Source organism: Carassius carassius, chromosome 15, assembly GCF_963082965.1.
Source record: "Carassius carassius chromosome 15, fCarCar2.1, whole genome shotgun sequence".
Taxonomy (NCBI): domain Eukaryota; kingdom Metazoa; phylum Chordata; class Actinopteri; order Cypriniformes; family Cyprinidae; genus Carassius; species Carassius carassius.
The window spans coordinates 9,673,213-9,745,301 of NC_081769.1; positions in this window are offsets into that span (position 1 = coordinate 9,673,213).

Here is a 72,089-nt window from a genome sequence, read left to right on the forward strand (position 1 = left end):
GCATGTGCAAAAGTCTGTCTGTTGGTCCTATTTATTGTTGTCTGTCCCTTAGCTTAAAAAGATCGCTAAAACAGCTACAATATGCCTAAACAGAAGCAAAAGACCAAACATTTGAAGGGCGATTCCAAGCCGCGTTACAGACTGTGTGTTCCTCCCTGCACTCGCTACATTACGAGTGGGGATACACACAGGCTGTGCGTGGCTTGCCTGGGATCGAAGCACGCTGAGTCGGCTCTCGAGGGGGCCGACTGCCCGCATTGTGAACGTTTGCCAATGCGGACGCTTCGATCCCGGAGGGCTCTCTTCGAGGAGGGAGCCTTCACCAGCGTTCCTCGCGGTGCTGGCCCCGCTTCTGCCGAGGCAGAGCGGCTGCTGCACTCGTGGGGTTCGCAGGTGGATCTGTCAGAAGGAATGGAGACGGGCCAGTCCTTATCTCCTTCCTCATCTGCCAGATCCGGCGCCCAAACCCTGGGTTCGGAAGCACGCTCGTCGGTTTCTTCCCCCCAGGGTGAGGGATCAACTCTTCACCTCTCTTCCTCCGAGGAGGTCGATGTGGAGACTGTTGCTGGGGATTCGCCACCCCTGTCGCCCCAGTATGAGGAGCTGTTGGAGGTGGTCACGCGGGCAGTAGATAAATTAAAAATTGACTGGCCTGCTGAAAAACAGACTGAGCCGCAGAGAAGCAAATTAGATGAACGCTTTCTGCGGCCGAAGCAACCACCTCCACGTCGGAGCCTTCCATATTTTCCCGATCTCCATGATGAGTTATCGAGATCGTGGAAACACCCGTATTCGACCCGCCTCTTTGGCCCTGATTCACTATATTATGGCAACGTGATGGGGCTGGGAGAGCGTGGTTATAGAGCGATGCCACGGGCTGAACAGACGCTCGCGAGCTATCTGTCACCCGGTTCGGCATCGTCTCTAAAGGCTCCGACATTGCCCACTAAGCCGCTTCGAGTTACATCATCGCTAGTGGGCAAAGGTTATGTGGCAGCAGGTCAGGCTGGGGCGTGCCTTCATACTATGGCAGTCCTGCAGGCTTATCAGGCTGACCTGCTGAGAGATGTCGATGAGGGGGAGGGGATTAAGTCTGAAGAGATTGAAGAGCTCAGGAAGACCGCTGATCTCTCCCTCCGCGCCACTAAGGAGACCGCTCGCGCAATTGGGCGGTCTATGGCAGCTTTAGTGGCCGCGGAGAGGCATTTGTGGCTGACCCTGTCAGAAATTAAAGAACGGGACAGGGTCTGCCTCCTGGACGCCCCGCTTCAAGCCTCGGGCCTGTTCGGCGACACAGTTAATACTGTCGTCGACAGGTTCCAGGAGGCGCACAAGCAGGCGGCGGCGTTCCAGAGTTTCCTCCCTCGTCGCTCTCGTGGTACATCTGGGCGGGAGATGACCACGCCACATACCGGCTCCTCACACCGGGTAGCGCAAAAACAGAGCGTCGCCACTCGTGCTCCCCCACGTCGGGACCGAGGGCAACGACGCTCTGAGTCGGGGGCTTCTAGGGCGAAAGCCGATTTAAGATCTGTCATCGAAGCCCGGAAGTCCTCGACGAAACGATCCTGACGCCAGGATCCAGAGGGTAGCCCCTGCTGGGGTAGAGCGCGGTTCACCTCATTACACGGTGCCCGTCTCACCTCAGTACCCTCAGGAGGTCGGTCTGCCAACCCTGCCAGAGTTTCAGGGCGCAGCGGCCTCCAGCGAGCGCCACTCCCAGTTACTTCCGCCCGTGAGCGTAGCGGAGCTGGGATGCTCGCCGCCCCTTCGGGGGCCTCTTACACCAGAGGTCAGTCTCGAGAGACTGATTCCCTTAGTAGATTATTTAGCAGCGTGGAAGCTACTGCCAAATGTATCTCAATGGGTCCTGCGTACAATAGAAAGAGGCTATTGCATTCAGTTCGGTCATCCACCACCGAAGTTCAACGGGGTTACACCGACTGTGGTCGGCCCCCAGCAGGCTCTGGTTATGGAACAAGAAGTGAAGACCCTATTAAGGAAGGAGGCCATCGAGGTGGTCCCTCCTCTAGACAGGGAATCCGGATTTTACAGCCGGTATTTCATAGTTCCAAAGAAGGATGGGGGGTTGCGTCCGATCCTAGACTTGCGTCTCCTGAACCGCTCAGTTATGTCACTGAAGTTCAAGATGCTCACTGTCAACCAGGTTGTAGCTCAAATCAGATCCGAGGACTGGTTTGTCACAATAGATCTCAAAGACGCATACTTCCACATATCCATCCTTCCACAACACAGGAAGTTTCTGAGGTTCGCTTTCGGGGGCAAAGCTTATCAATATCGAGTACTTCCCTTTGGCCTCGCACTCTCACCCCGCACGTTCACGAAATGTGTAGATGCGGCTCTGGTATCCCTCCGTATGCAGGGCATCCGCATTCTGAACTATATCGACGATTGGTTGATCCTAGCTCAATCAGAGCAGATGGCGGCTCGACATCGAGATGTCGTTCTCGCACACATGGGGGAGCTGGGTTTGAGACTAAACGCCAAGAAGAGTGTACTTTCTCCAGTTCAGAGAACCACCTATCTAGGCGTAGTGTGGAATTCGACCACGATGCAGGCACGTTTGTCTCCTGCTCGGATCGAGTCGATCCTCACATCAGTCGAGAGAGTCAAAGAAGGCCAGTCACTCACTGTCAAACAATTTCAGAGATTGTTAGGGCTGATGGCAGCTGCGTCCAACGTGATACCTTTTGGCCTGCTGTACATGAGACCCCTACAGTGGTGGCTCAAGTCCAAGGGCTTTTCCCCGAGGGGGAATCCTCGTCGAGTTATCAAGGTCACGCGGCGGTGCCTTCGTGCCTTAGACATGTGGAGGAAACCTTGGTTCTTGAATCAGGGCCCGGTGCTGGGAGTTCCTTGTCGCCGTGTAACGCTAGCGACAGATGCGTCCCTCACCGGTTGGGGTGCGGTCATGAGTGGCCACCCTGCCCGCGGTCTGTGGAGTGGTCGCCATCTAACATGGCACATCAATTGCCTAGAGATACTAGCGGTCTATCGAGTATTGAAATATTTCCTCCCGGACCTGAGAGGTCACCATGTGTTGGTGCGCACCGACAACACATCAGTGGTCTCTTATATCAATCACCAGGGGGGTCTGCGTTCGCGCCCCTTGTACAAGCTGGCACACCAGATCCTTCTGTGGTCCCAGGGCAAGCTCCTCTCGATCAGAGCAGCGTATATTCCTGGGAGATTGAATGTGGGAGCAGACATACTGTCGAGACAGGGGCCGAGGCCCGGGGAATGGATGCTTCACCCCGAGGTGGTGAAGCAGATATGGAGAGTATTTGGTACAGCTCAGGTGGACCTCTTTGCGACTCAGGAGACATCGCAATGTCCCCTCTGGTTCTCTCTAGTTCATCCAGCTCCTCTGGGACTGGACGCTATGGTACAGACCTGGCCGAGGCTTCGTCTGTACGCTTTTCCCCCTATCGCTCTGCTCCCGGGAGTTCTGGCGAGAGTACGCCGGGACGGGGCCCGTCTACTACTAGTAGCCCCGTTCTGGCCGGGCCGAGTATGGTTCTCAGATCTAGTCTCGCTCCTCGACGGCTCTCCGTGGGAGATACCGATCAGGACAGACCTACTCTCACAGGCGCAGGGCACGATAATTCACCCTCGCCCGGAGTTGTGGAGGCTGTGGGTGTGGCCCCTGAGGGGGCACAGCTGTTAGCAGCCGGTCTCTCAACCGAGGTTGTTGAGACCCTACTCCAATCCAGAGCTCCCTCTACGAGGAAACTGTACGCCCTGAAGTGGAAGCTCTTCACTTCATGGTGCAGAGACCGCCAGCTTGACCCAGCAGACTGCCCAGTTGGTACAGTTCTGGAGTTTTTACAAGCCAGGCTCTCTGCGGGGTTATCCCACTCCACCTTAAAGGTTTACGTGGCGGCCATAGCTGCTTTCCACGTCCCTTTCAATGGTCAGTCAGTGGGTAGACACCCCCTAGTTACACGTTTCCTCCGCGGTGCGCTGAGGCTGAGACCTCCAGTACGATCCCGTGTTCCCCCCTGGGATTTGGTTGTGGTGCTAGAGGCTCTTTGTAAAGCTCCATTCGAGCCTATACAAGATATCTCAGATAGACATCTGACACTTAAAACTGCCCTATTACTGGCAATCACCTCTCTGAAGAGAGTTGGAGATCTTCAGGCCCTTTCGGTGGCCCCTACCTACTTAGACTTTGCCCCTGGTATGGCCAAAGCATTTTTATACCCTCGAGCGGGTTACGTTCCGAAGGTTCCCTCTGTTACACCACAGCCTATCGTACTGCAGGCCTTCTGTCCTCCTCCCTTTCGGGAGCACGACCAAGAGAAGCTAAACTGTATGTGTCCAGTGCGAGCACTGGACGCATACGTCCACAGAGCTGCCCTGTGGAGAAAATCAGACCAATTGCTTGTTTGCTACGGTCCTTCTAACAAGGGTTCTCCTGCCACCAAGCAGACCCTTAGTCGTTGGATAGTCGAGGCTATCAACCTCTCCTATGAGTCCTCTGGTCTTCCCCCCCCTTTGGGGGCCAAGGCTCACTCTACTCGGAGTATGGCGGCCTCCAAGGCCTTCTCAGCAGGTGTGTCCCTCTTGGACATCTGCAACGCTGCGGGGTGGTCCACGCCCTCCACATTTGTCCGATTTTACGATCTTGACATGCGAGCCACGCCGGGCTCTTCTGTTCTCTCGTCTTAGCTGTGCTCTTTTGACTACACACTAGGCAGGGATTTGGAAGTCTGGCAGCGTTGGCACATCGTTCCCCAAAAGCGTTTCGACGCAGCTCGAGTTCCTGAAAAGGAACGTCCCAAGGTTACGTATGTAACCCTAGTTCCTTGAAGGAACGAGACGCTGCGTCGCAGAGCCATACTCCCGGCACCCCTGCCGGCGCTTGCTTCCCTACTCGAAGCTGAAGCCAGCTGCACGGCACGTGCTTTTATAGCTTCCTGGTCGCTACGTCACCCCGCCCGTGACGTCACGCCTTTCCGATGGACTGATTGCACACGATATTCAGAGTCGGTCTCGTCAGGGACGTTCCCCAAAAGCGTTTCGACGCAGCGTCTCGTTCCTTCAAGGAACTAGGGTTACATACGTAACCTTGGGACGTTTTTGTGCATATAACTTCTAACACATTAAAAACTGTCTTACAGCATTGGAAAAACATTGTATTTCATTAGGTATAAGCATCTTTCAGTTTGGCAAGATTTGCACTGAATATTGAATGAAGCAGCTTTCTCTCATAGAGAGACAAGCTTTTGAGCAGATTTGGGCTAGATTTCACTTCATTTGAACAGAAGCACTATTTCAACATTACTGGTCTCAGAAACCTGTAAAATGACAATCTTGAGCATTGAAGTCCTAACATAAGTTTTTGGGCATTTAACTTCTAACACATTAAAAACTGTCTTACAGCATTGCAAAAACATTGTATTTCATAAGGCATAAGCATCTTTCAGTTTGGCAACATTTGCACTGAATATTGAATGAAGCAGCTTTCTCTCATAGAGAGACAAGCTTTTGAGCAGATTTGGGCTAGATTTCACTTCATTTGAACAGAAGCACTATTTCAACATTACTGGTCTCAGAAACCTGTAAACTGACAATCTTGAGCATTGAAGTCCTAACATAAGTTCTTGTGCATATTACTTCTAACACATTAAAAACTGTCTTACAGCATTGCAAAAACATTTTATTTCATAAGGCATAAGCATCTTTCAGTTTGGCAAGAATTGCACTGATTATTGAATGAAGCAGCTTTCTCTTATAGAGAGACAAGCTTTTGAGCTTATTTAGGCTAGATTTCACTTCATTTGAACAAAAGCACTATTGTAACATTACTGGTCTCAGAAACCTGTAAACTGACAATCTTGAGGTTTGAAGTCCTAACATATGTTTTTGGGCATTTAACTTCTAACACATTAAAAACTGTCTTACAGCATTGCAAAAACATTGTATTTCATAAGGCATAAGCATCTTTCAGTTTGGCAACATTTGCACTGAATATTGAATGAAGCAGCTTTCTCTCATAGAGAGACAAGCTTTTGAGCAGATTTGGGCTAGATTTCACTTCATTTGAACAGAAGCACTATTTCAACATTACTGGTCTCAGAAACCTGTAAACTGACAATCTTGAGCATTGAAGTCCTAACATAAGTTCTTGTGCATATTACTTCTAACACATTAAAAACTGTCTTACAGCATTGCAAAAACATTTTATTTCATAAGGCATAAGCATCTTTCAGTTTGGCAAGAATTGCACTGATTATTGAATGAAGCAGCTTTCTCTTATAGAGAGACAAGCTTTTGAGCTTATTTAGGCTAGATTTCACTTCATTTGAACAAAAGCACTATTGTAACATTACTGGTCTCAGAAACCTGTAAACTGACAATCTTGAGGTTTGAAGTCCTAACATATGTTTTTGTGCATATAACTTCTAACACATTAAAAACTGTCTTACAGCATTGGAAAAACATTGTATTTCATAAGGCATAAGCATCTTTCAGTTTGGCAAGATTTGCACTGATTATTGAATGAAGCAGCTTTTTCTTATAGAGAGACAAGCTTTTGAGCTTATTTATGCTAGATTGCACTTCATTTGAACAGAAGCACTATTTCAACATTACTGGTCTCAGAAACCTGTAAACTTACAATCTTGAGCATTGAAGTCCTAACATATGTTTTTGTGCATATAACTTCTAACACATTAAAAACTGTCTTACAGCATTGCAAAAACATTGTATTTCATTAGGCATAAGCATCTTTCAGTTTGGCAAGATTTGCACTGATTATTGAATGAAGCAGCTTTTTCTTATAGAGAGACAAGCTTTTGAGCAGATTTGGGCTAAAGTTCACTTCATTTGAACAGAAGCACTATTTCAACATTACTGGTCTCAGAAACCTGTAAACTGACAATCTTGAGCATTTGAAGTACTAACATATGTTTTTGTGCATATAACTTCTAACACATTAAAAACTGTCTTACAGCATTGCAAAAACATTGTATTTCATAAGGCATAAGCATCTTTCAGTTTGGCAAGATTTGCACTGATTATTGAATGAAGCAGCTTTTTCTTATAGAGAGACAAGCTTTTGAGCTTATTTATGATAGATTTCACTTCATTTGAACAAAAGCACTATTTTAACATTACTGGTCTCAGAAACCTGTAAACTTACAATCTTGAGCATTGAAGTCCTAACATATGTTTTTGTGCATATAACTTCTAACACATTAAAAACTGTCTTACAGCATTGCAAGAACATTGTATTTCATTAAGCATAAGCATCTTTCAGTTTGGCAAGATTTGCACTGAATATTGAATGAAGCAGCTTTCTCTCATAGAGAGACAAGCTTTTGAGCAGATTTGGGCTAGATTTCACTTCATTTGAACAGAAGCACTATTTCAACATTACTGGTCTCAGAAACCTGTAAACTGACAATCTTGAGCATTTGAAGTCCTAACATAAGTTTTTGTGCATATAACTTCTAACACATTAAAAACTGTCTTACAGCATTGCAAAAACATTGTATTTCATAAGGCATAAGCATCTTTCAGTTTGGCAAGATTTGCACTGATTATTGAATGAAGCAGCTTTCTCTTATAGAGAGACAAGCTTTTGAGCTTATTTAGGCTAGATTTCACTTCATTTGAACAAAAGCACTATTTCAACATTACTGGTCTCAGAAACCTGTAAACTTACAATCTTGAGCATTGAAGTCCTAACATATGTTTTTGTGCATATAACTTCTAACACATTAAAAACTGTCTCACTTCATTGCAGAAATAATTGTATTTCATAAGACATAAGCATCTTTCAGTTTGGCAAGAATTGCACTGAACATTGAATGAAGCAGCTCTATCTCAAATTGAAACAAGCTTTTGAGCAGATTTGGGCTAGATTTCACTTCATTTGAAAAGAAGCACTATTTCAACATTACTGGTCTCAGAAACCTGTAAAATGACAATCTTGAGCATTGAAGTCCTAACATAAGTTTTTGGGCATATAACTTCTAACACATTAAAAACTGTTTTACAGCATTGCAAAAACATTGTATTTCATAAGGCATTAGCATCTTTCAGTTTGGCAAGATTTGCACTGATTATTGAATGAAGCAGCTTTCCCTTATAGAGAGACAAGCTTTTGAGCTTATTTAGGCTAGATTTCACTTCATTTGAACAAAAGCACTATTTTAACATTACTGGTCTCAGAAACCTGTAAACTTACAATCTTGAGCATTGAAGTCCTAACATATGTTTTTGTGCATATAACTTCTAACACATTAAAAACTGTCTTACAGCATTGCAAAAACATTGTATTTCATTAGGCATAAGCATCTTTCAGTTTGGCAAGAATTGCACTGATTATTGAATGAAGCAGCTTTTTCTTATAGAGAGACAAGCTTTTGAGCTTATTTATGCTAGATTTCACTTCATTTGAACAGAAGCACTATTTCAACATTACTGGTCTCAGAAACCTGTAAACTGACAATCTTGAGCATTTGAAGTACTAACATATGTTTTTGTGCATATAACTTCTAACACATTAAAAACTGTCTTACAGCATTGCAAAAACATTGTATTTCATAAGGCATAAGCATCTTTCAGTTTGGCAAGATTTGCACTGATTATTGAATGACGCAGCTTTTTCTTATAGAGAGACAAGCTTTTGGGCTTATTTATGCTAGATTTCACTTCATTTGAACAAAAGCACTATTTTAACATTACTGGTCTCAGAAACCTGTAAACTTACAATCTTGAGCATTGAAGTCCTAACATATGTTTTTGTGCATATAACTTCTAACACATTAAAAACTGTCTTACAGCATTGCAAGAACATTGTATTTCATTAAGCATAAGCATCTTTCAGTTTGGCAAGATTTGCACTGAATATTGAATGAAGCAGCTTTCTCTCATAGAGAGACAAGCTTTTGAGCAGATTTGGGCTAGATTTCACTTCATTTGAACAGAAGCACTATTTCAACATTACTGGTCTCAGAAACCTGTAAACTGACAATCTTGAGCATTTGAAGTCCTAACATAAGTTTTTGTGCATATAACTTCTAACACATTAAAAACTGTCTTACAGCATTGCAAAAACATTGTATTTCATAAGGCATAAGCATCTTTCAGTTTGGCAAGATTTGCACTGATTATTGAATGAAGCAGCTTTCTCTTATAGAGAGACAAGCTTTTGAGCTTATTTAGGCTAGATTTCACTTCATTTGAACAAAAGCACTATTTCAACATTACTGGTCTCAGAAACCTGTAAACTTACAATCTTGAGCATTGAAGTCCTAACATATGTTTTTGTGCATATAACTTCTAACACATTAAAAACTGTCTCACTTCATTGCAGAAATAATTGTATTTCATAAGACATAAGCATCTTTCAGTTTGGCAAGAATTGCACTGAACATTGAATGAAGCAGCTCTATCTCACATTGAAAAAAGCTTTTGAGCAGATTTGGGCTAGATTTCACTTCATTTGAAAAGAAGCACTATTTCAACATTACTGGTCTCAGAAACCTGTAAAATGACAATCTTGAGCATTGAAGTCCTAACATAAGTTTTTGGGCATATAACTTCTAACACATTAAAAACTGTTTTACAGCATTGCAAAAACATTGTATTTCATAAGGCATAAGCATCTTTCAGTTTGGCAAGATTTGCACTGATTATTGAATGAAGCAGCTTTCCCTTTTAGAGAGACAAGCTTTTGAGCTTATTTAGGCTAGATTTCACTTCATTTGAACAAAAGCACTATTTTAACATTACTGGTCTCAGAAACCTGTAAACTTACAATCTTGAGCATTGAAGTCCTAACATATGTTTTTGTGCATATAACTTCTAACACATTAAAAACTGTCTTACAGCATTGCAAAAACATTGTATTTCATTAGGCATAAGCATCTTTCAGTTTGGCAAGAATTGCACTGATTATTGAATGAAGCAGCTTTTTCTTATAGAGAGACAAGCTTTTGAGCTTATTTATGCTAGATTTCACTTCATTTGAACAGAAGCACTATTTCAACATTACTGGTCTCAGAAACCTGTAAAATGACAATCTTGAGCATTGAAGTCCTAACATAAGTTTTTGGGCATTTAACTTCTAACACATTAAAACCTGTCTTACAGCATTGCAAAAACATTGTATTTCATAAGGCATAAGCATCTTTCAGTTTGGCAACATTTGCACTGAATATTGAATGAAGCAGCTTTCTCTCATAGAGAGACAAGCTTTTGAGCAGATTTGGGCTAGATTTCACTTCATTTGAACAGAAGCACTATTTCAACATTACTGGTCTCAGAAACCTGTAAAATGACAATCTTGAGCATTGAAGTCCTAACATAAGTTTTTGTGCATATTACTTCTAACACATTAAAAACTGTCTTACAGCATTGCAAAAACATTTTATTTCATAAGGCATAAGCATCTTTCAGTTTGGCAAGATTTGCAATGAATATTGAATGAAGCAGCTTTCTCTTACAGAGAGACAAGCTTTTGAGCTTATTTAGGCTAGATTTCACTTCATTTGAACAGAAGCACTATTTTAACATTACTGGTCTCAGAAGCCTGTAAACTGACAATCTTGAGCATTGAAGTCCTAACATATGTTTTTGTGCATATAACTTCTAACACATTAAAAACTGTTTTACAGCATTGCAAAAACATTGTATTTCATAAGGCATAAGCATCTTTCAGTTTGGCAAGATTTGCACTGATTATTGATTGAAGCAGCTTTCTCTTATAGAGAGACAAGCTTTTGAGCTTATTTAAGCTAGATTTCACTTCATTTGAACAAAAGCACTATTTTAACATTACTGGTCTCAGAAACCTGTAAACTTACAATCTTGAGCATTGAAGTCCTAACATATGTTTTTGTGCATATAACTTCTAACACATTAAAAACTGTCTTACAGCATTGGAAAAACATTGTATTTCATTAGGCATAAGCATCTTTCAGTTTGGCAAGATTTGCACTGAATATTGAATGAAGCAGCTTTCTCTCATAGAGAGACAAGCTTTTGAGCTTATTTATGCTAGATTGCACTTCATTTGAACAGAAGCACTATTTCAACATTACTGGTCTCAGAAACCTGTAAACTGACAATCTTGAGCATTTGAAGTCCTAACATAAGTTTTTGTGCATATAACTTCTAACACATTAAAAACTGTCTTACAGCATTGCAAAAACATTGTATTTCATAAGGCATAAGCATCTTTCAGTTTGGCAAGATTTGCACTGATTATTGAATGAAGCAGCTTTCTCTTATAGAGAGACAAGCTTTTGAGCTTATTTAGGCTAGATTTCACTTCATTTGAACAAAAGCACTATTTCAACATTACTGGTCTCAGAAACCTGTAAACTTACAATCTTGAGCATTGAAGTCCTAACATATGTTTTTGTGCATATAACTTCTAACACATTAAAAACTGTCTCACTTCATTGCAGAAATAATTTTATTTCATAAGACATAAGCATCTTTCAGTTTGGCAAGAATTGCACTGAACATTGAATGAAGCAGCTCTATCTCACATTGAAACAAGCTTTTGAGCAGATTTGGGCTAGATTTCACTTCATTTGAACAGAAGCACTATTTCAACATTACTGGTCTCAGAAACCTGTAAAATGACAATCTTGAGCATTGAAGTCCTAACATAAGTTTTTGGGCATATAACTTCTAACACATTAAAAACTGTTTTACAGCATTGCAAAAACATTGTATTTCATAAGGCATAAGCATCTTTCAGTTTGGCAAGATTTGCACTGATTATTGAATGAAGCAGCTTTCTCTTATAGAGAGACAAGCTTTTGAGCTTATTTAGGCTAGATTTCACTTCATTTGAACAAAAGCACTATTTTAACATTACTGGTCTCAGAAACCTGTAAACTTACAATCTTGAGCATTGAAGTCCTAACATATGTTTTTGTGCATATAACTTCTAACACATTAAAAACTGTCTTACAGCATTGCAAAAACATTGTATTTCATTAGGCATAAGCATCTTTCAGTTTGGCAAGATTTGCACTGAATATTGAATGAAGCAGCTTTCTCTCATAGAGAGACAAGCTTTTGAGCAGATTTGGGCTAGATTTCACTTCATTTGAACAGAAGCACTATTTCAACATTACTGGTCTCAGAAACCTGTAAAATGACAATCTTGAGCATTGAAGTCCTAACATAAGTTTTTGGGCATTTAACTTCTAACACATTAAAACCTGTCTTACAGCATTGCAAAAACATTGTATTTCATAAGGCATAAGCATCTTTCAGTTTGGCAACATTTGCACTGAATATTGAATGAAGCAGCTTTCTCTCATAGAGAGACAAGCTTTTGAGAGTTTTGGGCTAGATTTCACTTCATTTGAACAGAAGCACTATTTCAACATTACTGGTCTCAGAAACCTGTAAAATGACAATCTTGAGCATTGAAGTCCTAACATAAGTTTTTGTGCATATTACTTCTAACACATTAAAAACTGTCTTACAGCATTGCAAAAACATTTTATTTCATAAGGCATAAGCATCTTTCAGTTTGGCAAGATTTGCAATGAATATTGAATGAAGCAGCTTTCTCTTACAGAGAGACAAGCTTTTGAGCTTATTTAGGCTAGATTTCACTTCATTTGAACAGAAGCACTATTTTAACATTACTGGTCTCAGAAGCCTGTAAACTGACAATCTTGAGCATTGAAGTCCTAACATATGTTTTTGTGCATATAACTTCTAACACATTAAAAACTGTTTTACAGCATTGCAAAAACATTGTATTTCATAAGGCATAAGCATCTTTCAGTTTGGCAAGATTTGCACTGATTATTGAATGAAGCAGCTTTCTCTTATAGAGAGACAAGCTTTTGAGCTTTTTTAGGCTAGATTTCACTTCATTTGAACAGAAGCACTATTTCAACATTACTGGTCTCAGAAACCTGTAAAATGACAATCTTGAGCATTGAAGTCCTAACATAAGTTTTTGGGCATTTAACTTCTAACACATTAAAACCTGTCTTACAGCATTGCAAAAACATTGTATTTCATAAGGCATAAGCATCTTTCAGTTTGGCAACATTTGCACTGAATATTGAATGAAGCAGCTTTCTCTCATAGAGAGACAAGCTTTTGAGCAGATTTGGGCTAGATTTCACTTCATTTGAACAGAAGCACTATTTCAACATTACTGGTCTCAGAAACCTGTAAAATGACAATCTTGAGCATTGAAGTCCTAACATAAGTTTTTGTGCATATTACTTCTAACACATTAAAAACTGTCTTACAGCATTGCAAAAACATTTTATTTCATAAGGCATAAGCATCTTTCAGTTTGGCAAGATTTGCAATGAATATTGAATGAAGCAGCTTTCTCTTACAGAGAGACAAGCTTTTGAGCTTATTTAGGCTAGATTTCACTTCATTTGAACAAAAGCACTATTTTAACATTACTGGTCTCAGAAACCTGTAAACTTACAATCTTGAGCATTGAAGTCCTAACATATGTTTTTGTGCATATAACTTCTAACACATTAAAAACTGTCTTACAGCATTGGAAAAACATTGTATTTCATTAGGCATAAGCATCTTTCAGTTTGGCAAGAATTGCACTGATTATTGAATGAAGCAGCTTTTTCTTATAGAGAGACAAGCTTTTGAGCTTATTTATGCTAGATTTCACTTCATTTGAACAGAAGCACTATTTCAACATTACTGGTCTCAGAAACCTGTAAACTTACAATCTTGAGCATTGAAGTCCTAACATATGTTTTTGTGCATATAACTTCTAACACATTAAAAACTGTCTTACAGCATTGCAAAAACATTGTATTTCATTAGGCATAAGCATCTTTCAGTTTGGCAAGATTTGCACTGAATATTGAATGAAGCAGCTTTCTCTCATAGAGAGACAAGCTTTTGAGCAGATTTGGGCTAGATTTCACTTCATTTGAACAGAAGCACTATTTCAACATTACTGGTCTCAGAAACCTGTAAAATGACAATCTTGAGCATTGAAGTCCTAACATAAGTTTTTGGGCATTTAACTTCTAACACATTAAAACCTGTCTTACAGCATTGCAAAAACATTGTATTTCATAAGGCATAAGCATCTTTCAGTTTGGCAACATTTGCACTGAATATTGAATGAAGCAGCTTTCTCTCATAGAGAGACAAGCTTTTGAGAGTTTTGGGCTAGATTTCACTTCATTTGAACAGAAGCACTATTTCAACATTACTGGTCTCAGAAACCTGTAAAATGACAATCTTGAGCATTGAAGTCCTAACATAAGTTTTTGTGCATATTACTTCTAACACATTAAAAACTGTCTTACAGCATTGCAAAAACATTTTATTTCATAAGGCATAAGCATCTTTCAGTTTGGCAAGATTTGCAATGAATATTGAATGAAGCAGCTTTCTCTTACAGAGAGACAAGCTTTTGAGCTTATTTAGGCTAGATTTCACTTCATTTGAACAGAAGCACTATTTTAACATTACTGGTCTCAGAAGCCTGTAAACTGACAATCTTGAGCATTGAAGTCCTAACATATGTTTTTGTGCATATAACTTCTAACACATTAAAAACTGTTTTACAGCATTGCAAAAACATTGTATTTCATAAGGCATAAGCATCTTTCAGTTTGGCAAGATTTGCACTGATTATTGAATGAAGCAGCTTTCTCTTATAGAGAGACAAGCTTTTGAGCTTTTTTAGGCTAGATTTCACTTCATTTGAACAGAAGCACTATTTCAACATTACTGGTCTCAGAAACCTGTAAAATGACAATCTTGAGCATTGAAGTCCTAACATAAGTTTTTGGGCATTTAACTTCTAACACATTAAAACCTGTCTTACAGCATTGCAAAAACATTGTATTTCATAAGGCATAAGCATCTTTCAGTTTGGCAACATTTGCACTGAATATTGAATGAAGCAGCTTTCTCTCATAGAGAGACAAGCTTTTGAGCAGATTTGGGCTAGATTTCACTTCATTTGAACAGAAGCACTATTTCAACATTACTGGTCTCAGAAACCTGTAAAATGACAATCTTGAGCATTGAAGTCCTAACATAAGTTTTTGTGCATATTACTTCTAACACATTAAAAACTGTCTTACAGCATTGCAAAAACATTTTATTTCATAAGGCATAAGCATCTTTCAGTTTGGCAAGATTTGCAATGAATATTGAATGAAGCAGCTTTCTCTTACAGAGAGACAAGCTTTTGAGCTTATTTAGGCTAGATTTCACTTCATTTGAACAAAAGCACTATTTTAACATTACTGGTCTCAGAAACCTGTAAACTTACAATCTTGAGCATTGAAGTCCTAACATATGTTTTTGTGCATATAACTTCTAACACATTAAAAACTGTCTTACAGCATTGGAAAAACATTGTATTTCATTAGGCATAAGCATCTTTCAGTTTGGCAAGAATTGCACTGATTATTGAATGAAGCAGCTTTTTCTTATAGAGAGACAAGCTTTTGAGCTTATTTATGCTAGATTTCACTTCATTTGAACAGAAGCACTATTTCAACATTACTCGTCTCAGAAACCTGTAAACTTACAATCTTGAGCATTGAAGTCCTAACATATGTTTTTGTGCATATAACTTCTAACACATTAAAAACTGTCTTACAGCATTGCAAAAACATTGTATTTCATTAGGCATAAGCATCTTTCAGTTTGGCAAGATTTGCACTGATTATTGAATGAAGCAGCTTTTTCTTATAGAGAGACAAGCTTTTGAGCAGATTTGGGCTAAAGTTCACTTCATTTGAACAGAAGCACTATTTCAACATTACTGGTCTCAGAAACCTGTAAACTGACAATCTTGAGCATTTGAAGTACTAACATATGTTTTTGTGCATATAACTTCTAACACATTAAAAACTGTCTTACAGCATTGCAAAAACATTGTATTTCATAAGGCATAAGCATCTTTCAGTTTGGCAAGATTTGCACTGATTATTGAATGAAGCAGCTTTTTCTTATAGAGAGACAAGCTTTTGAGCTTATTTATGCTAGATTTCACTTCATTTGAACAAAAGCACTATTTTAACATTACTGGTCTCAGAAACCTGTAAACTTACAATCTTGAGCATTGAAGTCCTAACATATGTTTTTGTGCATATAACTTCTAACACATTAAAAACTGTCTTACAGCATTGCAAGAACATTGTATTTCATTAAGCATAAGCATCTTTCAGTTTGGCAAGATTTGCACTGAATATTGAATGAAGCAGCTTTCTCTCATAGAGAGACAAGCTTTTGAGCAGATTTGGGCTAGATTTCACTTCATTTGAACAGAAGCACTATTTCAACATTACTGGTCTCAGAAACCTGTAAACTGACAATCTTGAGCATTTGAAGTCCTAACATAAGTTTTTGTGCATATAACTTCTAACACATTAAAAACTGTCTTACAGCATTGCAAAAACATTGTATTTCATAAGGCATAAGCATCTTTCAGTTTGGCAAGATTTGCACTGATTATTGAATGAAGCAGCTTTCTCTTATAGAGAGACAAGCTTTTGAGCTTATTTAGGCTAGATTTCACTTCATTTGAACAAAAGCACTATTTCAACATTACTGGTCTCAGAAACCTGTAAACTTACAATCTTGAGCATTGAAGTCCTAACATATGTTTTTGTGCATATAACTTCTAACACATTAAAAACTGTCTCACTTCATTGCAGAAATAATTGTATTTCATAAGACATAAGCATCTTTCAGTTTGGCAAGAATTGCACTGAACATTGAATGAAGCAGCTCTATCTCAAATTGAAACAAGCTTTTGAGCAGATTTGGGCTAGATTTCACTTCATTTGAAAAGAAGCACTATTTCAACATTACTGGTCTCAGAAACCTGTAAAATGACAATCTTGAGCATTGAAGTCCTAACATAAGTTTTTGGGCATATAACTTCTAACACATTAAAAACTGTTTTACAGCATTGCAAAAACATTGTATTTCATAAGGCATAAGCATCTTTCAGTTTGGCAAGATTTGCACTGATTATTGAATGAAGCAGCTTTCCCTTATAGAGAGACAAGCTTTTGAGCTTATTTAGGCTAGATTTCACTTCATTTGAACAAAAGCACTATTTTAACATTACTGGTCTCAGAAACCTGTAAACTTACAATCTTGAGCATTGAAGTCCTAACATATGTTTTTGTGCATATAACTTCTAACACATTAAAAACTGTCTTACAGCATTGCAAAAACATTGTATTTCATTAGGCATAAGCATCTTTCAGTTTGGCAAGAATTGCACTGATTATTGAATGAAGCAGCTTTTTCTTATAGAGAGACAAGCTTTTGAGCTTATTTATGCTAGATTTCACTTCATTTGAACAGAAGCACTATTTCAACATTACTGGTCTCAGAAACCTGTAAACTTACAATCTTGAGCATTGAAGTCCTAACATATGTTTTTGTGCATATAACTTCTAACACATTAAAAACTGTCTTACAGCATTGCAAAAACATTGTATTTCATTAGGCATAAGCATCTTTCAGTTTGGCAAGATTTGCACTGATTATTGAATGAAGCAGCTTTTTCTTATAGAGAGACAAGCTTTTGAGCAGATTTGGGCTAAAGTTCACTTCATTTGAACAGAAGCACTATTTCAACATTACTGGTCTCAGAAACCTGTAAACTGACAATCTTGAGCATTTGAAGTACTAACATATGTTTTTGTGCATATAACTTCTAACACATTAAAAACTGTCTTACAGCATTGCAAAAACATTGTATTTCATAAGGCATAAGCATCTTTCAGTTTGGCAAGATTTGCACTGATTATTGAATGAAGCAGCTTTTTCTTATAGAGAGACAAGCTTTTGGGCTTATTTATGCTAGATTTCACTTCATTTGAACAAAAGCACTATTTTAACATTACTGGTCTCAGAAACCTGTAAACTTACAATCTTGAGCATTGAAGTCCTAACATATGTTTTTGTGCATATAACTTCTAACACATTAAAAACTGTCTTACAGCATTGCAAGAACATTGTATTTCATTAAGCATAAGCATCTTTCAGTTTGGCAAGATTTGCACTGAATATTGAATGAAGCAGCTTTCTCTCATAGAGAGACAAGCTTTTGAGCAGATTTGGGCTAGATTTCACTTCATTTGAACAGAAGCACTATTTCAACATTACTGGTCTCAGAAACCTGTAAAATGACAATCTTGAGCATTGAAGTCCTAACATAAGTTTTTGGGCATTTAACTTCTAACACATTAAAACCTGTCTTACAGCATTGCAAAAACATTGTATTTCATAAGGCATAAGCATCTTTCAGTTTGGCAACATTTGCACTGATTATTGATTGAAGCAGCTTTCTCTTATAGAGAGACAAGCTTTTGAGCTTATTTAAGCTAGATTTCACTTCATTTGAAAAGAAGCACTATTTCAACATTACTGGTCTCAGAAACCTGTAAAATGACAATCTTGAGCATTGAAGTCCTAACATAAGTTTTTGGGCATATAACTTCTAACACATTAAAAACTGTTTTACAGCATTGCAAAAACATTGTATTTCATAAGGCATAAGCATCTTTCAGTTTGGCAAGATTTGCACTGATTATTGAATGAAGCAGCTTTCCCTTATAGAGAGACAAGCTTTTGAGCTTATTTAGGCTAGATTTCACTTAATTTGAACAAAAGCACTATTTTAACATTACTGGTCTCAGAAACCTGTAAACTTACAATCTTGAGCATTGAAGTCCTAACATATGTTTTTGTGCATATAACTTCTAACACATTAAAAACTGTCTTACAGCATTGCAAAAACATTGTATTTCATTAGGCATAAGCATCTTTCAGTTTGGCAAGAATTGCACTGATTATTGAATGAAGCAGCTTTTTCTTATAGAGAGACAAGCTTTTGAGCTTATTTATGCTAGATTTCACTTCATTTGAACAGAAGCACTATTTCAACATTACTGGTCTCAGAAACCTGTAAACTTACAATCTTGAGCATTGAAGTCCTAACATATGTTTTTGTGCATATAACTTCTAACACATTAAAAACTGTCTTACAGCATTGCAAAAACATTGTATTTCATTAGGCATAAGCATCTTTCAGTTTGGCAAGATTTGCACTGATTATTGAATGAAGCAGCTTTTTCTTATAGAGAGACAAGCTTTTGAGCAGATTTGGGCTAAAGTTCACTTCATTTGAACAGAAGCACTATTTCAACATTACTGGTCTCAGAAACCTGTAAACTGACAATCTTGAGCATTTGAAGTACTAACATATGTTTTTGTGCATATAACTTCTAACACATTAAAAACTGTCTTACAGCATTGCAAAAACATTGTATTTCATAAGGCATAAGCATCTTTCAGTTTGGCAAGATTTGCACTGATTATTGAATGAAGCAGCTTTTTCTTATAGAGAGACAAGCTTTTGGGCTTATTTATGCTAGATTTCACTTCATTTGAACAAAAGCACTATTTTAACATTACTGGTCTCAGAAACCTGTAAACTTACAATCTTGAGCATTGAAGTCCTAACATATGTTTTTGTGCATATAACTTCTAACACATTAAAAACTGTCTTACAGCATTGCAAGAACATTGTATTTCATTAAGCATAAGCATCTTTCAGTTTGGCAAGATTTGCACTGAATATTGAATGAAGCAGCTTTCTCTCATAGAGAGACAAGCTTTTGAGCAGATTTGGGCTAGATTTCACTTCATTTGAACAGAAGCACTATTTCAACATTACTGGTCTCAGAAACCTGTAAAATGACAATCTTGAGCATTGAAGTCCTAACATAAGTTTTTGGGCATTTAACTTCTAACACATTAAAACCTGTCTTACAGCATTGCAAAAACATTGTATTTCATAAGGCATAAGCATCTTTCAGTTTGGCAACATTTGCACTGAATATTGAATGAAGCAGCTTTCTCTCATAGAGAGACAAGCTTTTGAGCAGATTTGGGCTAGATTTCACTTCATTTGAACAGAAGCACTATTTCAACATTACTGGTCTCAGAAACCTGTAAAATGACAATCTTGAGCATTGAAGTCCTAACATAAGTTTTTGTGCAAATTACTTCTAACACATTAAAAACTGTCTTACAGCATTGCAAAAACATTTTATTTCATAAGGCATAAGCATCTTTCAGTTTGGCAAGATTTGCAATGAATATTGAATGAAGCAGCTTTCTCTTACAGAGAGACAAGCTTTTGAGCTTATTTAGGCTAGATTTCACTTCATTTGAACAGAAGCACTATTTTAACATTACTGGTCTCAGAAGCCTGTAAACTGACAATCTTGAGCATTGAAGTCCTAACATATGTTTTTGTGCATATAACTTCTAACACATTAAAAACTGTTTTACAGCATTGCAAAAACATTGTATTTCATAAGGCATAAGCATCTTTCAGTTTGGCAAGATTTGCACTGATTATTGATTGAAGCAGCTTTCTCTTATAGAGAGACAAGCTTTTGAGCTTATTTAAGCTAGATTTCACTTCATTTGAACAAAAGCACTATTTTAACATTACTGGTCTCAGAAACCTGTAAACTTACAATCTTGAGCATTGAAGTCCTAACATATGTTTTTGTGCATATAACTTCTAACACATTAAAAACTGTCTTACAGCATTGGAAAAACATTGTATTTCATTAGGCATAAGCATCTTTCAGTTTGGCAAGATTTGCACTGAATATTGAATGAAGCAGCTTTCTCTCATAGAGAGACAAGCTTTTGAGCTTATTTATGCTAGATTGCACTTCATTTGAACAGAAGCACTATTTCAACATTACTGGTCTCAGAAACCTGTAAACTTACAATCTTGAGCATTGAAGTCCTAACATATGTTTTTGTGCATATAACTTCAAACACATTAAAAACTGTCTTACAGCATTGCAAAAACATTGTATTTAATTAGGCATAAGCATCTTTCAGTTTGGCAAGATTTGCACTGATTATTGAATGAAGCAGCTTTTTCTTATAGAGAGACAAGCTTTTGAGCAGATTTGGGCTAAAGTTCACTTCATTTGAACAGAAGCACTATTTCAACATTACTGGTCTCAGAAACCTGTAAACTGACAATCTTGAGCATTTGAAGTCCTAACATATGTTTTTGTGCATATAACTTCTAACACATTAAAAACTGTCTTACAGCATTGCAAAAACATTGTATTTCATAAGGCATAAGCATCTTTCAGTTTGGCAAGATTTGCACTGATTATTGAATGAAGCAGCTTTTTCTTATAGAGAGACAAGCTTTTGAGCTTATTTATGCTAGATTTCACTTCATTTGAACAAAAGCACTATTTTAACATTACTGGTCTCAGAAACCTGTAAACTAACAATCTTGAGCATTGAAGTCCTAACATATGTTTTTGTGCATATAACTTCTAACACATTAAAAACTGTCTCACTTCATTGCAGAAATAATTGTATTTCATAAGACATAAGCATCTTTCAGTTTGGCAAGAATTGCACTGAACATTGAATGAAGCAGCTCTATCTCAAATTGAAACAAGCTTTTGAGCAGATTTGGGCTAGATTTCACTTCATTTGAAAAGAAGCACTATTTCAACATTACTGGTCTCAGAAACCTGTAAAATGACAATCTTGAGCATTGAAGTCCTAACATAAGTTTTTGGGCATATAACTTCTAACACATTAAAAACTGTTTTACAGCATTGCAAAAACATTGTATTTCATAAGGCATAAGCATCTTTCAGTTTGGCAAGATTTGCACTGATTATTGAATGAAGCAGCTTTCCCTTATAGAGAGACAAGCTTTTGAGCTTATTTAGGCTAGATTTCACTTCATTTGAACAAAAGCACTATTTTAACATTACTGGTCTCAGAAACCTGTAAACTTACAATCTTGAGCATTGAAGTCCTAACATATGTTTTTGTGCATATAACTTCTAACACATTAAAAACTGTCTTACAGCATTGCAAAAACATTGTATTTCATTAGGCATAAGCATCTTTCAGTTTGGCAAGAATTGCACTGATTATTGAATGAAGCAGCTTTTTCTTATAGAGAGACAAGCTTTTGAGCTTATTTATGCTAGATTTCACTTCATTTGAACAGAAGCACTATTTCAACATTACTGGTCTCAGAAACCTGTAAACTTACAATCTTGAGCATTGAAGTCCTAACATATGTTTTTGTGCATATAACTTCTAACACATTAAAAACTGTCTTACAGCATTGCAAAAACATTGTATTTCATTAGGCATAAGCATCTTTCAGTTTGGCAAGATTTGCACTGATTATTGAATGAAGCAGCTTTTTCTTATAGAGAGACAAGCTTTTGAGCAGATTTGGGCTAAAGTTCACTTCATTTGAACAGAAGCACTATTTCAACATTACTGGTCTCAGAAACCTGTAAACTGACAATCTTGAGCATTTGAAGTACTAACATATGTTTTTGTGCATATAACTTCTAACACATTAAAAACTGTCTTACAGCATTGCAAAAACATTGTATTTCATAAGGCATAAGCATCTTTCAGTTTGGCAAGATTTGCACTGATTATTGAATGAAGCAGCTTTTTCTTATAGAGAGACAAGCTTTTGGGCTTATTTATGCTAGATTTCACTTCATTTGAACAAAAGCACTATTTTAACATTACTGGTCTCAGAAACCTGTAAACTTACAATCTTGAGCATTGAAGTCCTAACATATGTTTTTGTGCATATAACTTCTAACACATTAAAAACTGTCTTACAGCATTGCAAGAACATTGTATTTCATTAAGCATAAGCATCTTTCAGTTTGGCAAGATTTGCACTGAATATTGAATGAAGCAGCTTTCTCTCATAGAGAGACAAGCTTTTGAGCAGATTTGGGCTAGATTTCACTTCATTTGAACAGAAGCACTATTTCAACATTACTGGTCTCAGAAACCTGTAAAATGACAATCTTGAGCATTGAAGTCCTAACATAAGTTTTTGGGCATTTAACTTCTAACACATTAAAACCTGTCTTACAGCATTGCAAAAACATTGTATTTCATAAGGCATAAGCATCTTTCAGTTTGGCAACATTTGCACTGATTATTGATTGAAGCAGCTTTCTCTTATAGAGAGACAAGCTTTTGAGCTTATTTAAGCTAGATTTCACTTCATTTGAAAAGAAGCACTATTTCAACATTACTGGTCTCAGAAACCTGTAAAATGACAATCTTGAGCATTGAAGTCCTAACATAAGTTTTTGGGCATATAACTTCTAACACATTAAAAACTGTTTTACAGCATTGCAAAAACATTGTATTTCATAAGGCATAAGCATCTTTCAGTTTGGCAAGATTTGCACTGATTATTGAATGAAGCAGCTTTCCCTTATAGAGAGACAAGCTTTTGAGCTTATTTAGGCTAGATTTCACTTAATTTGAACAAAAGCACTATTTTAACATTACTGGTCTCAGAAACCTGTAAACTTACAATCTTGAGCATTGAAGTCCTAACATATGTTTTTGTGCATATAACTTCTAACACATTAAAAACTGTCTTACAGCATTGCAAAAACATTGTATTTCATTAGGCATAAGCATCTTTCAGTTTGGCAAGAATTGCACTGATTATTGAATGAAGCAGCTTTTTCTTATAGAGAGACAAGCTTTTGAGCTTATTTATGCTAGATTTCACTTCATTTGAACAGAAGCACTATTTCAACATTACTGGTCTCAGAAACCTGTAAACTTACAATCTTGAGCATTGAAGTCCTAACATATGTTTTTGTGCATATAACTTCTAACACATTAAAAACTGTCTTACAGCATTGCAAAAACATTGTATTTCATTAGGCATAAGCATCTTTCAGTTTGGCAAGATTTGCACTGATTATTGAATGAAGCAGCTTTTTCTTATAGAGAGACAAGCTTTTGAGCAGATTTGGGCTAAAGTTCACTTCATTTGAACAGAAGCACTATTTCAACATTACTGGTCTCAGAAACCTGTAAACTGACAATCTTGAGCATTTGAAGTACTAACATATGTTTTTGTGCATATAACTTCTAACACATTAAAAACTGTCTTACAGCATTGCAAAAACATTGTATTTCATAAGGCATAAGCATCTTTCAGTTTGGCAAGATTTGCACTGATTATTGAATGAAGCAGCTTTTTCTTATAGAGAGACAAGCTTTTGGGCTTATTTATGCTAGATTTCACTTCATTTGAACAAAAGCACTATTTTAACATTACTGGTCTCAGAAACCTGTAAACTTACAATCTTGAGCATTGAAGTCCTAACATATGTTTTTGTGCATATAACTTCTAACACATTAAAAACTGTCTTACAGCATTGCAAGAACATTGTATTTCATTAAGCATAAGCATCTTTCAGTTTGGCAAGATTTGCACTGAATATTGAATGAAGCAGCTTTCTCTCATAGAGAGACAAGCTTTTGAGCAGATTTGGGCTAGATTTCACTTCATTTGAACAGAAGCACTATTTCAACATTACTGGTCTCAGAAACCTGTAAAATGACAATCTTGAGCATTGAAGTCCTAACATAAGTTTTTGGGCATTTAACTTCTAACACATTAAAACCTGTCTTACAGCATTGCAAAAACATTGTATTTCATAAGGCATAAGCATCTTTCAGTTTGGCAACATTTGCACTGAATATTGAATGAAGCAGCTTTCTCTCATAGAGAGACAAGCTTTTGAGCAGATTTGGGCTAGATTTCACTTCATTTGAACAGAAGCACTATTTCAACATTACTGGTCTCAGAAACCTGTAAAATGACAATCTTGAGCATTGAAGTCCTAACATAAGTTTTTGTGCATATTACTTCTAACACATTAAAAACTGTCTTACAGCATTGCAAAAACATTTTATTTCATAAGGCATAAGCATCTTTCAGTTTGGCAAGATTTGCAATGAATATTGAATGAAGCAGCTTTCTCTTACAGAGAGACAAGCTTTTGAGCTTATTTAGGCTAGATTTCACTTCATTTGAACAGAAGCACTATTTTAACATTACTGGTCTCAGAAGCCTGTAAACTGACAATCTTGAGCATTGAAGTCCTAACATATGTTTTTGTGCATATAACTTCTAACACATTAAAAACTGTTTTACAGCATTGCAAAAACATTGTATTTCATAAGGCATAAGCATCTTTCAGTTTGGCAAGATTTGCACTGATTATTGATTGAAGCAGCTTTCTCTTATAGAGAGACAAGCTTTTGAGCTTATTTAAGCTAGATTTCACTTCATTTGAACAAAAGCACTATTTTAACATTACTGGTCTCAGAAACCTGTAAACTTACAATCTTGAGCATTGAAGTCCTAACATATGTTTTTGTGCATATAACTTCTAACACATTAAAAACTGTCTTACAGCATTGGAAAAACATTGTATTTCATTAGGCATAAGCATCTTTCAGTTTGGCAAGATTTGCACTGAATATTGAATGAAGCAGCTTTCTCTCATAGAGAGACAAGCTTTTGAGCTTATTTATGCTAGATTGCACTTCATTTGAACAGAAGCACTATTTCAACATTACTGGTCTCAGAAACCTGTAAACTTACAATCTTGAGCATTGAAGTCCTAACATATGTTTTTGTGCATATAACTTCAAACACATTAAAAACTGTCTTACAGCATTGCAAAAACATTGTATTTAATTAGGCATAAGCATCTTTCAGTTTGGCAAGATTTGCACTGATTATTGAATGAAGCAGCTTTTTCTTATAGAGAGACAAGCTTTTGAGCAGATTTGGGCTAAAGTTCACTTCATTTGAACAGAAGCACTATTTCAACATTACTGGTCTCAGAAACCTGTAAACTGACAATCTTGAGCATTTGAAGTCCTAACATATGTTTTTGTGCATATAACTTCTAACACATTAAAAACTGTCTTACAGCATTGCAAAAACATTGTATTTCATAAGGCATAAGCATCTTTCAGTTTGGCAAGATTTGCACTGATTATTGAATGAAGCAGCTTTTTCTTATAGAGAGACAAGCTTTTGAGCTTATTTATGCTAGATTTCACTTCATTTGAACAAAAGCACTATTTTAACATTACTGGTCTCAGAAACCTGTAAACTAACAATCTTGAGCATTGAAGTCCTAACATATGTTTTTGTGCATATAACTTCTAACACATTAAAAACTGTCTTACAGCATTGCAAAAACATTGTATTTCATAAGGCATAAGCATCTTTCAGTTTGGAAGATTTGCACTGATTATTGAATGAAGCAGCTTTCTCTTATAGAGAGACATTCTTTTGAGTTTATTTAGGCTAGATTTCACTTCATTTGAACAGAAGCACTATTTCAACATTACTGGTCTCAGAAACCTGTAAAATGACAATCTTGAGCATTGAAGTCCTAACATAAGTTTTTGGGCATTTAACTTCTAACACATTAAAAACTGTCTTACAGCATTGCAAAAACATTGTATTTCATAAGGCATAAGCATCTTTCAGTTTAGCAACATTTGCACTGAATATTGAATGAAGCAGCTTTCTCTCATAGAGAGACAAGCTTTTGAGCAGATTTGGGCTAGATTTCACTTCATTTGAACAGAAGCACTATTTCAACATTACTGGTCTCAGAAACCTGTAAACTGACAATCTTGAGCATTTGAACTACTAACATATGTTTTTGTGCATATAACTTCTAACACATTAAAAACTGTCTTACAGCATTGCAAAAACATTGTATTTCATAAGGCATAAGCATCTTTCAGTTTGGCAAGATTTGCACTGATTATTGAATGAAGCAGCTTTTTCTTATAGAGAGACAAGCTTTTGAGCTTATTTATGCTAGATTTCACTTCATTTGAACAAAAGCACTATTTTAACATTACTGGTCTCAGAAACCTGTAAACTAACAATCTTGAGCATTGAAGTCCTAACATATGTTTTTGTGCATATAACTTCTAACACATTAAAAACTGTCTTACAGCATTGCAAAAACATTGTATTTCATAAGGCATAAGCATCTTTCAGTTTGGCAACATTTGCACTGAATATTGAATGAAGCAGCTTTCTCTCATAGAGAGACAAGCTTTTGAGCAGATTTGGGCTAGATTTCACTTCATTTGAACATAAGCACTATTTCAACATTACTGGTCTCAGAAACCTGTAAACTAACAATCTTGAGCATTGAAGTCCTAACATATGTTTTTGTGCATATAACTTCTAACACATTAAAAACTGTCTTACAGCATTGCAAAAACATTGTATTTCATAAGGCATAAGCATCTTTCAGTTTGGCAAGATTTGCAATGAATATTGAATGAAGCAGCTTTCTCTTATAGAGAGACAAGCTTTTGAGCTTATTTAGGCTAGATTTCACTTCATTTGAACAGAAGCACTATTTTAACATTACTGGTCTCAGAAACCTGTAAACTTACAATCTTGAGCATTGAAGTCCTAACATATGTTTTTGTGCATATAACTTCTAACACATTAAAAACTGTCTTACAGCATTGCAAAAACATTGTATTTCATTAGGCATAAGCATCTTTCAGTTTGGCAAGATTTGCACTGATTATTGAATGAAGCAGCTTTCTCTTATAGAGAGACAAGCTTTTGAGCTTATTTAGGCTAGATTTCACTTCATTTGAACAAAAGCACTATTTTAACATTACTGGTCTCAGAAACCTGTAAACTTACAATCTTGAGCATTGAAGTCCTAACATATGTTATTGTGCATATAACTTCTAACACATTAAAAACTTTCTTACAGCATTGCAAAAACATTGTATTTCATAAGGCATAAGCATCTTTCAGTTTGGCAAGATTTGCACTGAATATTGAATGAAGCAGCTTTCTCTCATAGAGAGACAAGCTTTTGAGCAGATTTGGGCTAGATTTCACTTCATTTGAACAGAAGCACTATTTCAACATTACTGGTCTCAGAAACCTGTAAACTGACAATCTTGAGCATTTGAAGTCCTAACATAAGTTTTTGTGCATATAACTTCTAACACATTAAAAACTGTCTTACAGCATTGCAAAAACATTGTATTTCATAAGGCATAAGCATCTTTCAGTTTGGCAAGATTTGCACTGATTATTGAATGAAGCAGCTTTCTCTTATAGAGAGACAAGCTTTTGAGCTTATTTAGGCTAGATTTCACTTCATTTGAACAAAAGCACTATTTCAACATTACTGGTCTCAGAAACCTGTAAACTTACAATCTTGAGCATTGAAGTCCTAACATATGTTTTTGTGCATATAACTTCTAACACATTAAAAACTGTCTCACTTCATTGCAGAAATAATTTTATTTCATAAGACATAAGCATCTTTCAGTTTGGCAAGAATTGCACTGAACATTGAATGAAGCAGCTCTATCTCACATTGAAACAAGCTTTTGAGCAGATTTGGGCTAGATTTCACTTCATTTGAACAGAAGCACTATTTCAACATTACTGGTCTCAGAAACCTGTAAAATGACAATCTTGAGCATTGAAGTCCTAACATAAGTTTTTGGGCATATAACTTCTAACACATTAAAAACTGTTTTACAGCATTGCAAAAACATTGTATTTCATAAGGCATAAGCATCTTTCAGTTTGGCAAGATTTGCACTGATTATTGAATGAAGCAGCTTTCTCTTATAGAGAGACAAGCTTTTGAGCTTATTTAGGCTAGATTTCACTTCATTTGAACAAAAGCACTATTTTAACATTACTGGTCTCAGAAACCTGTAAACTTACAATCTTGAGCATTGAAGTCCTAACATATGTTTTTGTGCATATAACTTCTAACACATTAAAAACTGTCTTACAGCATTGCAAAAACATTGTATTTCATTAGGCATAAGCATCTTTCAGTTTGGCAAGATTTGCACTGAATATTGAATGAAGCAGCTTTCTCTCATAGAGAGACAAGCTTTTGAGCAGATTTGGGCTAGATTTCACTTCATTTGAACAGAAGCACTATTTCAACATTACTGGTCTCAGAAACCTGTAAAATGACAATCTTGAGCATTGAAGTCCTAACATAAGTTTTTGGGCATTTAACTTCTAACACATTAAAACCTGTCTTACAGCATTGCAAAAACATTTTATTTCATAAGGCATAAGCATCTTTCAGTTTGGCAAGATTTGCAATGAATATTGAATGAAGCAGCTTTCTCTTACAGAGAGACAAGCTTTTGAGCTTATTTAGGCTAGATTTCACTTCATTTGAACAAAAGCACTATTTTAACATTACTGGTCTCAGAAACCTGTAAACTTACAATCTTGAGCATTGAAGTCCTAACATATGTTTTTGTGCATATAACTTCTAACACATTAAAAACTGTCTTACAGCATTGGAAAAACATTGTATTTCATTAGGCATAAGCATCTTTCAGTTTGGCAAGAATTGCACTGATTATTGAATGAAGCAGCTTTTTCTTATAGAGAGACAAGCTTTTGAGCTTATTTATGCTAGATTTCACTTCATTTGAACAGAAGCACTATTTCAACATTACTGGTCTCAGAAACCTGTAAACTTACAATCTTGAGCATTGAAGTCCTAACATATGTTTTTGTGCATATAACTTCTAACACATTAAAAACTGTCTTACAGCATTGCAAAAACATTGTATTTCATTAGGCATAAGCATCTTTCAGTTTGGCAAGATTTGCACTGATTATTGAATGAAGCAGCTTTTTCTTATAGAGAGACAAGCTTTTGAGCAGATTTGGGCTAAAGTTCACTTCATTTGAACAGAAGCACTATTTCAACATTACTGGTCTCAGAAACCTGTAAACTGACAATCTTGAGCATTTGAAGTACTAACATATGTTTTTGTGCATATAACTTCTAACACATTAAAAACTGTCTTACAGCATTGCAAAAACATTGTATTTCATAAGGCATAAGCATCTTTCAGTTTGGCAAGATTTGCACTGATTATTGAATGAAGCAGCTTTTTCTTATAGAGAGACAAGCTTTTGAGCTTATTTATGCTAGATTTCACTTCATTTGAACAAAAGCACTATTTTAACATTACTGGTCTCAGAAACCTGTAAACTTACAATCTTGAGCATTGAAGTCCTAACATATGTTTTTGTGCATATAACTTCTAACACATTAAAAACTGTCTTACAGCATTGCAAGAACATTGTATTTCATTAAGCATAAGCATCTTTCAGTTTGGCAAGATTTGCACTGAATATTGAATGAAGCAGCTTTCTCTCATAGAGAGACAAGCTTTTGAGCAGATTTGGGCTAGATTTCACTTCATTTGAACAGAAGCACTATTTCAACATTACTGGTCTCAGAAACCTGTAAACTGACAATCTTGAGCATTTGAAGTCCTAACATAAGTTTTTGTGCATATAACTTCTAACACATTAAAAACTGTCTTACAGCATTGCAAAAACATTGTATTTCATAAGGCATAAGCATCTTTCAGTTTGGCAAGATTTGCACTGATTATTGAATGAAGCAGCTTTCTCTTATAGAGAGACAAGCTTTTGAGCTTATTTAGGCTAGATTTCACTTCATTTGAACAAAAGCACTATTTCAACATTACTGGTCTCAGAAACCTGTAAACTTACAATCTTGAGCATTGAAGTCCTAACATATGTTTTTGTGCATATAACTTCTAACACATTAAAAACTGTCTCACTTCATTGCAGAAATAATTGTATTTCATAAGACATAAGCTTCTTTCAGTTTGGCAAGAATTGCACTGAACATTGAATGAAGCAGCTCTATCTCAAATTGAAACAAGCTTTTGAGCAGATTTGGGCTAGATTTCACTTCATTTGAAAAGAAGCACTATTTCAACATTACTGGTCTCAGAAACCTGTAAAATGACAATCTTGAGCATTGAAGTACTAACATAAGTTTTTGGGCATATAACTTCTAACACATTAAAAACTGTTTTACAGCATTGCAAAAACATTGTATTTCATAAAGGCATAAGCATCTTTCAGTTTGGCAAGATTTGCACTGATTATTGAATGAAGCAGCTTTCCCTTATAGAGAGACAAGCTTTTGAGCTTATTTAGGCTAGATTTCACTTCATTTGAACAAAAGCACTATTTTAACATTACTGGTCTCAGAAACCTGTAAACTTACAATCTTGAGCATTGAAGTCCTAACATATGTTTTTGTGCATATAACTTCTAACACATTAAAAACTGTCTTACAGCATTGCAAAAACATTGTATTTCATTAGGCATAAGCATCTTTCAGTTTGGCAAGAATTGCACTGATTATTGAATGAAGCAGCTTTTTCTTATAGAGAGACAAGCTTTTGAGCTTATTTATGCTAGATTTCACTTCATTTGAACAGAAGCACTATTTCAACATTACTGGTCTCAGAAACCTGTAAACTTACAATCTTGAGCATTGAAGTCCTAACATATGTTTTTGTGCATATAACTTCTAACACATTAAAAACTGTCTTACAGCATTGCAAAAACATTGTATTTCATTAGGCATAAGCATCTTTCAGTTTGGCAAGATTTGCACTGATTATTGAATGAAGCAGCTTTTTCTTATAGAGAGACAAGCTTTTGAGCAGATTTGGGCTAAAGTTCACTTCATTTGAACAGAAGCACTATTTCAACATTACTGGTCTCAGAAACCTGTAAACTGACAATCTTGAGCATTTGAAGTACTAACATATGTTTTTGTGCATATAACTTCTAACACATTAAAAACTGTCTTACAGCATTGCAAAAACATTGTATTTCATTAGGCATAAGCATCTTTCAGTTTGGCAAGATTTGCACTGATTATTGAATGAAGCAGCTTTTTCTTATAGAGAGACAAGCTTTTGAGCAGATTTGGGCTAAAGTTCACTTCATTTGAACAGAAGCACTATTTCAACATTACTGGTCTCAGAAACCTGTAAACTGACAATCTTGAGCATTTGAAGTACTAACATATGTTTTTGTGCATATAACTTCTAACACATTAAAAACTGTCTTACAGCATTGCAAAAACATTGTATTTCATAAGGCATAAGCATCTTTCAGTTTGGCAAGATTTGCACTGATTATTGAATGAAGCAGCTTTTTCTTATAGAGAGACAAGCTTTTGGGCTTATTTATGCTAGATTTCACTTCATTTGAACAAAAGCACTATTTTAACATTATTGGTCTCAGAAACCTGTAAACTTACAATCTTGAGCATTGAAGTCCTAACATATGTTTTTGTGCATATAACTTCTAACACATTAAAAACTGTCTTACAGCATTGCAAGAACATTGTATTTCATTAAGCATAAGCATCTTTCAGTTTGGCAAGATTTGCACTGAATATTGAATGAAGCAGCTTTCTCTCATAGAGAGACAAGCTTTTGAGCAGATTTGGGCTAGATTTCACTTCATTTGAACAGAAGCACTATTTCAACATTACTGGTCTCAGAAACCTGTAAAATGACAATCTTGAGCATTGAAGTCCTAACATAAGTTTTTGGGCATTTAACTTCTAACACATTAAAACCTGTCTTACAGCATTGCAAAAACATTGTATTTCATAAGGCATAAGCATCTTTCAGTTTGGCAACATTTGCACTGAATATTGAATGAAGCAGCTTTCTCTCATAGAGAGACAAGCTTTTGAGCAGATTTGGGCTAGATTTCACTTCATTTGAACAGAAGCACTATTTCAACATTACTGGTCTCAGAAACCTGTAAAATGACAATCTTGAGCATTGAAGTCCTAACATAAGTTTTTGTGCATATTACTTCTAACACATTAAAAACTGTCTTACAGCATTGCAAAAACATTTTATTTCATAAGGCATAAGCATCTTTCAGTTTGGCAAGATTTGCAATGAATATTGAATGAAGCAGCTTTCTCTTACAGAGAGACAAGCTTTTGAGCTTATTTAGGCTAGATTTCACTTCATTTGAACAGAAGCACTATTTTAACATTACTGGTCTCAGAAGCCTGTAAACTGACAATCTTGAGCATTGAAGTCCTAACATATGTTTTTGTGCATATAACTTCTAACACATTAAAAACTGTTTTACAGCATTGCAAAAACATTGTATTTCATAAGGCATAAGCATCTTTCAGTTTGGCAAGATTTGCACTGATTATTGAATGAAGCAGCTTTCTCTTATAGAGAGACAAGCTTTTGAGCTTTTTTAGGCTAGATTTCACTTCATTTGAACAGAAGCACTATTTCAACATTACTGGTCTCAGAAACCTGTAAAATGACAATCTTGAGCATTGAAGTCCTAACATAAGTTTTTGGGCATTTAACTTCTAACACATTAAAACCTGTCTTACAGCATTGCAAAAACATTGTATTTCATAAGGCATAAGCATCTTTCAGTTTGGCAACATTTGCACTGAATATTGAATGAAGCAGCTTTCTCTCATAGAGAGACAAGCTTTTGAGCAGATTTGGGCTAGATTTCACTTCATTTGAACAGAAGCACTATTTCAACATTACTGGTCTCAGAAACCTGTAAAATGACAATCTTGAGCATTGAAGTCCTAACATAAGTTTTTGTGCATATTACTTCTAACACATTAAAAACTGTCTTAAAGCATTGCAAAAACATTTTATTTCATAAGGCATAAGCATCTTTCAGTTTGGCAAGATTTGCAATGAATATTGAATGAAGCAGCTTTCTCTTACAGAGAGACAAGCTTTTGAGCTTATTTAGGCTAGATTTCACTTCATTTGAACAGAAGCACTATTTTAACATTACTGGTCTCAGAAGCCTGTAAACTGACAATCTTGAGCATTGAAGTCCTAACATATGTTTTTGTGCATATAACTTCTAACACATTAAAAACTGTTTTACAGCATTGCAAAAACATTGTATTTCATAAGGCATAAGCATCTTTCAGTTTGGAAAGATTTGCACTGATTATTGAATGAAGCAGCTTTCTCTTATAGAGAGACAAGCTTTTGAGCTTATTTAGGCTAGATTTCACTTCATTTGAACAAAAGCACTATTTTAACATTACTGGTCTCAGAAACCTGTAAACTTACAATCTTGAGCATTGAAGTCCTAACATATGTTTTTGTGCATATAACTTCTAACACATTAAAAACTGTCTTACAGCATTGGAAAAACATTGTATTTCATTAGGCATAAGCATCTTTCAGTTTGGCAAGAATTGCACTGATTATTGAATGAAGCAGCTTTTTCTTATAGAGAGACAAGCTTTTGAGCTTATTTATGCTAGATTTCACTTCATTTGAACAGAAGCACTATTTCAACATTACTGGTCTCAGAAACCTGTAAACTTACAATCTTGAGCATTGAAGTACTAACATATGTTTTTGTGCATATAACTTCTAACACATTAAAAACTGTCTTACAGCATTGCAAAAACATTGTATTTCATTAGGCATAAGCATCTTTCAGTTTGGCAAGATTTGCACTGATTATTGAATGAAGCAGCTTTTTCTTATAGAGAGACAAGCTTTTGAGCAGATTTGGGCTAAAGTTCACTTCATTTGAACAGAAGCACTATTTCAACATTACTGGTCTCAGAAACCTGTAAACTGACAATCTTGAGCATTTGAAGGACTAACATATGTTTTTGTGCATATAACTTCTAACACATTAAAAACTGTCTTACAGCATTGCAAAAACATTGTATTTCATAAGGCATAAGCATCTTTCAGTTTGGCAAGATTTGCACTGATTATTGAATGAAGCAGCTTTTTCTTATAGAGAGACAAGCTTTTGAGCTTATTTATGCTAGATTTCACTTCATTTGAACAAAAGCACTATTTTAACATTACTGGTCTCAGAAACCTGTAAACTTACAATCTTGAGCATTTGAAGTCCTAACATATGTTTTTGTGCATATAACTTCTAACACATTAAAAACTGTCTTACAGCATTGCAAGAACATTGTATTTCATTAAGCATAAGCATCTTTCAGTTTGGCAAGATTTGCACTGAATATTGAATGAAGCAGCTTTCTCTCATAGAGAGACAAGCTTTTGAGCAGATTTGGGCTAGATTTCACTTCATTTGAACAGAAGCACTATTTCAACATTACTGGTCTCAGAAACCTGTAAACTGACAATCTTGAGCATTTGAAGTCCTAACATAAGTTTTTGTGCATATAACTTCTAACACATTAAAAACTGTCTTACAGCATTGCAAAAACATTGTATTTCATAAGGCATAAGCATCTTTCAGTTTGGCAAGATTTGCACTGATTATTGAATGAAGCAGCTTTCTCTTATAGAGAGACAAGCTTTTGAGCTTATTTAGGCTAGATTTCACTTCATTTGAACAAAAGCACTATTTCAACATTACTGGTCTCAGAAACCTGTAAACTTACAATCTTGAGCATTGAAGTCCTAACATATGTTTTTGTGCATATAACTTCTAACACATTAAAAACTGTCTCACTTCATTGCAGAAATAATTGTATTTCATAAGACATAAGCATCTTTCAGTTTGGCAAGAATTGCACTGAACATTGAATGAAGCAGCTTTCTCTTACAGAGAGACAAGCTTTTGAGCTTATTTAGGCTAGATTTCACTTCATTTGAACAGAAGCACTATTTTAACATTACTGGTCTCAGAAACCTGTAAAATGACAATCTTGAGCATTGAAGTCCTAACATAAGTTTTTGGGCATATAACTTCTAACACATTAAAAACTGTTTTACAGCATTGCAAAAACATTGTATTTCATAAGGCATAAGCATCTTTCAGTTTGGAAAGATTTGCACTGATTATTGAATGAAGCAGCTTTCTCTTATAGAGAGACAAGCTTTTGAGCTTATTTAGGCTAGATTTCACTTCATTTGAACAAAAGCACTATTTTAACATTACTGGTCTCAGAAACCTGTAAACTTACAATCTTGAGCATTGAAGTCCTAACATATGTTTTTGTGCATATAACTTCTAACACATTAAAAACTGTCTTACAGCATTGGAAAAACATTGTATTTCATTAGGCATAAGCATCTTTCAGTTTGGCAAGAATTGCACTGATTATTGAATGAAGCAGCTTTTTCTTATAGAGAGACAAGCTTTTGAGCTTATTTATGCTAGATTTCACTTCATTTGAACAGAAGCACTATTTCAACATTACTGGTCTCAGAAACCTGTAAACTTACAATCTTGAGCATTAAAGTACTAACATATGTTTTTGTGCATATAACTTCTAACACATTAAAAACTGTCTTACAGCATTGCAAAAACATTGTATTTCATTAGGCATAAGCATCTTTCAGTTTGGCAAGATTTGCACTGATTATTGAATGAAGCAGCTTTTTCTTATAGAGAGACAAGCTTTTGAGCAGATTTGGGCTAAAGTTCACTTCATTTGAACAGAAGCACTATTTCAACATTACTGGTCTCAGAAACCTGTAAACTGACAATCTTGAGCATTTGAAGGACTAACATATGTTTTTGTGCATATAACTTCTAACACATTAAAAACTGTCTTACAGCATTGCAAAAACATTGTATTTCATAAGGCATAAGCATCTTTCAGTTTGGCAAGATTTGCACTGATTATTGAATGAAGCAGCTTTTTCTTATAGAGAGACAAGCTTTTGAGCAGATTTGGGCTAAAGTTCACTTCATTTGAACAGAAGCACTATTTCAACATTACTGGTCTCAGAAACCTGTAAAATGACAATCTTGAGCATTGAAGTCCTAACATAAGTTTTTGGGCATATAACTTCTAACACATTAAAAACTGTTTTACAGCATTGCAAAAACATTGTATTTCATAAGGCATAAGCATCTTTCAGTTTGGCAAGATTTGCACTGATTATTGAATGAAGCAGCTTTCTCTTATAGAGAGACAAGCTTTTGAGCTTATTTAGGCTAGATTTCACTTCATTTGAACAAAAGCACTATTTTAACATTACTGGTCTCAGAAACCTGTAAACTTACAATCTTGAGCATTGAAGTCCTAACATATGTTTTTGTGCATATAACTTCTAACACATTAAAAACTGTCTTACAGCATTGCAAAAACATTGTATTTCATTAGGCATAAGCATCTTTCAGTTTGGCAAGATTTGCACTGAATATTGAATGAAGCAGCTTTCTCTCATAGAGAGACAAGCTTTTGAGCAGATTTGGGCTAGATTTCACTTCATTTGAACAGAAGCACTATTTCAACATTACTGGTCTCAGAAACCTGTAAAATGACAATCTTGAGCATTGAAGTCCTAACATAAGTTTTTGTGCATATAACTTCTAACACATTAAAACCTGTCTTACAGCATTGCAAAAACATTGTATTTCATAAGGCATAAGCATCTTTCAGTTTGGCAACATTTGCACTGAATATTGAATGAAGCAGCTTTCTCTCATAGAGAGACAAGCTTTTGAGAGTTTTGGGCTAGATTTCACTTCATTTGAACAGAAGCACTATTTCAACATTACTGGTCTCAGAAACCTGTAAAATGACAATCTTGAGCATTGAAGTCCTAACATAAGTTTTTGTGCATATTACTTCTAACACATTAAAAACTGTCTTACAGCATTGCAAAAACATTTTATTTCATAAGGCATAAGCATCTTTCAGTTTGGCAAGATTTGCAATGAATATTGAATGAAGCAGCTTTCTCTTACAGAGAGACAAGCTTTTGAGCTTATTTAGGCTAGATTTCACTTCATTTGAACAGAAGCAATATTTTAACATTACTGGTCTCAGAAGCCTGTAAACTGACAATCTTGAGCATTGAAGTCCTAACATATGTTTTTGTGCATATAACTTCTAACACATTAAAAACTGTTTTACAGCATTGCAAAAACATTGTATTTCATAAGGCATAAGCATCTTTCAGTTTGGCAAGATTTGCACTGATTATTGAATGAAGCAGCTTTCTCTTATAGAGAGACAAGCTTTTGAGCTTTTTTAGGCTAGATTTCACTTCATTTGAACAGAAGCACTATTTCAACATTACTGGTCTCAGAAACCTGTAAAATGACAATCTTGAGCATTGAAGTCCTAACATAAGTTTTTGGGCATTTAACTTCTAACACATTAAAACCTGTCTTACAGCATTGCAAAAACATTGTATTTCATAAGGCATAAGCATCTTTCAGTTTGGCAACATTTGCACTGAATATTGAATGAAGCAGCTTTCTCTCATAGAGAGACAAGCTTTTGAGCAGATTTGGGCTAGATTTCACTTCATTTGAACAGAAGCACTATTTCAACATTACTGGTCTCAGAAACCTGTAAAATGACAATCTTGAGCATTGAAGTCCTAACATAAGTTTTTGTGCATATTACTTCTAACACATTAAAAACTGTCTTACAGCATTGCAAAAACATTTTATTTCATAAGGCATAAGCATCTTTCAGTTTGGCAAGATTTGCAATGAATATTGAATGAAGCAGCTTTCTCTTACAGAGAGACAAGCTTTTGAGCTTATTTAGGCTAGATTTCACTTCATTTGAACAGAAGCACTATTTTAACATTACTGGTCTCAGAAGCCTGTAAACTGACAATCTTGAGCATTGAAGTCCTAACATAAGTTTTTGGGCATTTAACTTCTAACACATTAAAACCTGTCTTACAGCATTGCAAAAACATTGTATTTCATAAGGCATAAGCATCTTTCAGTTTGGCAAGATTTGCACTGATTATTGAATGAAGCAGCTTTTTCTTATAGAGAGACAAGCTTTTGGGCTTATTTATGCTAGATTTCACTTCATTTGAACAAAAGCACTATTTTAACATTATTGGTCTCAGAAACCTGTAAACTTACAATCTTGAGCATTGAAGTCCTAACATATGTTTTTGTGCATATAACTTCTAACACATTAAAAACTGTCTTACAGCATTGCAAGAACATTGTATTTCATTAAGCATAAGCATCTTTCAGTTTGGCAAGATTTGCACTGAATATTGAATGAAGCAGCTTTCTCTCATAGAGAGACAAGCTTTTGAGCAGATTTGGGCTAGATTTCACTTCATTTGAACAGAAGCACTATTTCAACATTACTGGTCTCAGAAACCTGTAAAATGACAATCTTGAGCATTGAAGTCCTAACATAAGTTTTTGGGCATTTAACTTCTAACACATTAAAACCTGTCTTACAGCATTGCAAAAACATTGTATTTCATAAGGCATAAGCATCTTTCAGTTTGGCAACATTTGCACTGAATATTGAATGAAGCAGCTTTCTCTCATAGAGAGACAAGCTTTTGAGCAGATTTGGGCTAGATTTCACTTCATTTGAACAGAAGCACTATTTCAACATTACTGGTCTCAGAAACCTGTAAAATGACAATCTTGAGCATTGAAGTCCTAACATAAGTTTTTGTGCATATTACTTCTAACACATTAAAAACTGTCTTACAGCATTGCAAAAACATTTTATTTCATAAGGCATAAGCATCTTTCAGTTTGGCAAGATTTGCAATGAATATTGAATGAAGCAGCTTTCTCTTACAGAGAGACAAGCTTTTGAGCTTATTTAGGCTAGATTTCACTTCATTTGAACAGAAGCACTATTTTAACATTACTGGTCTCAGAAGCCTGTAAACTGACAATCTTGAGCATTGAAGTCCTAACATAAGTTTTTGGGCATTTAACTTCTAACACATTAAAACCTGTCTTACAGCATTGCAAAAACATTGTATTTCATAAGGCATAAGCATCTTTCAGTTTGGCAACATTTGCACTGAATATTGAATGAAGCAGCTTTCTCTCATAGAGAGACAAGCTTTTGAGCAGATTTGGGCTAGATTTCACTTCATTTGAACAGAAGCACTATTTCAACATTACTGGTCTCAGAAACCTGTAAAATGACAATCTTGAGCATTGAAGTCCTAACATAAGTTTTTGTGCATATTACTTCTAACACATTAAAAACTGTCTTACAGCATTGCAAAAACATTTTATTTCATAAGGCATAAGCATCTTTCAGTTTGGCAAGATTTGCAATGAATATTGAATGAAGCAGCTTTCTCTTACAGAGAGACAAGCTTTTGAGCTTATTTAGGCTAGATTTCACTTCATTTGAACAGAAGCACTATTTTAACATTACTGGTCTCAGAAGCCTGTAAACTGACAATCTTGAGCATTGAAGTCCTAACATATGTTTTTGTGCATATAACTTCTAACACATTAAAAACTGTTTTACAGCATTGCAAAAACATTGTATTTCATAAGGCATAAGCATCTTTCAGTTTGGAAAGATTTGCACTGATTATTGAATGAAGCAGCTTTCTCTTATAGAGAGACAAGCTTTTGAGCTTATTTAGGCTAGATTTCACTTCATTTGAACAAAAGCACTATTTTAACATTACTGGTCTCAGAAACCTGTAAACTTACAATCTTGAGCATTGAAGTCCTAACATATGTTTTTGTGCATATAACTTCTAACACATTAAAAACTGTCTTACAGCATTGGAAAAACATTGTATTTCATTAGGCATAAGCATCTTTCAGTTTGGCAAGAATTGCACTGATTATTGAATGAAGCAGCTTTTTCTTATAGAGAGACCAGCTTTTGAGCTTATTTATGCTAGATTTCACTTCATTTGAACAGAAGCACTATTTCAACATTACTGGTCTCAGAAACCTGTAAACTTACAATCTTGAGCATTGAAGTCCTAACATATGTTTTTGTGCATATAACTTCTAACACATTAAAAACTGTCTTACAGCATTGCAAAAACATTGTATTTCATTAGGCATAAGCATCTTTCAGTTTGGCAAGATTTGCACTGATTATTGAATGAAGCAGCTTTTTCTTATAGAGAGACAAGCTTTTGAGCAGATTTGGGCTAAAGTTCACTTCATTTGAACAGAAGCACTATTTCAACATTACTGGTCTCAGAAACCTGTAAACTGACAATCTTGAGCATTTGAAGTCCTAACATAAGTTTTTGTGCATATAACTTCTAACACATTAAAAACTGTCTTACAGCATTGCAAAAACATTGTATTTCATAAGGCATAAGCATCTTTCAGTTTGGCAACATTTGCACTGAATATTGAATGAAGCAGCTTTCTCTCATAGAGAGACAAGCTTTTGAGCAGATTTGGGCTAGATTTCACTTCATTTGAACAGAAGCACTATTTCAACATTACTGGTCTCAGAAACCTGTAAAATGACAATCTTGAGCATTGAAGTCCTAACATAAGTTTTTGTGCATATTACTTCTAACACATTAAAAACTGTCTTACAGCATTGCAAAAACATTTTATTTCATAAGGCATAAGCATCTTTCAGTTTGGCAAGATTTGCAATGAATATTGAATGAAGCAGCTTTCTCTTACAGAGAGACAAGCTTTTGAGCTTATTTAGGCTAGATTTCACTTCATTTGAACAGAAGCACTATTTTAACATTACTGGTCTCAGAAGCCTGTAAACTGACAATCTTGAGCATTGAAGTCCTAACATATGTTTTTGTGCATATAACTTCTAACACATTAAAAACTGTTTTACAGCATTGCAAAAACATTGTATTTCATAAGGCATAAGCATCTTTCAGTTTGGCAAGATTTGCACTGATTATTGATTGAAGCAGCTTTCTCTTATAGAGAGACTAGCTTTTGAGCTTATTTAAGCTAGATTTCACTTCATTTGAACAAAAGCACTATTTTAACATTACTGGTCTCAGAAACCTGTAAACTTACAATCTTGAGCATTGAAGTCCTAACATATGTTTTTGTGCATATAACTTCTAACACATTAAAAACTGTCTTACAGCATTGGAAAAACATTGTATTTCATTAGGCATAAGCATCTTTCAGTTTGGCAAGATTTGCACTGAATATTGAATGAAGCAGCTTTCTCTCATAGAGAGACAAGCTTTTGAGCTTATTTATGCTAGATTGCACTTCATTTGAACAGAAGCACTATTTCAACATTACTGGTCTCAGAAACCTGTAAACTTACAATCTTGAGCATTGAAGTCCTAACATATGTTTTTGTGCATATAACTTCAAACACATTAAAAACTGTCTTACAGCATTGCAAAAACATTGTATTTAATTAGGCATAAGCATCTTTCAGTTTGGCAAGATTTGCACTGATTATTGAATGAAGCAGCTTTTTCTTATAGAGAGACAAGCTTTTGAGCAGATTTGGGCTAAAGTTCACTTCATTTGAACAGAAGCACTATTTCAACATTACTGGTCTCAGAAACCTGTAAACTGACAATCTTGAGCATTTGAAGTCCTAACATATGTTTTTGTGCATATAACTTCTAACACATTAAAAACTGTCTTACAGCATTGCAAAAACATTGTATTTCATAAGGCATAAGCATCTTTCAGTTTGGCAAGATTTGCACTGATTATTGAATGAAGCAGCTTTTTCTTATAGAGAGACAAGCTTTTGAGCTTATTTATGCTAGATTTCACTTCATTTGAACAAAAGCACTATTTTAACATTACTGGTCTCAGAAACCTGTAAACTAACAATCTTGAGCATTGAAGTCCTAACATATGTTTTTGTGCATATAACTTCTAACACATTAAAAACTGTCTTACAGCATTGCAAAAACATTGTATTTCATAAGGCATAAGCATCTTTCAGTTTGGAAGATTTGCACTGATTATTGAATGAAGCAGCTTTCTCTTATAGAGAGACATTCTTTTGAGTTTATTTAGGCTAGATTTCACTTCATTTGAACAGAAGCACTATTTCAACATTACTGGTCTCAGAAACCTGTAAAATGACAATCTTGAGCATTGAAGTCCTAACATAAGTTTTTGGGCATTTAACTTCTAACACATTAAAAACTGTCTTACAGCATTGCAAAAACATTGTATTTCATAAGGCAATAGCATCTTTCAGTTTAGCAACATTTGCACTGAATATTGAATGAAGCAGCTTTCTCTCATAGAGAGACAAGCTTTTGAGCAGATTTGGGCTAGATTTCACTTCATTTGAACAGAAGCACTATTTCAACATTACTGGTCTCAGAAACCTGTAAACTAACAATCTTGAGCATTGAAGTCCTAACATATGTTTTTGTGCATATAACTTCTAACACATTAAAAACTGTCTTACAGCATTGCAAAAACATTGTATTTCATAAGGCATAAGCATCTTTCAGTTTGGCAAGATTTGCAATGAATATTGAATGAAGCAGCTTTCTCTTATAGAGAGACAAGCTTTTGAGCTTATTTAGGCTAGATTTCACTTCATTTGAACAGAAGCACTATTTTAACATTACTGGTCTCAGAAACCTGTAAACTTACAATCTTGAGCATTGAAGTCCTAACATATGTTTTTGTGCATATAACTTCTAACACATTAAAAACTGTCTTACAGCATTGCAAAAACATTGTATTTCATTAGGCATAAGCATCTTTCAGTTTGGCAAGATTTGCACTGATTATTGAATGAAGCAGCTTTCTCTTATAGAGAGACAAGCTTTTGAGCTTATTTAGGCTAGATTTCACTTCATTTGAACAAAAGCACTATTTTAACATTACTGGTCTCAGAAACCTGTAAACTTACAATCTTGAGCATTGAAGTCCTAACATATGTTATTGTGCATATAACTTCTAACACATTAAAAACTTTCTTACAGCATTGCAAAAACATTGTATTTCATAAGGCATAAGCATCTTTCAGTTTGGCAAGATTTGCACTGAATATTGAATGAAGCAGCTTTCTCTCATAGAGAGACAAGCTTTTGAGCAGATTTGGGCTAGATTTCACTTCATTTGAACAGAAGCACTATTTCAACATTACTGGTCTCAGAAACCTGTAAACTGACAATCTTGAGCATTTGAAGTCCTAACATAAGTTTTTGTGCATATAACTTCTAACACATTAAAAACTGTCTTACAGCATTGCAAAAACATTGTATTTCATAAGGCATAAGCATCTTTCAGTTTGGCAAGATTTGCACTGATTATTGAATGAAGCAGCTTTCTCTTATAGAGAGACAAGCTTTTGAGCTTATTTAGGCTAGATTTCACTTCATTTGAACAAAAGCACTATTTCAACATTACTGGTCTCAGAAACCTGTAAACTTACAATCTTGAGCATTGAAGTCCTAACATATGTTTTTGTGCATATAACTTCTAACACATTAAAAACTGTCTCACTTCATTGCAGAAATAATTTTATTTCATAAGACATAAGCATCTTTCAGTTTGGCAAGAATTGCACTGAACATTGAATGAAGCAGCTCTATCTCACATTGAAACAAGCTTTTGAGCAGATTTGGGCTAGATTTCACTTCATTTGAACAGAAGCACTATTTCAACATTACTGGTCTCAGAAACCTGTAAAATGACAATCTTGAGCATTGAAGTCCTAACATAAGTTTTTGGGCATATAACTTCTAACACATTAAAAACTGTTTTACAGCATTGCAAAAACATTGTATTTCATAAGGCATAAGCATCTTTCAGTTTGGCAAGATTTGCACTGATTATTGAATGAAGCAGCTTTCTCTTATAGAGAGACAAGCTTTTGAGCTTATTTAGGCTAGATTTCACTTCATTTGAACAAAAGCACTATTTTAACATTACTGGTCTCAGAAACCTGTAAACTTACAATCTTGAGCATTGAAGTCCTAACATATGTTTTTGTGCATATAACTTCTAACACATTAAAAACTGTCTTACAGCATTGCAAAAACATTGTATTTCATTAGGCATAAGCATCTTTCAGTTTGGCAAGATTTGCACTGAATATTGAATGAAGCAGCTTTCTCTCATAGAGAGACAAGCTTTTGAGCAGATTTGGGCTAGATTTCACTTCATTTGAACAGAAGCACTATTTCAACATTACTGGTCTCAGAAACCTGTAAAATGACAATCTTGAGCATTGAAGTCCTAACATAAGTTTTTGGGCATTTAACTTCTAACACATTAAAACCTGTCTTACAGCATTGCAAAAACATTGTATTTCATAAGGCATAAGCATCTTTCAGTTTGGCAACATTTGCACTGAATATTGAATGAAGCAGCTTTCTCTCATAGAGAGACAAGCTTTTGAGAGTTTTGGGCTAGATTTCACTTCATTTGAACAGAAGCACTATTTCAACATTACTGGTCTCAGAAACCTGTAAAATGACAATCTTGAGCATTGAAGTCCTAACATAAGTTTTTGTGCATATTACTTCTAACACATTAAAAACTGTCTTACAGCATTGGAAAAACATTGTATTTCATTAGGCATAAGCATCTTTCAGTTTGGCAAGAATTGCACTGATTATTGAATGAAGCAGCTTTTTCTTATAGAGAGACAAGCTTTTGAGCTTATTTATGCCAGATTTCACTTCATTTGAACAGAAGCACTATTTCAACATTACTGGTCTCAGAAACCTGTAAACTGACAATCTTGAGCATTTGAAGTACTAACATATGTTTTTGTGCATATAACTTCTAACACATTAAAAACTGTCTTACAGCATTGCAAAAACATTGTATTTCATAAGGCATAAGCATCTTTCAGTTTGGCAAGATTTGCACTGATTATTGAATGAAGCAGCTTTTTCTTATAGAGAGACAAGCTTTTGAGCTTATTTATGCTAGATTTCACTTCATTTGAACAAAAGCACTATTTTAACATTACTGGTCTCAGAAACCTGTAAACTTACAATCTTGAGCATTGAAGTCCTAACATATGTTTTTGTGCATATAACTTCTAACACATTAAAAACTGTCTTACAGCATTGCAAGAACATTGTATTTCATTAAGCATAAGCATCTTTCAGTTTGGCAAGATTTGCACTGAATATTGAATGAAGCAGCTTTCTCTCATAGAGAGACAAGCTTTTGAGCAGATTTGGGCTAGATTTCACTTCATTTGAACAGAAGCACTATTTCAACATTACTGGTCTCAGAAACCTGTAAACTGACAATCTTGAGCATTTGAAGTCCTAACATAAGTTTTTGTGCATATAACTTCTAACACATTAAAAACTGTCTTACAGCATTGCAAAAACATTGTATTTCATAAGGCATAAGCATCTTTCAGTTTGGCAAGATTTGCACTGATTATTGAATGAAGCAGCTTTCTCTTATAGAGAGACAAGCTTTTGAGCTTATTTAGGCTAGATTTCACTTCATTTGAACAAAAGCACTATTTCAACATTACTGGTCTCAGAAACCTGTAAACTTACAATCTTGAGCATGAAGTCCTAACATATGTTTTTGTGCATATAACTTCTAACACATTAAAAACTCACTTCATTGCAGAAATAATTGTATTTCATAAGACATAAGCATCTTTCAGTTTGGCAAGAATTGCACTGAACATTGAATGAAGCAGCTCTATCTCAAATTGAAACAAGCTTTTGAGCAGATTTGGGCTAGATTTCACTTCATTTGAAAAGAAGCACTATTTCAACATTACTGGTCTCAGAAACCTGTAAAATGACAATCTTGAGCATTGAAGTCCTAACATAAGTTTTTGGGCATATAACTTCTAACACATTAAAAACTGTTTTACAGCATTGCAAAAACATTGTATTTCATAAGGCATAAGCATCTTTCAGTTTGGCAAGATTTGCACTGATTATTGAATGAAGCAGCTTTCCCTTATAGAGAGAAAAGCTTTTGAGCTTATTTAGGCTAGATTTCACTTCATTTGAACAAAAGCACTATTTTAACATTACTGGTCTCAGAAACCTGTAAACTTACAATCTTGAGCATTGAAGTCCTAACATATGTTTTTGTGCATATAACTTCTAACACATTAAAAACTGTCTTACAGCATTGCAAAAACATTGTATTTCATTAGGCATAAGCATCTTTCAGTTTGGCAAGAATTGCACTGATTATTGAATGAAGCAGCTTTTTCTTATAGAGAGACAAGCTTTTGAGCTTATTTATGCTAGATTTCACTTCATTTGAACAGAAGCACTATTTCAACATTACTGGTCTCAGAAACCTGTAAACTGACAATCTTGAGCATTTGAAGTCCTAACATAAGTTTTTGTGCATATAACTTCTAACACATTAAAAACTGTCTTACAGCATTGCAAAAACATTGTATTTCATAAGGCATAAGCATCTTTCAGTTTGGCAAGATTTGCACTGATTATTGAATGAAGCAGCTTTCTCTTATAGAGAGACAAGCTTTTGAGCTTATTTAGGCTAGATTTCACTTCATTTGAACAAAAGCACTATTTCAACATTACTGGTCTCAGAAACCTGTAAACTTACAATCTTGAGCATTGAAGTCCTAACATATGTTTTTGTGCATATAACTTCTAACACATTAAAAACTGTCTCACTTCATTGCAGAAATAATTTTATTTCATAAGACATAAGCATCTTTCAGTTTGGCAAGAATTGCACTGAACATTGAATGAAGCAGCTCTATCTCACATTGAAACAAGCTTTTGAGCAGATTTGGGCTAGATTTCACTTCATTTGAACAGAAGCACTATTTCAACATTACTGGTCTCAGAAACCTGTAAAATGACAATCTTGAGCATTGAAGTCCTAACATAAGTTTTTGGGCATATAACTTCTAACACATTAAAAACTGTTTTACAGCATTGCAAAAACATTGTATTTCATAAGGCATAAGCATCTTTCAGTTTGGCAAGATTTGCACTGATTATTGAATGAAGCAGCTTTCTCTTATAGAGAGACAAGCTTTTGAGCTTATTTAGGCTAGATTTCACTTCATTTGAACAAAAGCACTATTTTAACATTACTGGTCTCAGAAACCTGTAAACTTACAATCTTGAGCATTGAAGTCCTAACATATGTTTTTGTGCATATAACTTCTAACACATTAAAAACTGTCTTACAGCATTGCAAAAACATTGTATTTCATTAGGCATAAGCATCTTTCAGTTTGGCAAGATTTGCACTGAATATTGAATGAAGCAGCTTTCTCTCATAGAGAGACAAGCTTTTGAGCAGATTTGGGCTAGATTTCACTTCATTTGAACAGAAGCACTATTTCAACATTACTGGTCTCAGAAACCTGTAAAATGACAATCTTGAGCATTGAAGTCCTAACATAAGTTTTTGTGCATATAACTTCTAACACATTAAAACCTGTCTTACAGCATTGCAAAAACATTGTACTTCATAAGGCATAAGCATCTTTCAGTTTGGCAACATTTGCACTGAATATTGAATGAAGCAGCTTTCTCTCATAGAGAGACAAGCTTTTGAGAGTTTTGGGCTAGATTTCACTTCATTTGAACAGAAGCACTATTTCAACATTACTGGTCTCAGAAACCTGTAAAATGACAATCTTGAGCATTGAAGTCCTAACATAAGTTTTTGTGCATATTACTTCTAACACATTAAAAACTGTCTTACAGCATTGCAAAAACATTTTATTTCATAAGGCATAAGCATCTTTCAGTTTGGCAAGATTTGCAATGAATATTGAATGAAGCAGCTTTCTCTTACAGAGAGACAAGCTTTTGAGCTTATTTAGGCTAGATTTCACTTCATTTGAACAGAAGCACTATTTTAACATTACTGGTCTCAGAAGCCTGTAAACTGACAATCTTGAGCATTGAAGTCCTAACATATGTTTTTGTGCATATAACTTCTAACACATTAAAAACTGTTTTACAGCATTGCAAAAACATTGTATTTCATAAGGCATAAGCATCTTTCAGTTTGGCAAGATTTGCACTGATTATTGAATGAAGCAGCTTTCTCTTATAGAGAGACAAGCTTTTGAGCTTTTTTAGGCTAGATTTCACTTCATTTGAACAGAAGCACTATTTCAACATTACTGGTCTCAGAAACCTGTAAAATGACAATCTTGAGCATTGAAGTCCTAACATAAGTTTTTGGGCATTTAACTTCTAACACATTAAAACCTGTCTTACAGCATTGCAAAAACATTGTATTTCATAAGGCATAAGCATCTTTCAGTTTGGCAACATTTGCACTGAATATTGAATGAAGCAGCTTTCTCTCATAGAGAGACAAGCTTTTGAGCAGATTTGGGCTAGATTTCACTTCATTTGAACAGAAGCACTATTTCAACATTACTGGTCTCAGAAACCTGTAAAATGACAATCTTGAGCATTGAAGTCCTAACATAAGTTTTTGTGCATATTACTTCTAACACATTAAAAACTGTCTTACAGCATTGCAAAAACATTGTATTTCATTAGGCATAAGCATCTTTCAGTTTGGCAAGAATTGCACTGATTATTGAATGAAGCAGCTTTTTCTTATAGAGAGACAAGCTTTTGAGCTTATTTATGCTAGATTTCACTTCATTTGAACAGAAGCACTATTTCAACATTACTGGTCTCAGAAACCTGTAAACTTACAATCTTGAGCATTGAAGTCCTAACATATGTTTTTGTGCATATAACTTCTAACACATTAAAAACTGTCTTACAGCATTGCAAAAACATTGTATTTCATTAGGCATAAGCATCTTTCAGTTTGGCAAGATTTGCACTGATTATTGAATGAAGCAGCTTTTTCTTATAGAGAGACAAGCTTTTGAGCAGATTTGGGCTAAAGTTCACTTCATTTGAACAGAAGCACTATTTCAACATTACTGGTCTCAGAAACCTGTAAACTGACAATCTTGAGCATTTGAAGTACTAACATATGTTTTTGTGCATATAACTTCTAACACATTAAAAACTGTCTTACAGCATTGCAAAAACATTGTATTTCATAAGGCATAAGCATCTTTCAGTTTGGCAAGATTTGCACTGATTATTGAATGAAGCAGCTTTTTCTTATAGAGAGACAAGCTTTTGGGCTTATTTATGCTAGATTTCACTTCATTTGAACAAAAGCACTATTTCAACATTATTGGTCTCAGAAACCTGTAAACTTACAATCTTGAGCATTGAAGTCCTAACATATGTTTTTGTGCATATAACTTCTAACACATTAAAAACTGTCTTACAGCATTGCAAGAACATTGTATTTCATTAAGCATAAGCATCTTTCAGTTTGGCAAGATTTGCACTGAATATTGAATGAAGCAGCTTTCTCTCATAGAGAGACAAGCTTTTGAGCAGATTTGGGCTAGATTTCACTTCATTTGAACAGAAGCACTATTTCAACATTACTGGTCTCAGAAACCTGTAAAATGACAATCTTGAGCATTGAAGTCCTAACATAAGTTTTTGGGCATTTAACTTCTAACACATTAAAACCTGTCTTACAGCATTGCAAAAACATTGTATTTCATAAGGCATAAGCATCTTTCAGTTTGGCAACATTTGCACTGAATATTGAATGAAGCAGCTTTCTCTCATAGAGAGACAAGCTTTTGAGCAGATTTGGGCTAGATTTCACTTCATTTGAACAGAAGCACTATTTCAACATTACTGGTCTCAGAAACCTGTAAAATGACAATCTTGAGCATTGAAGTCCTAACATAAGTTTTTGTGCATATTACTTCTAACACATTAAAAACTGTCTTACAGCATTGCAAAAACATTTTATTTCATAAGGCATAAGCATCTTTCAGTTTGGCAAGATTTGCAATGAATATTGAATGAAGCAGCTTTCTCTTACAGAGAGACAAGCTTTTGAGCTTATTTAGGCTAGATTTCACTTCATTTGAACAGAAGCACTATTTTAACATTACTGGTCTCAGAAGCCTGTAAACTGACAATCTTGAGCATTGAAGTCCTAACATAAGTTTTTGGGCATTTAACTTCTAACACATTAAAACCTGTCTTACAGCATTGCAAAAACATTGTATTTCATAAGGCATAAGCATCTTTCAGTTTGGCAACATTTGCACTGAATATTGAATGAAGCAGCTTTCTCTCATAGAGAGACAAGCTTTTGAGCAGATTTGGGCTAGATTTCACTTCATTTGAACAGAAGCACTATTTCAACATTACTGGTCTCAGAAACCTGTAAAATGACAATCTTGAGCATTGAAGTCCTAACATAAGTTTTTGTGCATATTACTTCTAACACATTAAAAACTGTCTTACAGCATTGCAAAAACATTTTATTTCATAAGGCATAAGCATCTTTCAGTTTGGCAAGATTTGCAATGAATATTGAATGAAGCAGCTTTCTCTTACAGAGAGACAAGCTTTTGAGCTTATTTAGGCTAGATTTCACTTCATTTGAACAGAAGCACTATTTTAACATTACTGGTCTCAGAAGCCTGTAAACTGACAATCTTGAGCATTGAAGTCCTACCATATGTTTTTGTGCATATAACTTCTAACACATTAAAAACTGTTTTACAGCATTGCAAAAACATTGTATTTCATAAGGCATAAGCATCTTTCAGTTTGGAAAGATTTGCACTGATTATTGAATGAAGCAGCTTTCTCTTATAGAGAGACAAGCTTTTGAGCTTATTTAGGCTAGATTTCACTTCATTTGAACAAAAGCACTATTTTAACATTACTGGTCTCAGAAACCTGTAAACTTACAATCTTGAGCATTGAAGTCCTAACATATGTTTTTGTGCATATAACTTCTAACACATTAAAAACTGTCTTACAGCATTGGAAAAACATTGTATTTCATTAGGCATAAGCATCTTTCAGTTTGGCAAGAATTGCACTGATTATTGAATGAAGCAGCTTTTTCTTATAGAGAGACAAGCTTTTGAGCTTATTTATGCTAGATTTCACTTCATTTGAACAGAAGCACTATTTCAACATTACTGGTCTCAGAAACCTGTAAACTTACAATCTTGAGCATTGAAGTCCTAACATATGTTTTTGTGCATATAACTTCTAACACATTAAAAACTGTCTTACAGCATTGCAAAAACATTGTATTTCATTAGGCATAAGCATCTTTCAGTTTGGCAAGATTTGCACTGATTATTGAATGAAGCAGCTTTTTCTTATAGAGAGACAAGCTTTTGAGCAGATTTGGGCTAAAGTTCACTTCATTTGAACAGAAGCACTATTTCAACATTACTGGTCTCAGAAACCTGTAAACTGACAATCTTGAGCATTTGAAGGACTAACATATGTTTTTGTGCATATAACTTCTAACACATTAAAAACTGTCTTACAGCATTGCAAAAACATTGTATTTCATAAGGCATAAGCATCTTTCAGTTTGGCAAGATTTGCACTGATTATTGAATGAAGCAGCTTTTTCTTATAGAGAGACAAGCTTTTGAGCTTATTTATGCTAGATTTCACTTCATTTGAACAAAAGCACTATTTTAACATTACTGGTCTCAGAAACCTGTAAACTTACAATCTTGAGCATTTGAAGTCCTAACATATGTTTTTGTGCATATAACTTCTAACACATTAAAAACTGTCTTACAGCATTGCAAGAACATTGTATTTCATTAAGCATAAGCATCTTTCAGTTTGGCAAGATTTGCACTGAATATTGAATGAAGCAGCTTTCTCTCATAGAGAGACAAGCTTTTGAGCAGATTTGGGCTAGATTTCACTTCATTTGAACAGAAGCACTATTTCAACATTACTGGTCTCAGAAACCTGTAAACTGACAATCTTGAGCATTTGAAGTCCTAACATAAGTTTTTGTGCATATAACTTCTAACACATTAAAAACTGTCTTACAGCATTGCAAAAACATTGTATTTCATAAGGCATAAGCATCTTTCAGTTTGGCAAGATTTGCACTGATTATTGAATGAAGCAGCTTTCTCTTATAGAGAGACAAGCTTTTGAGCTTATTTAGGCTAGATTTCACTTCATTTGAACAAAAGCACTATTTCAACATTACTGGTCTCAGAAACCTGTAAACTTACAATCTTGAGCATTGAAGTCCTAACATATGTTTTTGTGCATATAACTTCTAACACATTAAAAACTGTCTCACTTCATTGCAGAAATAATTGTATTTCATAAGACATAAGCATCTTTCAGTTTGGCAAGAATTGCACTGAACATTGAATGAAGCAGCTCTATCTCAAATTGAAACAAGCTTTTGAGCAGATTTGGGCTAGATTTCACTTCATTTGAAAAGAAGCACTATTTCAACATTACTGGTCTCAGAAACCTGTAAAATGACAATCTTGAGCATTGAAGTCCTAACATAAGTTTTTGGGCATATAACTTCTAACACATTAAAAACTGTTTTACAGCATTGCAAAAACATTGTATTTCATAAGGCATAAGCATCTTTCAGTTTGGCAACATTTGCACTGAATATTGAATGAAGCAGCTTTCTCTCATAGAGAGACAAGCTTTTGAGCAGATTTGGGCTAGATTTCACTTCATTTGAACAGAAGCACTATTTCAACATTACTGGTCTCAGAAACCTGTAAACTGACAATCTTGAGCATTTGAAGTCCTAACATAAGTTTTTGTGCATATAACTTCTAACACATTAAAAACTGTCTTACAGCATTGCAAAAACATTGTATTTCATAAGGCATAAGCATCTTTCAGTTTGGCAAGATTTGCACTGATTATTGAATGAAGCAGCTTTCTCTTATAGAGAGACAAGCTTTTGAGCTTATTTAGGCTAGATTTCACTTCATTTGAACAAAAGCACTATTTCAACATTACTGGTCTCAGAAACCTGTAAACTTACAATCTTGAGCATTAAAGTCCTAACATATATTTTTGTGCATATAACTTCTAACACATTAAAAACTGTCTCACTTCATTGCAGAAATAATTGTATTTCATAAGACATAAGCATCTTTCAGTTTGGCAAGAATTGCACTGAACATTGAATGAAGCAGCTCTATCTCAAATTGAAACAAGCTTTTGAGCAGATTTGGGCTAGATTTCACTTCATTTGAAAAGAAGCACTATTTCAACATTCCTGGTCTCAGAAACCTGTAAAATGACAATCTTGAGCATTGAAGTCCTAACATAAGTTTTTGGGCATATAACTTCTAACACATTAAAAACTGTTTTACAGCATTGCAAAAACATTGTATTTCATAAGGCATAAGCATCTTTCAGTTTGGCAACATTTGCACTGAATATTGAATGAAGCAGCTTTCTCTCATAGAGAGACAAGCTTTTGAGCAGATTTGGGCTAGATTTCACTTCATTTGAACAGAAGCACTATTTCAACATTACTGGTCTCAGAAACCTGTAAAATGACAATCTTGAGCATTGAAGTCCTAACATAAGTTTTTGTGCATATTACTTCTAACACATTAAAAACTGTCTTACAGCATTGCAAAAACATTTTATTTCATAAGGCATAAGCATCTTTCAGTTTGGCAAGATTTGCAATGAATATTGAATGAAGCAGCTTTCTCTTACAGAGAGACAAGCTTTTGAGCTTATTTAGGCTAGATTTCACTTCATTTGAACAGAAGCACTATTTTAACATTACTGGTCTCAGAAGCCTGTAAACTGACAATCTTGAGCATTGAAGTCCTAACATATGTTTTTGTGCATATAACTTCTAACACATTAAAAACTGTTTTACAGCATTGCAAAAACATTGTATTTCATAAGGCATAAGCATCTTTCAGTTTGGCAAGATTTGCACTGATTATTGATTGAAGCAGCTTTCTCTTATAGAGAGACAAGCTTTTGAGCTTATTTAAGCTAGATTTCACTTCATTTGAACAAAAGCACTATTTTAACATTACTGGTCTCAGAAACCTGTAAACTTACAATCTTGAGCATTGAAGTCCTAACATATGTTTTTGTGCATATAACTTCTAACACATTAAAAACTGTCTTACAGCATTGGAAAAACATTGTATTTCATTAGGCATAAGCATCTTTCAGTTTGGCAAGATTTGCACTGAATATTGAATGAAGCAGCTTTCTCTCATAGAGAGACAAGCTTTTGAGCTTATTTATGCTAGATTGCACTTCATTTGAACAGAAGCACTATTTCAACATTACTGGTCTCAGAAACCTGTAAACTTACAATCTTGAGCATTGAAGTCCTAACATATGTTTTTGTGCATATAACTTCAAACACATTAAAAACTGTCTTACAGCATTGCAAAAACATTGTATTTAATTAGGCATAAGCATCTTTCAGTTTGGCAAGATTTGCACTGATTATTGAATGAAGCAGCTTTTTCTTATAGAGAGACAAGCTTTTGAGCAGATTTGGGCTAAAGTTCACTTCATTTGAACAGAAGCACTATTTCAACATTACTGGTCTCAGAAACCTGTAAACTGACAATCTTGAGCATTTGAAGTCCTAACATATGTTTTTGTGCATATAACTTCTAACACATTAAAAACTGTCTTACAGCATTGCAAAAACATTGTATTTCATAAGGCATAAGCATCTTTCAGTTTGGCAAGATTTGCACTGATTATTGAATGAAGCAGCTTTTTCTTATAGAGAGACAAGCTTTTGAGCTTATTTATGCTAGATTTCACTTCATTTGAACAGAAGCACTATTTTAACATTACTGGTCTCAGAAACCTGTAAACTAACAATCTTGAGCATTGAAGTCCTAACATATGTTTTTGTGCATATAACTTCTAACACATTAAAAACTGTCTTACAGCATTGCAAAAACATTGTATTTCATAAGGCATAAGCATCTTTCAGTTTGGAAGATTTGCACTGATTATTGAATGAAGCAGCTTTCTCTTATAGAGAGACATTCTTTTGAGTTTATTTAGGCTAGATTTCACTTCATTTGAACAGAAGCACTATTTCAACATTACTGGTCTCAGAAACCTGTAAAATGACAATCTTGAGCATTGAAGTCCTAACATAAGTTTTTGGGCATTTAACTTCTAACACATTAAAAACTGTCTTACAGCATTGCAAAAACATTGTATTTCATAAGGCATAAGCATCTTTCAGTTTAGCAACATTTGCACTGAATATTGAATGAAGCAGCTTTCTCTCATAGAGAGACAAGCTTTTGAGCAGATTTGGGCTAGATTTCAATTCATTTGAACAGAAGCACTATTTCAACATTACTGGTCTCAGAAACCTGTAAACTAACAATCTTGAGCATTGAAGTCCTAACATATGTTTTTGTGCATATAACTTCTAACACATTAAAAACTGTCTTACAGCATTGCAAAAACATTGTATTTCATTAGGCATAAGCATCTTTCAGTTTGGCAAGAATTGCACTGATTATTGAATGAAGCAGCTTTTTCTTATAGAGAGACAAGCTTTTGAGCAGATTTGGGCTAAAGTTCACTTCATTTGAACAGAAGCACTATTTCAACATTACTGGTCTCAGAAACCTGTAAACTGACAATCTTGAGCATTTGAACTACTAACATATGTTTTTGTGCATATAACTTCTAACACATTAAAAACTGTCTTACAGCATTGCAAAAACATTGTATTTCATAAGGCATAAGCATCTTTCAGTTTGGCAAGATTTGCACTGATTATTGAATGAAGCAGCTTTTTCTTATAGAGAGACAAGCTTTTGAGCTTATTTATGCTAGATTTCACTTCATTTGAACAAAAGCACTATTTTAACATTACTGGTCTCAGAAACCTGTAAACTAACAATCTTGAGCATTGAAGTCCTAACATATGTTTTTGTGCATATAACTTCTAACACATTAAAAACTGTCTTACAGCATTGCAAAAACATTGTATTTCATAAGGCATAAGCATCTTTCAGTTTGGCAAGATTTGCAATGAATATTGAATGAAGCAGCTTTCTCTTATAGAGAGACAAGCTTTTGAGCTTATTTAGGCTAGATTTCACTTCATTTGAACAGAAGCACTATTTTAACATTACTGGTCTCAGAAACCTGTAAACTTACAATCTTGAGCATTGAAGTCCTAACATATGTTTTTGTGCATATAACTTCTAACACATTAAAAACTGTCTTACAGCATTGCAAAAACATTGTATTTCATTAGGCATAAGCATCTTTCAGTTTGGCAAGATTTGCACTGATTATTGAATGAAGCAGCTTTCTCTTATAGAGAGACAAGCTTTTGAGCTTATTTAGGCTAGATTTCACTTCATTTGAACAAAAGCACTATTTTAACATTACTGGTCTCAGAAACCTGTAAACTTACAATCTTGAGCATTGAAGTCCTAACATATGTTATTGTGCATATAACTTCTAACACATTAAAAACTTTCTTACAGCATTGCAAAAACATTGTATTTCATAAGGCATAAGCATCTTTCAGTTTGGCAAGATTTGCACTGAATATTGAATGAAGCAGCTTTCTCTCATAGAGAGACAAGCTTTTGAGCAGATTTGGGCTAGATTTCACTTCATTTGAACAGAAGCACTATTTCAACATTACTGGTCTCAGAAACCTGTAAACTGACAATCTTGAGCATTTGAAGTCCTAACATAAGTTTTTGTGCATATAACTTCTAACACATTAAAAACTGTCTTACAGCATTGCAAAAACATTGTATTTCATAAGGCATAAGCATCTTTCAGTTTGGCAAGATTTGCACTGATTATTGAATGAAGCAGCTTTCTCTTATAGAGAGACAAGCTTTTGAGCTTATTTAGGCTAGATTTCACTTCATTTGAACAAAAGCACTATTTCAACATTACTGGTCTCAGAAACCTGTAAACTTACAATCTTGAGCATTGAAGTCCTAACATATGTTTTTGTGCATATAACTTCTAACACATTAAAAACTGTCTCACTTCATTGCAGAAATAATTTTATTTCATAAGACATAAGCATCTTTCAGTTTGGCAAGAATTGCACTGAACATTGAATGAAGCAGCTCTATCTCACATTGAAACAAGCTTTTGAGCAGATTTGGGCTAGATTTCACTTCATTTGAACAGAAGCACTATTTCAACATTACTGGTCTCAGAAACCTGTAAAATGACAATCTTGAGCATTGAAGTCCTAACATAAGTTTTTGGGCATTTAACTTCTAACACATTAAAACCTGTCTTACAGCATTGCAAAAACATTGTATTTCATAAGGCATAAGCATCTTTCAGTTTGGCAACATTTGCACTGAATATTGAATGAAGCAGCTTTCTCTCATAGAGAGACAAGCTTTTGAGAGTTTTGGGCTAGATTTCACTTCATTTGAACAGAAGCACTATTTCAACATTACTGGTCTCAGAAACCTGTAAAATGACAATCTTGAGCATTGAAGTCCTAACATAAGTTTTTGTGCATATTACTTCTAACACATTAAAAACTGTCTTACAGCATTGCAAAAACATTTTATTTCATAAGGCATAAGCATCTTTCAGTTTGGCAAGATTTGCAATGAATATTGAATGAAGCAGCTTTCTCTTACAGAGAGACAAGCTTTTGAGCTTATTTAGGCTAGATTTCACTTCATTTGAACAGAAGCACTATTTTAACATTACTGGTCTCAGAAGCCTGTAAACTGACAATCTTGAGCATTGAAGTCCTAACATATGTTTTTGTGCATATAACTTCTAACACATTAAAAACTGTTTTACAGCATTGCAAAAACATTGTATTTCATTAGGCATAAGCATCTTTCAGTTTGGCAAGATTTGCACTGATTATTGAATGAAGCAGCTTTCTCTTATAGAGAGACAAGCTTTTGAGCTTTTTTAGGCTAGATTTCACTTCATTTGAACAGAAGCACTATTTCAACATTACTGGTCTCAGAAACCTGTAAAATGACAATCTTGAGCATTGAAGTCCTAACATAAGTTTTTGGGCATTTAACTTCTAACACATTAAAAACTGTCTTACAGCATTGCAAAAACATTGTATTTCATAAGGCATAAGCATCTTTCAGTTTGGCAAGATTTGCACTGATTATTGAATGAAGCAGCTTTTTCTTATAGAGAGACAAGCTTTTGAGCTTATTTATGCTAGATTTCACTTCATTTGAACAAAAGCACTATTTTAACATTACTGGTCTCAGAAACCTGTAAACTTACAATCTTGAGCATTGAAGTCCTAACATATGTTTTTGTGCATATAACTTCTAACACATTAAAAACTGTCTTACAGCATTGCAAGAACATTGTATTTCATTAAGCATAAGCATCTTTCAGTTTGGCAAGATTTGCACTGAATATTGAATGAAGCAGCTTTCTCTCATAGAGAGACAAGCTTTTGAGCAGATTTGGGCTAGATTTCACTTCATTTGAACAGAAGCACTATTTCAACATTACTGGTCTCAGAAACCTGTAAACTGACAATCTTGAGCATTTGAAGTCCTAACATAAGTTTTTGTGCATATAACTTCTAACACATTAAAAACTGTCTTACAGCATTGCAAAAACATTGTATTTCATAAGGCATAAGCATCTTTCAGTTTGGCAAGATTTGCACTGATTATTGAATGAAGCAGCTTTCTCTTATAGAGAGACAAGCTTTTGAGCTTATTTAGGCTAGATTTCACTTCATTTGAACAAAAGCACTATTTCAACATTACTGGTCTCAGAAACCTGTAAACTTACAATCTTGAGCATTGAAGTCCTAACATATGTTTTTGTGCATATAACTTCTAACACATTAAAAACTGTCTCACTTCATTGCAGAAATAATTGTATTTCATAAGACATAAGCATCTTTCAGTTTGGCAAGAATTGCACTGAACATTGAATGAAGCAGCTCTGTCTCAAATTGAAACAAGCTTTTGAGCAGATTTGGGCTAGATTTCACTTCATTTGAACAGAAGCACTATTTCAACATTACTGGTCTCAGAAACCTGTAAAATGACAATCTTGAGCATTGAAGTCCTAACATAAGTTTTTGGGCATTTAACTTCTAACACATTAAAACCTGTCTTACAGCATTGCAAAAACATTGTATTTCATAAGGCATAAGCATCTTTCAGTTTGGCAACATTTGCACTGAATATTGAATGAAGCAGCTTTCTCTCATAGAGAGACAAGCTTTTGAGCAGATTTGGGCTAGATTTCACTTCATTTGAACAGAAGCACTATTTCAACATTACTGGTCTCAGAAACCTGTAAAATGACAATCTTGAGCATTGAAGTCCTAACATAAGTTTTTGTGCATATTACTTCTAACACATTAAAAACTGTCTTACAGCATTGCAAAAACATTTTATTTCATAAGGCATAAGCATCTTTCAGTTTGGCAAGATTTGCAATGAATATTGAATGAAGCAGCTTTCTCTTATAGAGAGACAAGCTTTTGAGCTTATTTAGGCTAGATTTCACTTCATTTGAACAGAAGCACTATTTTAACATTACTGGTCTCAGAAGCCTGTAAACTGACAATCTTGAGCATTGAAGTCCTAACATATGTTTTTGTGCATATAACTTCTAACACATTAAAAACTGTCTTACAGCATTGGAAAAACATTGTATTTCATTAGGCATAAGCATCTTTCAGTTTGGCAAGATTTGCACTGAATATTGAATGAAGCAGCTTTCTCTCATAGAGAGACAAGCTTTTGAGCTTATTTATGCTAGATTGCACTTCATTTGAACAGAAGCACTATTTCAACATTACTGGTCTCAGAAACCTGTAAACTTACAATCTTGAGCATTGAAGTCCTAACATATGTTTTTGTGCATATAACTTCAAACACATTAAAAACTGTCTTACAGCATTGCAAAAACATTGTATTTAATTAGGCATAAGCATCTTTCAGTTTGGCAAGATTTGCACTGATTATTGAATGAAGCAGCTTTTTCTTATAGAGAGACAAGCTTTTGAGCAGATTTGGGCTAAAGTTCACTTCATTTGAACAGAAGCACTATTTCAACATTACTGGTCTCAGAAACCTGTAAAATGACAATCTTGAGCATTGAAGTCCTAACATAAGTTTTTGTGCATATTACTTCTAACACATTAAAAACTGTCTTACAGCATTGCAAAAACATTTTATTTCATAAGGCATAAGCATCTTTCAGTTTGGCAAGATTTGCAATGAATATTGAATGAAGCAGCTTTCTCTTACAGAGAGACAAGCTTTTGAGCTTATTTAGGCTAGATTTCACTTCATTTGAACAGAAGCACTATTTTAACATTACTGGTCTCAGAAGCCTGTAAACTGACAATCTTGAGCATTGAAGTCCTAACATAAGTTTTTGGGCATTTAACTTCTAACACATTAAAACCTGTCTTACAGCATTGCAAAAACATTGTATTTCATAAGGCATAAGCATCTTTCAGTTTGGCAACATTTGCACTGAATATTGAATGAAGCAGCTTTCTCTCATAGAGAGACAAGCTTTTGAGCAGATTTGGGCTAGATTTCACTTCATTTGAACAGAAGCACTATTTCAACATTACTGGTCTCAGAAACCTGTAAAATGACAATCTTGAGCATTGAAGTCCTAACATAAGTTTTTGTGCATATTACTTCTAACACATTAAAAACTGTCTTACAGCATTGCAAAAACATTTTATTTCATAAGGCATAAGCATCTTTCAGTTTGGCAAGATTTGCAATGAATATTGAATGAAGCAGCTTTCTCTTACAGAGAGACAAGCTTTTGAGCTTATTTAGGCTAGATTTCACTTCATTTGAACAGAAGCACTATTTTAACATTACTGGTCTCAGAAGCCTGTAAACTGACAATCTTGAGCATTGAAGTCCTAACATATGTTTTTGTGCATATAACTTCTAACACATTAAAAACTGTTTTACAGCATTGCAAAAACATTGTATTTCATAAGGCATAAGCATCTTTCAGTTTGGAAAGATTTGCACTGATTATTGAATGAAGCAGCTTTCTCTTATAGAGAGACAAGCTTTTGAGCTTATTTAGGCTAGATTTCACTTCATTTGAACAAAAGCACTATTTTAACATTACTGGTCTCAGAAACCTGTAAACTTACAATCTTGAGCATTGAAGTCCTAACATATGTTTTTGTGCATATAACTTCTAACACATTAAAAACTGTCTTACAGCATTGGAAAAACATTGTATTTCATTAGGCATAAGCATCTTTCAGTTTGGCAAGAATTGCACTGATTATTGAATGAAGCAGCTTTTTCTTATAGAGAGACAAGCTTTTGAGCTTATTTATGCTAGATTTCACTTCATTTGAACAGAAGCACTATTTCAACATTACTGGTCTCAGAAACCTGTAAACTTACAATCTTGAGCATTGAAGTCCTAACATATGTTTTTGTGCATATAACTTCTAACACATTAAAAACTGTCTTACAGCATTGCAAAAACATTGTATTTCATTAGGCATAAGCATCTTTCAGTTTGGCAAGATTTGCACTGATTATTGAATGAAGCAGCTTTTTCTTATAGAGAGACAAGCTTTTGAGCAGATTTGGGCTAAAGTTCACTTCATTTGAACAGAAGCACTATTTCAACATTACTGGTCTCAGAAACCTGTAAACTGACAATCTTGAGCATTTGAAGGACTAACATATGTTTTTGTGCATATAACTTCTAACACATTAAAAACTGTCTTACAGCATTGCAAAAACATTGTATTTCATAAGGCATAAGCATCTTTCAGTTTGGCAAGATTTGCACTGATTATTGAATGAAGCAGCTTTTTCTTATAGAGAGACAAGCTTTTGAGCTTATTTATGCTAGATTTCACTTCATTTGAACAAAAGCACTATTTTAACATTACTGGTCTCAGAAACCTGTAAACTTACAATCTTGAGCATTTGAAGTCCTAACATATGTTTTTGTGCATATAACTTCTAACACATTAAAAACTGTCTTACAGCATTGCAAGAACATTGTATTTCATTAAGCATAAGCATCTTTCAGTTTGGCAAGATTTGCACTGAATATTGAATGAAGCAGCTTTCTCTCATAGAGAGACAAGCTTTTGAGCAGATTTGGGCTAGATTTCACTTCATTTGAACAGAAGCACTATTTCAACATTACTGGTCTCAGAAACCTGTAAACTGACAATCTTGAGCATTTGAAGTCCTAACATAAGTTTTTGTGCATATAACTTCTAACACATTAAAAACTGTCTTACAGCATTGCAAAAACATTGTATTTCATAAGGCATAAGCATCTTTCAGTTTGGCAAGATTTGCACTGATTATTGAATGAAGCAGCTTTCTCTTATAGAGAGACAAGCTTTTGAGCTTATTTAGGCTAGATTTCACTTCATTTGAACAAAAGCACTATTTCAACATTACTGGTCTCAGAAACCTGTAAACTTACAATCTTGAGCATTGAAGTCCTAACATATGTTTTTGTGCATATAACTTCTAACACATTAAAAACTGTCTCACTTCATTGCAGAAATAATTGTATTTCATAAGACATAAGCATCTTTCAGTTTGGCAAGAATTGCACTGAACATTGAATGAAGCAGCTCTATCTCAAATTGAAACAAGCTTTTGAGCAGATTTGGGCTAGATTTCACTTCATTTGAAAAGAAGCACTATTTCAACATTCCTGGTCTCAGAAACCTGTAAAATGACAATCTTGAGCATTGAAGTCCTAACATAAGTTTTTGTGCATATAACTTCTAACACATTAAAAACTGTTTTACAGCATTGCAAAAACATTGTATTTCATAAGGCATAAGCATCTTTCAGTTTGGCAAGATTTGCACTGAATATTGAATGAAGCAGCTTTCTCTCATAGAGAGACAAGCTTTTGAGCAGATTTGGGCTAGATTTCACTTCATTTGAACAGAAGCACTATTTCAACATTACTGGTCTCAGAAACCTGTAAAATGACAATCTTGAGCATTGAAGTCCTAACATATGTTTTTGTGCATATAACTTCTAACACATTAAAAACTGTCTTACAGCATTGCAAGAACATTGTATTTCATTAAGCATAAGCATCTTTCAGTTTGGCAAGATTTGCACTGAATATTGAATGAAGCAGCTTTCTCTCATAGAGAGACAAGCTTTTGAGCAGATTTGGGCTAGATTTCACTTCATTTGAACAGAAGCACTATTTCAACATTACTGGTCTCAGAAACCTGTAAACTGACAATCTTGAGCATTTGAAGTCCTAACATAAGTTTTTGTGCATATAACTTCTAACACATTAAACAACTGTCTTACAGCATTGCAAAAACATTGTATTTCATAAGGCATAAGCATCTTTCAGTTTGGCAAGATTTGCACTGATTATTGAATGAAGCAGCTTTCTCTTATAGAGAGACAAGCTTTTGAGCTTATTTAGGCTAGATTTCACTTCATTTGAACAAAAGCACTATTTCAACATTACTGGTCTCAGAAACCTGTAAACTTACAATCTTGAGCATTGAAGTCCTAACATATGTTTTTGTGCATATAACTTCTAACACATTAAAAACTGTCTCACTTCATTGCAGAAATAATTGTATTTCATAAGACATAAGCATCTTTCAGTTTGGCAAGAATTGCACTGAACATTGAATGAAGCAGCTCTATCTCAAATTGAAACAAGCTTTTGAGCAGATTTGGGCTAGATTTCACTTCATTTGAAAAGAAGCACTATTTCAACATTCCTGGTCTCAGAAACCTGTAAAATGACAATCTTGAGCATTGAAGTCCTAACATAAGTTTTTGGGCATATAACTTCTAACACATTAAAAACTGTTTTACAGCATTGCAAAAACATTGTATTTCATAAGGCATAAGCATCTTTCAGTTTGGCAACATTTGCACTGAATATTGAATGAAGCAGCTTTCTCTCATAGAGAGACAAGCTTTTGAGCAGATTTGGGCTAGATTTCACTTCATTTGAACAGAAGCACTATTTCAACATTACTGGTCTCAGAAACCTGTAAAATGACAATCTTGAGCATTGAAGTCCTAACATATGTTTTTGTGCATATAACTTCTAACACATTAAAAACTGTCTTACAGCATTGCAAGAACATTGTATTTCATTAAGCATAAGCATCTTTCAGTTTGGCAAGATTTGCACTGAATATTGAATGAAGCAGCTTTCTCTCATAGAGAGACAAGCTTTTGAGCAGATTTGGGCTAGATTTCACTTCATTTGAACAGAAGCACTATTTCAACATTACTGGTCTCAGAAACCTGTAAACTGACAATCTTGAGCATTTGAAGTCCTAACATAAGTTTTTGTGCATATAACTTCTAACACATTAAAAACTGTCTTACAGCATTGCAAAAACATTGTATTTCATAAGGCATAAGCATCTTTCAGTTTGGCAAGATTTGCACTGATTATTGAATGAAGCAGCTTTCTCTTATAGAGAGACAAGCTTTTGAGCTTATTTAGGCTAGATTTCACTTCATTTGAACAAAAGCACTATTTCAACATTACTGGTCTCAGAAACCTGTAAACTTACAATCTTGAGCATTGAAGTCCTAACATATGTTTTTGTGCATATAACTTCTAACACATTAAAAACTGTCTCACTTCATTGCAGAAATAATTGTATTTCATAAGACATAAGCATCTTTCAGTTTGGCAAGAATTGCACTGAACATTGAATGAAGCAGCTCTATCTCAAATTGAAACAAGCTTTTGAGCAGATTTGGGCTAGATTTCACTTCATTTGAAAAGAAGCACTATTTCAACATTCCTGGTCTCAGAAACCTGTAAAATGACAATCTTGAGCATTGAAGTCCTAACATAAGTTTTTGGGCATATAACTTCTAACACATTAAAAACTGTTTTACAGCATTGCAAAAACATTGTATTTCATAAGGCATAAGCATCTTTCAGTTTGGCAACATTTGCACTGAATATTGAATGAAGCAGCTTTCTCTCATAGAGAGACAAGCTTTTGAGCAGATTTGGGCTAGATTTCACTTCATTTGAACAGAAGCACTATTTCAACATTACTGGTCTCAGAAACCTGTAAAATGACAATCTTGAGCATTGAAGTCCTAACATAAGTTTTTGTGCATATTACTTCTAACACATTAAAAACTGTCTTACAGCATTGCAAAAACATTTTATTTCATAAGGCATAAGCATCTTTCAGTTTGGCAAGATTTGCAATGAATATTGAATGAAGCAGCTTTCTCTTACAGAGAGACAAGCTTTTGAGCTTATTTAGGCTAGATTTCACTTCATTTGAACAGAAGCACTATTTTAACATTACTGGTCTCAGAAGCCTGTAAACTGACAATCTTGAGCATTGAAGTCCTAACATATGTTTTTGTGCATATAACTTCTAACACATTAAAAACTGTTTTACAGCATTGCAAAAACATTGTATTTCATAAGGCATAAGCATCTTTCAGTTTGGCAAGATTTGCACTGATTATTGATTGAAGCAGCTTTCTCTTATAGAGAGACAAGCTTTTGAGCTTATTTAAGCTAGATTTCACTTCATTTGAACAAAAGCACTAATTTTAACATTACTGGTCTCAGAAACCTGTAAACTTACAATCTTGAGCATTGAAGTCCTAACATATGTTTTTGTGCATATAACTTCTAACACATTAAAAACTGTCTTACAGCATTGGAAAAACATTGTATTTCATTAGGCATAAGCATCTTTCAGTTTGGCAAGATTTGCACTGAATATTGAATGAAGCAGCTTTCTCTCATAGAGAGACAAGCTTTTGAGCTTATTTATGCTAGATTGCACTTCATTTGAACAGAAGCACTATTTCAACATTACTGGTCTCAGAAACCTGTAAACTTACAATCTTGAGCATTGAAGTCCTAACATATGTTTTTGTGCATATAACTTCAAACACATTAAAAACTGTCTTACAGCATTGCAAAAACATTGTATTTAATTAGGCATAAGCATCTTTCAGTTTGGCAAGATTTGCACTGATTATTGAATGAAGCAGCTTTTTCTTATAGAGAGACAAGCTTTTGAGCAGATTTGGGCTAAAGTTCACTTCATTTGAACAGAAGCACTATTTCAACATTACTGGTCTCAGAAACCTGTAAACTGACAATCTTGAGCATTTGAAGTCCTAACATATGTTTTTGTGCATATAACTTCTAACACATTAAAAACTGTCTTACAGCATTGCAAAAACATTGTATTTCATAAGGCATAAGCATCTTTCAGTTTGGCAAGATTTGCACTGATTATTGAATGAAGCAGCTTTTTCTTATAGAGAGACAAGCTTTTGAGCTTATTTATGCTAGATTTCACTTCATTTGAACAGAAGCACTATTTTAACATTACTGGTCTCAGAAACCTGTAAACTAACAATCTTGAGCATTGAAGTCCTAACATATGTTTTTGTGCATATAACTTCTAACACATTAAAAACTGTCTTACAGCATTGCAAAAACATTGTATTTCATAAGGCATAAGCATCTTTCAGTTTGGAAGATTTGCACTGATTATTGAATGAAGCAGCTTTCTCTTATAGAGAGACATTCTTTTGAGTTTATTTAGGCTAGATTTCACTTCATTTGAACAGAAGCACTATTTCAACATTACTGGTCTCAGAAACCTGTAAAATGACAATCTTGAGCATTGAAGTCCTAACATAAGTTTTTGGGCATTTAACTTCTAACACATTAAAAACTGTCTTACAGCATTGCAAAAACATTGTATTTCATAAGGCATAAGCATCTTTCAGTTTAGCAACATTTGCACTGAATATTGAATGAAGCAGCTTTCTCTCATAGAGAGACAAGCTTTTGAGCAGATTTGGGCTAGATTTCAATTCATTTGAACAGAAGCACTATTTCAACATTACTGGTCTCAGAAACCTGTAAACTAACAATCTTGAGCATTGAAGTCCTAACATATGTTTTTGTGCATATAACTTCTAACACATTAAAAACTGTCTTACAGCATTGCAAAAACATTGTATTTCATTAGGCATAAGCATCTTTCAGTTTGGCAAGAATTGCACTGATTATTGAATGAAGCAGCTTTTTCTTATAGAGAGACAAGCTTTTGAGCAGATTTGGGCTAAAGTTCACTTCATTTGAACAGAAGCACTATTTCAACATTACTGGTCTCAGAAACCTGTAAACTGACAATCTTGAGCATTTGAACTACTAACATATGTTTTTGTGCATATAACTTCTAACACATTAAAAACTGTCTTACAGCATTGCAAAAACATTGTATTTCATAAGGCATAAGCATCTTTCAGTTTGGCAAGATTTGCACTGATTATTGAATGAAGCAGCTTTTTCTTATAGAGAGACAAGCTTTTGAGCTTATTTATGCTAGATTTCACTTCATTTGAACAAAAGCACTATTTTAACATTACTGGTCTCAGAAACCTGTAAACTAACAATCTTGAGCATTGAAGTCCTAACATATGTTTTTGTGCATATAACTTCTAACACATTAAAAACTGTCTTACAGCATTGCAAAAACATTGTATTTCATAAGGCATAAGCATCTTTCAGTTTGGCAAGATTTGCAATGAATATTGAATGAAGCAGCTTTCTCTTATAGAGAGACAAGCTTTTGAGCTTATTTAGGCTAGATTTCACTTCATTTGAACAGAAGCACTATTTTAACATTACTGGTCTCAGAAACCTGTAAACTTACAATCTTGAGCATTGAAGTCCTAACATATGTTTTTGTGCATATAACTTCTAACACATTAAAAACTGTCTTACAGCATTGCAAAAACATTGTATTTCATTAGGCATAAGCATCTTTCAGTTTGGCAAGATTTGCACTGATTATTGAATGAAGCAGCTTTCTCTTATAGAGAGACAAGCTTTTGAGCTTATTTAGGCTAGATTTCACTTCATTTGAACAAAAGCACTATTTTAACATTACTGGTCTCAGAAACCTGTAAACTTACAATCTTGAGCATTGAAGTCCTAACATATGTTATTGTGCATATAACTTCTAACACATTAAAAACTTTCTTACAGCATTGCAAAAACATTGTATTTCATAAGGCATAAGCATCTTTCAGTTTGGCAAGATTTGCACTGAATATTGAATGAAGCAGCTTTCTCTCATAGAGAGACAAGCTTTTGAGCAGATTTGGGCTAGATTTCACTTCATTTGAACAGAAGCACTATTTCAACATTACTGGTCTCAGAAACCTGTAAACTGACAATCTTGAGCATTTGAAGTCCTAACATAAGTTTTTGTGCATATAACTTCTAACACATTAAAAACTGTCTTACAGCATTGCAAAAACATTGTATTTCATAAGGCATAAGCATCTTTCAGTTTGGCAAGATTTGCACTGATTATTGAATGAAGCAGCTTTCTCTTATAGAGAGACAAGCTTTTGAGCTTATTTAGGCTAGATTTCACTTCATTTGAACAAAAGCACTATTTTAACATTACTGGTCTCAGAAACCTGTAAACTTACAATCTTGAGCATTGAAGTCCTAACATATGTTTTTGTGCATATAACTTCTAACACATTAAAAACTGTCTTACAGCATTGCAAAAACATTGTATTTCATTAGGCATAAGCATCTTTCAGTTTGGCAAGATTTGCACTGAATATTGAATGAAGCAGCTTTCTCTCATAGAGAGACAAGCTTTTGAGCAGATTTGGGCTAGATTTCACTTCATTTGAACAGAAGCACTATTTCAACATTACTGGTCTCAGAAACCTGTAAAATGACAATCTTGAGCATTGAAGTCCTAACATAAGTTTTTGGGCATTTAACTTCTAACACATTAAAACCTGTCTTACAGCATTGCAAAAACATTGTATTTCATAAGGCATAAGCATCTTTCAGTTTGGCAACATTTGCACTGAATATTGAATGAAGCAGCTTTCTCTCATAGAGAGACAAGCTTTTGAGAGTTTTGGGCTAGATTTCACTTCATTTGAACAGAAGCACTATTTCAACATTACTGGTCTCAGAAACCTGTAAAATGACAATCTTGAGCATTGAAGTCCTAACATAAGTTTTTGTGCATATTACTTCTAACACATTAAAAACTGTCTTACAGCATTGCAAAAACATTTTATTTCATAAGGCATAAGCATCTTTCAGTTTGGCAAGATTTGCAATGAATATTGAATGAAGCAGCTTTCTCTTACAGAGAGACAAGCTTTTGAGCTTATTTAGGCTAGATTTCACTTCATTTGAACAGAAGCACTATTTTAACATTACTGGTCTCAGAAGCCTGTAAACTGACAATCTTGAGCATTGAAGTCCTAACATATGTTTTTGTGCATATAACTTCTAACACATTAAAAACTGTTTTACAGCATTGCAAAAACATTGTATTTCATTAGGCATAAGCATCTTTCAGTTTGGCAAGATTTGCACTGATTATTGAATGAAGCAGCTTTCTCTTATAGAGAGACAAGCTTTTGAGCTTTTTTAGGCTAGATTTCACTTCATTTGAACAGAAGCACTATTTCAACATTACTGGTCTCAGAAACCTGTAAAATGACAATCTTGAGCATTGAAGTCCTAACATAAGTTTTTGGGCATTTAACTTCTAACACATTAAAAACTGTCTTACAGCATTGCAAAAACATTGTATTTCATAAGGCATAAGCATCTTTCAGTTTGGCAAGATTTGCACTGATTATTGAATGAAGCAGCTTTTTCTTATAGAGAGACAAGCTTTTGAGCTTATTTATGCTAGATTTCACTTCATTTGAACAAAAGCACTATTTTAACATTACTGGTCTCAGAAACCTGTAAACTTACAATCTTGAGCATTGAAGTCCTAACATATGTTTTTGTGCATATAACTTCTAACACATTAAAAACTGTCTTACAGCATTGCAAGAACATTGTATTTCATTAAGCATAAGCATCTTTCAGTTTGGCAAGATTTGCACTGAATATTGAATGAAGCAGCTTTCTCTCATAGAGAGACAAGCTTTTGAGCAGATTTGGGCTAGATTTCACTTCATTTGAACAGAAGCACTATTTCAACATTACTGGTCTCAGAAACCTGTAAACTGACAATCTTGAGCATTTGAAGTCCTAACATAAGTTTTTGTGCATATAACTTCTAACACATTAAAAACTGTCTTACAGCATTGCAAAAACATTGTATTTCATAAGGCATAAGCATCTTTCAGTTTGGCAAGATTTGCACTGATTATTGAATGAAGCAGCTTTCTCTTATAGAGAGACAAGCTTTTGAGCTTATTTAGGCTAGATTTCACTTCATTTGAACAAAAGCACTATTTCAACATTACTGGTCTCAGAAACCTGTAAACTTACAATCTTGAGCATTGAAGTCCTAACATATGTTTTTGTGCATATAACTTCTAACACATTAAAAACTGTCTCACTTCATTGCAGAAATAATTGTATTTCATAAGACATAAGCATCTTTCAGTTTGGCAAGAATTGCACTGAACATTGAATGAAGCAGCTCTGTCTCAAATTGAAACAAGCTTTTGAGCAGATTTGGGCTAGATTTCACTTCATTTGAACAGAAGCACTATTTCAACATTACTGGTCTCAGAAACCTGTAAAATGACAATCTTGAGCATTGAAGTCCTAACATAAGTTTTTGGGCATTTAACTTCTAACACATTAAAACCTGTCTTACAGCATTGCAAAAACATTGTATTTCATAAGGCATAAGCATCTTTCAGTTTGGCAACATTTGCACTGAATATTGAATGAAGCAGCTTTCTCTCATAGAGAGACAAGCTTTTGAGCAGATTTGGGCTAGATTTCACTTCATTTGAACAGAAGCACTATTTCAACATTACTGGTCTCAGAAACCTGTAAAATGACAATCTTGAGCATTGAAGTCCTAACATAAGTTTTTGTGCATATTACTTCTAACACATTAAAAACTGTCTTACAGCATTGCAAAAACATTTTATTTCATAAGGCATAAGCATCTTTCAGTTTGGCAAGATTTGCAATGAATATTGAATGAAGCAGCTTTCTCTTATAGAGAGACAAGCTTTTGAGCTTATTTAGGCTAGATTTCACTTCATTTGAACAGAAGCACTATTTTAACATTACTGGTCTCAGAAGCCTGTAAACTGACAATCTTGAGCATTGAAGTCCTAACATATGTTTTTGTGCATATAACTTCTAACACATTAAAAACTGTCTTACAGCATTGGAAAAACATTGTATTTCATTAGGCATAAGCATCTTTCAGTTTGGCAAGATTTGCACTGAATATTGAATGAAGCAGCTTTCTCTCATAGAGAGACAAGCTTTTGAGCTTATTTATGCTAGATTGCACTTCATTTGAACAGAAGCACTATTTCAACATTACTGGTCTCAGAAACCTGTAAACTTACAATCTTGAGCATTGAAGTCCTAACATATGTTTTTGTGCATATAACTTCAAACACATTAAAAACTGTCTTACAGCATTGCAAAAACATTGTATTTAATTAGGCATAAGCATCTTTCAGTTTGGCAAGATTTGCACTGATTATTGAATGAAGCAGCTTTTTCTTATAGAGAGACAAGCTTTTGAGCAGATTTGGGCTAAAGTTCACTTCATTTGAACAGAAGCACTATTTCAACATTACTGGTCTCAGAAACCTGTAAACTGACAATCTTGAGCATTTGAAGTCCTAACATATGTTTTTGTGCATATAACTTCTAACACATTAAAAACTGTCTTACAGCATTGCAAAAACATTGTATTTCATAAGGCATAAGCATCTTTCAGTTTGGCAAGATTTGCACTGATTATTGAATGAAGCAGC